Genomic DNA, 65268 nt, shown 5'->3' with positions numbered 1-65268 from the left:
TGAAAGTGAAGGAAAGAGTACAAAGAGGATGAGCTACAAAAAGAGAAAAGAAAAAGAGGTTATTTCTGGAAAAAAAATAAGGGGGGGATTCTTATAAGGACTCTGATGAATTTCTGGTCAAAATGACATCTTTACAGAAATCATTTAAAAAAAAAAGAGTGCAGTTGTGCACATTATGGCTGCAAAAGGAAAGAAGTGGGCTTCTTAATATCTGAAACACCACCTTATCAGGTCTCCACAAGAATGGGTGGGAGGCTCACGGCATGCCTTTCCTAAAGCGGCGAGTGACTGCCTCTAACACTTGCCATTCACTATCCCCTTTAGTTCTCTTTCCTCCCTGTGTCTTTTGCTTTATTGTGATTCTTGCTGAGCCTCTTTCCTGCTGCTGATTTGAAAATGAAGACCATGAACCGGACCCTCCTGCTTTCTCTTTTAAGCAGATGCAAGCAGATTCTCGATGACACTGGGACAAACATCAGCGAGCGCCAGTTCAGTGGGACCGTTTCCAACACCACAGTGAGCTCTCTCTCCAACATCGGTCCAGCTACCACCGTCTCCACCACCAGTTCTAGAGAGACCTATGACAACGCTCACTTCTATATCCTGTTTGTAATGTTCTTCTACTCTTTCCTCGCCATGACACTTTTTAAATGCTTTATAGACAGCGACGAAGAAAAAAAGGATCCCTATGAGGAGTTCATAAAAACCGGGCGGCCGTCAACACAGGCATTCAACGCAGACCACATGGCAGAGAAGTTTTACTTTGAAGAGGAGAACAGCCTGTGAGCCACGGGCTTTCTAAGGAGAAGGAGAAGGAGGGGTATGAATGCATACGGGGGATGTTTTGACAGTCACCAAGCCAGAAAAACGTCAGGGCAGACTACTCAGGCAAGACCTGCTAGTGATTTTGAAAAACCTGTAGTAGATTCATTCCCCCCCCCTTCCATCTGACAATCAGGAGCCTTATGCAAGCAGGCTGTTCGACAGGCAGGAGGAGACGGCTGCCTCTGATGATCTGAGAGATGGGTGGAAACATAGAGAAGTGTGGGTCAATGGCAGGCCGGAATCTCCTCCTGTGAGGCCCAATCAGGATCCCTAACAGCAGGGCCTTCAACATGGGTACACCACAGGGACCCTGGGATTCGCAGCAGACTGAGGGTGGTGCAGGGCAGAGACTCAGTGAGTGCGTGTGTGTGATAAAAATGTGTGTGTTAACCAGCCATTTAATTATCTGTAAATTCCGCTTGAACTTTTTACAGCATTATTTTTATTTGTCAAATAAAAACACAACAAAAACTTTGAATCCTGTGAGAGCAAACAGATAAGCGTTATTTAAAAATATATATAACTGTATATTATATGTTTTTAGACAAACAAGTTCAACAGTAGCCATATGCTTGTGAAAAGACAGTATTTTTCTAAAAGGATGAAATGACATCCAATTCTCAAATTGGTTCTAATTAGACCCAAAGCTCCGTGGAATATCCAGGACCGAGCGACATTCCTTTGCCATTACATTGTAACTGATCTGTGGAGACTTGACGCACGGCTACAGGGCCGCCCCAACCTCTGCGTGACCCCACATGATCTAAGTTTACAAAGCTGTGGCGAAACGTGAACCCACGACTCACTCTACAGAATTAACTTCAGGGATTGTGCAGAGGATTGTGCAAAGAGAACACACGCTTCTCATTTGCGCAACGCAGCGCAAACGTTACCTTCGCGGAGAACAGGAGGACGCTTCAAATTAGCAGACCGGTGTGTGCCAAAAAGTGATCGCCTGCCAATAACTGATTTCCAATGTTTCCATGTGTTGTGTATGTGTAATGTCTTCACGTATATTGGTAAATAGACTTTAGTGAACAGGATTTACAAAGGATCTAAATACAAATTTAAAAGTTACTTGTTTTTTTTTAATGTATCTTTATGAATCTTAGTTATACCCGCATTATAACCAATCTGGTCTTTTTTGTCAACTTAAAATATGTTTACAGAACTATTCTTATATTTGTTGCAATTTCAGGTACCTTCTTGGCCAGATCACGCTTAAAAAAACAACAACGTGTTTTTATGTAATTTTAACTAGATATATATATATATATATATAAGATATATAAAATCCTCTTCACCAAAAAGTGCTTCTACCTTGTGACAATAATGGTGTTTGTGGCTCAAGTGACTTGCAATCATTCATGAGTGACACATTTGACATATATTTCGCATATAGGCCAACAAGTCCTCTACAGCAGTTTAAATACGGAAAGTCCCTTTTTTGGTAAATACCGGAAATCACCTTTTGGCAGACAGTCACTTTTTGGCAGCTACAGTGTGATATGCATCTCGGGTCATCGCGCAGACACGGAGTAAAAGTAAAGATACATAATAATAAACTAAAAATGCAAAAGCCTTCTTCTGGATCCTGCAGAAGTTAAGTTTCCGGGGTCAAAGGTGGGTCTGGAGCGACACCGGTCTAATTTGAACTATCCGCCACAAAAGGTTATGCCAATCCCCGAGGAGCTGTTTCCTCTTTTTCACTCATAATTACATTTTTGTCTCATCCTCCTGGCATGAAGAGTTTGGGGTCACCACCTGTACTAGTGTACAGCACCGACTTCACGTTTGGAGAATGACTGCGAATATTTTCTGCGTGGGTTTACGTCATTTTATTACCCCGTGACTTTAGCTGTTTTACCTGCAAACAATCAGAAATAGATATGATATGACTTTTATTGTCTCAGTTGATTAATATATCAGATGTTCTTGGTGCAGAGCCTTCACTGTTTCACTGGAGATGTGGAAAAACATGCATGCAAAACATATATAATTTATTTTGTTTGTTGTTGTTGTTGTTTTTTTTGTTTTTTTTACTGATAATGTCACTTCTTTTGTATCTTTGTAAATTGGATAAACGACTCAACCGAAGTCTTTAAAATAGACTTTAAGAAAATATTACCTGTTATGTCATCTGAAGAAACGTGCCAATAAAATCCACACAAACTTTTAACTACAGTGCTGGACTGCACTAACATCTGTGCCACTAACGTCAAAGACCTGGGAATATGCTGCCACCTGCTGGCAAAGATTATTCGCCACTAAACCGTTTACTGGCAATATTTTCTCCTGCTACAAGCGTCACCCACGGCCAAGTAATTGTGATTGAGGGCCGGCACTAATAAAACGAGCTGAAAAAAAGTTTGTAGATGTTCACGTGTGCATTAATCAGGGCCATACAATTAATTAGGCTGACTGGTTCACATTGCTTGAGTATCAAAATGGCAAAAGATGACAAATATGCCGAAGGGGAAATTGGCTTCCACCTGACATTCGTACACACCACACACCACAAACACAAAACAACAAAAATAAGCAAAAACCAAAACAATATACAGAAAATTTCTCTCTCCTTGCATCTCGGGGTTGATTGTCACCCATGCTCATGTTGAGAAATTTGATGACTGGAGGAATAATGGATGATTTTGATCTGTTTTTCTTTTCTAAACAAAAGGGGGGCAATAGCACTGTGTAGACAGTTCAAAGGAGAGGAAAGATTCCTAAAAAAAACCCCTTATCTTAAAAAATGTAAATTCCTTTGGGATTACATGAAGCTAGGACAGGTTGGAATAAAGGTGATACTTAGGGAACAGAAGCTCCAACAAATGAAGCCGTGCTTTTGCTTCTGCTGTTCACTTCATATTTGTGAACTTTTGTCCGTTTTTCTTCAGTTTTGTCCAGTTTGACAAACGTCTTTGTCTTGATTTGAGTGGCCCGTTGTTCCAAACACTCATGACTGCTCAGATATAAGAGCATTACCTCTGAACAAATAGCATGAAGGGCTCCCACTCATATGCTAAAATATTTAGGTGCCTAACAAAATCTTTTACATTGATTCTAAATGATGATCCCCTTTTAGATTAGCTCCATAGGAGCTACAGCAAAATACACCAGGGTGTTTTCTCATGGGAACCTTGAAATCAAAGCTGGTGCTGTGACGCATTGTTAGATAAAGATGCTTGAAGACGGGCCATTAAGATCCCCAGTCTTGCCTGCTCTAGCATTAATGTTTATTTTTTTCTCCCAAGACAGTGATAAATTTTTACCACATCATAAATATCATTCTCATCCCTGCCAATTAGAGCTATATATTTGTATTAATATGACTTGTCACTCAAAAAAATATAACATTAGATTTACTTAAAAAAGTTATGTCAAGTGGTTCCACACAACTGCTTTAAGTAACTTTTAAGAAATGTTGTTACTTAGTTTGAACTCAATACTGTTAAGTTAGATTTACGTAAGTGTATTGGCTAAATGTAACTTAATTGCAATGCTTAGCTGATACTTATCTTTGTTGCTTTAAGCCTACATAACTTGTTTAGGCAATATCTTTGTAATACTGTTACTTAGCTGGTACATAACTTTTCTGCTTTAGAAGGACATAACCTGGTTAGGTAGTATCTTTGTAAAACTGCTATGTAGCTGCTACATAAATTTGTTGCTTTTGAATTATATAAAATTGTTAAGCACAAATCAATTAAACCAATCTATTTAACACAGTGGAATATACATTATGAAATATGAAAACATATGAACAAAAAAAATGATTTCTATTTGTTTATTTGCTACAATGAATGTGTTTATAATTATGCAAGATTACATTAATCATGGCAGAAATAGAGGCTAAGTCATTAATGTCATTGATTTTCAAATGAAGTTCAAATGAATGATATATTACATGTGGGTTTAATGTAATTATATTCTAACAGCACTAAAGCCAAGCCTCAGCAGCACAGGCATGTTTCAGAGTATCATATCTTAGTAAGTGTGGCTATTTCCTTGACCACAGCAGACTGGATTTGTACGGTGAATTATTTTTCTGCCAGATAATTGTGAGAATTTCTTCATTTTTTCTAGATTTTTCCCATAAAATTGGAAGTGAAGTGAAATCTGTTAAAAACCCTTATAATCTAAATATATGGTCAACATTCACATCTGTGTAAAACATTCCTCTATGTTTTTAATGTGAAAAAGAACCTGTCAACTCAGCGTTGGATCTTGACAATAGTTAGTAAAGAGTAAACCCTGTGACTTTTATTATGAAAAAAACAGAAAAGAGTGAATCAAACAAAGCACATGTGCTATAAATGTTTTCTTTGATTGAGTTTAAAATAAAAACTAAATAAGAGCTCAGAAGGATGTAGATGCTGCTACATGAATACAAACATAGAGTGCTTTATTAATTCTGACAGTTAACTTTAATAGCTTATTTATATTTAGCAGATGAGTGTTGGAGTCTGTCATCACGGTGTCGTTTTATCCAAAATCACGCTTTCATTGCCCAAAGCCTCACACGAGTTTGACCTTCACTGCGCAGCCCTTACAGCTCTCCTGGAAAAGTCCCTGAAGCTATGAGAGAGATGAGATTGATTACTGACAAAAGTATGAATAATGCATGTTGTTGTTTTTCTTTTCACTGTAACGTTTACTGTACATTTTAATGCTGTTTGTACTTACAAAAGATGAAATTTCTAAAATTGCTTGTTCTTGGACTTCAGAACGACATTGAAAATTAACCTTTAGGCGAACAATCGCTATTTGGGCAAAAAGAAAGAAGGAATTGCATGTTTAGAATATAATTTAACGTGCAAACTAGAGTAGTTTAAACATTTGGTGATTAGACACTTTTTTCAGGAGTAACACAAACAATGTGAATGTGTAAATGTGAATTTTTGAAATAGCTCTTAAATGGTGACAAACATGTAGTTGGCTTAGTAGAGACGGAAGAAAGTGTTGGTGAAACGGTGGATGCTGAGACAAAGAAGCCGTTATGATATTTATTGCAGATGTAATGCTGTAGCTTTTTGAGCAGTCTCTGCTTGCAGCGGGAACATTTGTAGTCAAATGTAAATGTGTGTATTTCTAGTCTCTGTGTTTGTCTTCACTTACATTGTCCACAGGTTGAACTATAGTCAGGACAGCAGTCACCCGATTTCACACAACCCTCGTCACAGAAACACCCTCTTCGGCAGGAGCCGTTGTAACCAGCGCAACATAGAACTGGTGGGCCCGCACAACCAGTAGCACCTTGAACACACAGAGACAGATATGTAAAAGATGTACTGGTGGACTCATGTGAGCACATGCACATTATTATTTAGAGAGTATTTCTAACTACCTGGAAAAGGTTACCATTAATACTTCTACAAGGTAAAAACATTTATTTTGCATTTTGATTTGAATGAGCTTGAAAGTTAATATTTGGTATGACCACCTTTATTCTTTAGCACAGCATGAAATGTTATAGGCACTTTAAGTATTCTCAGGAAAATGAGTATAAAAGGAACCGCTGTCCAATGAGAAGACCTTTAGAAAGCCTGGGGAACTATTGTTCTGAACTACTTGAAATAAAATAAAATAAATAAAAAATAATGATTAAAAATCTATAAAACAACAACAACAAAAAAAGGAAAAAAATCTCATTAAAAAAAAGAAAAGCTCATTATTTTGTCACTGAGCACACTCTGAGTGCTGCTGTTTATTTTTAAGGTGACAGCTGTACAATTTGTAAACATGAAAGCTTAATGTCCCGCAGCCTGAAAAAGGAGATGTGGAAATCGCTTCAGTTTGTCTGCAGAGCAAAGTGAAATTAATTTGATTGATTTATTGATTTTTCTAGTAACTATAATGCCAGCAGTTTAAAAAAGAGAGATAGCAGAAGATTAGAATAACATAGCAACATTTGATACATTTGCAAACATTAACAACACCATTACTGCTAATTCAAATAATGTGAACATATGTGAAGTTTCCTGCTAAATTTTCTTTGCTGCACCATCAGCGTGCTGCCTGCTGTAACCCTAATTTCCTTCGGGATTAATAAAGTATTTTGATTCTGATTCTGATATAAGCCCCTTAACACCCCACTTCAAAATTAATATGTCATCTAAACATTTGGACCTCCGCATATTTACCTGAAAAAACACATAAATGCTTGTAAGTACAACCTGTACAGACAGAGGCAAAACTAAGTGCTTAAGTCCTGTGAAAAACTCAGACTAAAAGAAGCTTCGCAACATAAATCATGAACACTATGCTCTTGTTGAGCGAACGCCACCTTCTTCTTTTTCTACATTAAATTTATGAAGTTCATTTCAGTATAGAGACTCACAGATAAACATCAAAATCGAAAGCATAATAAATACAATCCTGCATTTATAACCATCGTTCCCCCCTTTTTTGTACAGATAGTGCTTCTATATATTCTATATAAAGAATTATGTGTTACTCACTGCTGTAAGGACGCAGAAAACCTGTCAGGAGTAAGAAACACCAAACTAATGACCAAAACCAATCCATGACTCTGACTGTTTGGTTAACTGGAGATGAAGGTAATGACATTTCCAAGTGAATCACATTGACTTATGTAAAACAGTTGACTTCCTTGTTGATTCACCGATGCCTACTGTGTTGCATGTTCAGGTTGTAGGCATGTAGAAAACTATTTCCTTTTCCTGTCTAATTATAATTTGTGACAACCAATTTAATTATGAAGCCTTTTTGTAAACTGGCTTTGATTTATCTTGCGGAGGATTTAGTTAGTGTCAATAGAAAATAACCAGTGATTGAAATAATGAATAAACACAGTAATATCATAGTATTCTCAGAATAATCACACTTATTTCACAGTCTAATCCTGAAAAAGAAATCTCCAGTGTTAAATTAACACTACAGAGTGTCTATATGGGTCCACATCTCTGAGTGTTAAATACAACACTGTTGAGTGTTAAATTAACACTTTTGACAGTGTTGTATGTTTAAAAGTAACCTAGTCAGTTTTGAAGATTAACAAAGACTAACACTGAGCAGTGCTGATTTTCTAACACTGGAAAATAACTCAAAATGTTAGAAATATTCCAGTGTTAGAAAATCAGCACTGCTCAGTGTTAGCCATTGTTAATCTTCAAAACTGACTAGGTTACTTTTAAACATATAACACTGTCAACAGTGTTGTATTTAACACTCAGAGGTGTGGACCCATATAGACACTCTGTAGTGTTAATTTAACACTGGAGATTTTGCTGTGAATGACTTAGATGTATTTCTTGGCTGGACCTCAATGATCAAATTTGAAGCTAGAGCTAGTGGGATTCTAGTTTTATCAACCAGAAGTTCATACTAATCACAGGTGGCTGGGCTTAACAGTGTTAAGGCCACAGAATAGGTGCGTACTATACAAACCGTTTACCCAATTCAAGTGTTGTCTATGTTTGTCGCACATGCTATTTCTTTTTGTCCTTGTCTTTTTGAAAGTCAGTCTCTGAGGGAACTCTGATATTTGAATTACCAATAGACCCTATCTATGGAAATAAACAATTTGATTATAAAATAGGATTTAACCACCTCCCTTATGCTTTCCTGTTGTACTGACATGCACTTCCACTGAAGATATTTTGATCTTATCCACAGGAAGATATTTTTGATTGGCAAACTAATAAACAGCTAAATTATCAATCTGTCAACTGTAATAAACCACTCATCAACTGAAGGCCCCATCATTGTTTGTCAATTCAAAATCTCAACAATTACACCACTCTGTATTAACAAGTACTTGGTCATAGTGGGAAGGAAAAAGTCACTGGAAGAATCAGAGCAGGATCAGGGATGGACAGCCACCTACTGTGACTGAATGGGTTTGAAAGGGGAAGACAAGAGAAAAGACTATAAGAAAAAGAGCCATTGTTTAATAATTGCTAAGGATTAATATAATAGTGATGAATAAACACACATGGAGTAAAACGATGGATTAAACACAGAGCATCATTGGAAGCCTCCCAGCAGCCTAAACCTCTTGCAGGATAAATTAGGGATGGTTCAGGGTCATCTGGTTCAGCCCTAACTATAGGCAAGCAAACAAGCACTTTATATAGCTTTCAGACACTTTCAGACAACTCCCAGCTGAAAACAAAGTGCTGTACACGTGACATGCCAAAAATGATACATTGAATAACAATTTAAAAAATTAGATTAATTAGAATTAATTTTAAAACAATAAAATCAGCACATTAGATTAAGTTAAAAGCTTTGTCAAAAAGGAAAATTTTAAGCCTAATCTTAAAAAAGTTTCCCTAGTGACAGGTGGTTGCCATGGGGTCACTCAACAGTCTGTAGGGCTGTGTGACTTCACAAATATTCTTCCCATGTGAATGTCATCAACCTCCAGGAACCACTGGCTGGGGAATATAAATTTTTCCCATCACGATTGATACCAGATGGTCATGAACCAGTCTCTAATAATTGTTCAACATGAAGTGAATGAATACAAATATAACATCTAAACCTAAGTACGTAAACAGATACATGTTAAAATGTCACCTGCCTATTAAATGGATAATAGACTAAAAAAAAGTACCAGTAAATTTTTAGATGTAGTTTGTCAAGAGAGGTGGATTGAAAAGGATTGCAGCCCCCCTGGTTTACCTCTCATTTACCTGAGAGAGGGTAAAATGACTTAGCATCCACCCTTTTTATGTTAAAGTGATACAGAGTGTTAAACTAGAGTTTATACATGTGATTTTACTATTAGTTAATCTTGCTCAATTGTATTATTAAAAATATATAAAATCAGAATATAATCAAAAATAGATTTAATCAAGAATTAATACCTGAATCTTGACCTTTTACTTTGATTTGGTGTGCGTACACGTGTGTGTGTGTGTGTGTGTGTGTGTGTGTGTGTGTGTGTGTGTGTGTGTGTGTGTGTACTTCTCTCTGCTGGGATTATTTGCATCAACGGGAAATGCAAACATGGCGCAGCCCGAACAATTGTCGGGGGCATTTAGAGTTTGGTCAGAATGACTAAGCAAACTTTGACTTTGATATGTATGATTTAATAAAAGAGGATATAATGAGTTTTTTGTGATTTACTGGGTTATGTAGAGAAAATGTGAGAAACAGTATTCCTATATAACTGAGCTGATGAAAATCAGTGTTTGACTGAATATGTCATAGTCCGCAGTGCTCGGTGGGTAAAATGCCATGTTTATGCATTGTGTTGATGTCCCTCGTTTCCCTTTTCCCCCACATTGTGTGTGTGTGTGCACATCAGTATCTTGGTGTCCTGACTGCACTTGAGGCAGGGTGGATATTACTAGGATTTCCAGGAGAGTTGCGGAAACAAATGGACGAAGTGAGCAGGTTGTATATAGACACCAAGGGAGCAGAAACACAGACCATGGACACTGGGAGAACACACTGCACCGGAATAGGGAAAGCACAGTCACCAGGAGCATGCATGGGGATTTATCTGCATATTGTTTTTGCTTCACAGTAAAAAAACGCACTGTGTTCTACGTAGAAAGTCCTGCATTTGGGTACAGCCTTCGCACACCTGACAGAATATTCATATGTGATAAAGTTATTGATAAATCATGTTAAAGTACGATATAGAAAAGAAGAAAATGCAGTGATTTTGAATTTTGTTTTAAATCATGTTGAAGTAAGGTCACATGCAGAGCGATGATATGTGGCTGGGCCTCTCGTGATTCGATGTCACTGCGGGTAAAGCCAGATGTTATCTCAGAAGATGTAATGCTGTGAAAGAGGTGGGACATTAGGACCAGGTATAAAAGTTTTGTGCAGAAGAAATGACTTGTTCTTCTTTTCATCTCCTGCCAGGCAAGCAGAACAGAAGACTAGCTTTGATATGTCCGTTCTCTCTTTACCATCTATTGTCTCAAAATAGCATTAGCTGTTAATCAGATGAGTATAATTCAAGTGATTTGATTATGTGATTTTTATAATTTGATTTTAATTTGCTTTGCTCCTGCTAAACATAATAAAATATGCTGAATGATCAAAAAGTGTAAATTGAGAACTTTTCCTTTTTAACCCCCTTATGAATCAGAAAAGATATAAACTTTTCATTGTTATTACAGCACAGCCTAAAGACTTAACAGGTACCATATAAGTTACCAAGTGCAGGGGGACAGTTTGGCAAGCACACCTTCAGAGGCAGCAGGATCGACATCTGGAGGGCTGAGAAACAATTAGAGCTGGGTGAGTCTCCTTTCTGGCTCCAGCCAAGCTTTGCGTTGCCCACTGGGTAACACTCACAGAGACTATGATTTTTTAAATAGAAAACCAGTTCCAGTTCCTGTTTTGGGGCTCCCTATTTGAAGATCCATAACATAATAGTTAAGCTGACAATTCAAATCACAATGACAGTGGCAGAATTCTATATAGTTATTTTAAAATACACTTCCATGCATTGAGGTTTCACAGGACTGATAATTTGTGTACGCATTTGAGTTTTGCTGCCACACGAGGCCTGTAGAGTCTCCCGCCTTTGAGCCAGACACACCTGAGGATAATCACTCACCTCTTGCTGAGCTGTTGGAATAGTTAAAGTGTTTTTGTCGGCTGGTGGATGTGACTGTACTCACCGTGGCATCTCTTGTTTCCAGGTGGATTGCGGAAACGTGTGGAGGGAGCAGCGCACTGTTGTACATAGGCACCGAGGAGGACAAAACTTCACCACACATCAAGGAGTAAAATCACAGCACGGGGATTGGGAACCCACGCAATGTTTCATAGTTTCTTTTCATTGTAAATAAACACATTTCATTCAGAAAGACCTGCATTTGGCTCCTTCTTCAACCAACCCTGACACCGCTATTATTTTTTCATCAATTTTTCAACTCTACATTAGACCTGTAAAAACCTTTTTCCGAAGTCATTAAGGTTTTTAGAAAAAAAGAAAACAACACTAAACATGGGTGGTTAAAGGTTTTTTAATTTATTCATCACAGAGTTAAAGTGACTGACTGACGATTCATGGTCTGAAAAACGAGAAAAAAAGTTTTGATTTATGTAGTGTATTCTGCATAGGTTACTTTGTGTAATGAAAAATGTCCTTACTGTTTTTCAAAAATGCATTAAGAGTGGTAAAAATGACTTTTATGCTATGAGAATTGAGACAAGTCGACTGAGAAAAACTATAAAGTCACTTCTATTGTAGCTTTGAAAATTGGATAAACAACACTGGATGTATTTGGCTCACTTAACTCTTTAAAAGAGAGTTTAAGAAAATATACTCTGAAGAAAGAAATGTGCCAATACAAAAACCACACAAAAGTATAACTACAATAGAGTATTGCGCTAACATCTGTGCCGCTAACTTCATAGACCTGGGAACATGCTTCCATCTGCTGGCAAAGATTAGTTACTGGCAATATTTTCTCCTGCTATAAGCATAACCCAGTGCCCAGATTGTGCAGAAGGGTGGCATTAATAATATGAAAAGCAATGGATGTGGATTTTTACAATTGCATTCATAAATGCAATGCCAAGAATGGATCTGATTGGTCCTACATCCCTCCTGTATCAATATGACAAAAGCAAAACATGCCACAGACATGCCAGTGAATATTTTGGTCTAACTCCCAAAAACTTGCATACGTCATTGAGCTGACGGTACCATGGGAGGAAGCAATTGAGGAAGCGTTTAAGCATAAAAAGCTGCGGTATGCCAACTTCGGAGCTGAGGCAGAGGACAGAGGCTGGAAGATCAAGGTGCGCTCGGTGGAGGTGGGATGCAGGGGCATTGTTGCCAGTACAACAGCAAAACTGCTTAGAGAGATTGGGATCAGAGGACAGGTGCAACAGCAGGCTATAAGAGAATTAGCTAACACTGCTGAGAGGACCAGTCACTAGCTATGGCTAAAAAGGGCTGACATCACTTGGACAGCTAAGGCAGTCAGCTAACTGTGAGAGAAAAGAAAATATTCCGCTCTTCTCCCCTCTGCTCTTCTTCCCTTTTCTGGGAGGCAGTGGGGAGGTAGAGCGTACAGCCCGATCCGGCGGGGGGGTGTGGGAAGCCAGATCGGGCGCCCCCTTCCGGCTCTCCTCTCTCCTATCTCCTATCTTACTGTAGAAACGGTAGAAAACTAAACAGAAGAAGGAAGAAGAGAAATAACAATTTGACAGCCCTGCGACAGACTGGCGACCTGTCCAGGGTGTACCCCGCCTTTCGCCCTATGACAGCTGGGATAGGCTCCAGCGCCCCCCGCGACCCTGAAAAGGATAAGCGGAAGCGAATGGATGGATGAACAAATAAAGACTTTTTTTTTATAATCAACGTGCTGTTTAAAAAAAGATTACATTAATCATGACAGACGTAGAAGAGATTAAGTCATGAATGTTGTTTTCCTTGGTTGCCCTTATTAGCAGGTGAGGCCTCACTCCCGAGGCGTAACATGCCGACGTTTTGTCACGTCCCGCGGCGTTCCTGAGGAACGCAGAAGGTCTCCTTTCGCGGTACGCGCCGGGTTATGGCGGAAATCCAGTGGAATGACGCTCCCGGAGTAATAGACGTTCCAGCCCTGTATTCCAGCCCTAACCATAACCTTATTCCTGACCTTAACTAGAAAGAGAGAGCATATTTCTCCTGTTTTGGCTTCCCTTCATTGGCTTCCTGTTAAATCCAGAATTGAATTCAAAATCCTGCTCCTCACATACAAGGTCTTAAATAATCAGGCCCCATCTTATCTTAATGACCTTGTAGTACCATATCACCCTATTAGAGCACTTCGCTCTCGCTCTGCAGGCCTACTTGTTGTTCCTAGAGTATTTAAAAGTAGAATGGGAGGGAGAGCCTTCAGTTTTCAGGCCCCTCTTCTGTGGAACCAGCTTCCAGTTTGGATTCGGGAGACAGACACTATCTCTACTTTTAAGATTAGGCTTAAAACTTTCCTTTTTTCTAAAGCATATAGTTAGGGCTGGACCAGGTGACCCTGAATCCTCCCTTTGTTATGCTGCAATAGATGTAGGCTGCCGGGGGATTCCCATGATGCATTGAGTTTTTCCTTTCCAGTCACCTTTCTCACTCACTATGTATTAATAGACCTCTCTGCATTGAATCATATCTGTTATTAACCTCTGTCTCTCTTCCACAGCATGTCTTTTATCCTGTCTTCCTTCTCTCACCCCAACCGGTCGCAGCAGATGGCCGCCCCTCCCTGAGCCTGGTTCTGCCGGAGGTTTCTTCCTGTTAAAAGGGAGTTTTTCCTTCCCACTGTCGCCAAAGTGCTTGCTCATAGGGGGTCATATGATTGTTGGGTTTTTCTCTGTATCTATGAAGCGCCTTGAGGCGACTTTTGTTGTGATTTGGCGCTATATAAATAAAATTGAATTGAATTGAATTGAATTGAACTTTAATGATGTTAAATAGCGTGTTTCCAAGCGATTTGAAGAAAAAGAGCGAACATGTGTCGATTGAGTCCAGGCGGTTCTCATATTTCCTCATTTTTCTGAGGTCGTCATTTAGGAACGTGTTGGGTAGCTGAAAACGTAATATGTTGACGATTTGTCACCTAGCATAAAATGTTACGCTTTGGGAGTGAGAACGTGTTGAGGTGAGGAATTAAAAAATGAAGAAATTACACCAGATCTATAACATGTTAGTTACTTTAATGTAATTACAGCACATATCATCTGGAAAATTCTAACTGCACTGCTAATATTACATTTTAAATTATGCGTTATAATTTTATTGCAGCCGCTCAACTTCCACAACTTAATATAACACAGAAAAAAATACAGTAGGCTAATGCAAACATGTTTGGCAGTGTGTCTCCTTCCTTGACCAGAGCAGACTGGATTTGTATGGTGAGTTATTCTTCTGTCAAATGATTGTCAGAATTTTTTTCTTTTTAAAAAAAATAAAATAATTCCATTATTAAACTTTATTTAAAAAAAAAATCTTGTACCTCCACCTAAAAAAACTTTTTATCTCTATATATGGTAAAGATTCATAACTGTGTAATACATCCTTAAATTAAGATTATAAGAACTTAGAAACATGCATATACTACTAGTTGAGAAAAAGTGTCTGTCACTTTATTCATTCTGAAACAGTCAGTTAACTTTACTGGTTTAATTAGATTTTATTGTGAGTGTTGGAGTCTGTCATCACCGTGTTGCTTCATTCTAATTCATGCTTTCATTGTCCAAAGCCTCACACGGGCTTTACCGTCACGGCACAGCCAGTACATCTCTGCTGCACGAGTCTCTGAAGCTATGAGAGAGATGACACTGATTACTGACAAAAGTATGAATAATGCATGTTGTGCTTTTTTTCACTGTAACATTTAGTGTACATTTTAAGAATGTTTGTACTTACAAGTGATGAAATTTCTGATATCGCTCGTTCTTTGGTTTCAAAATTAGATAGTAAGGACACTTTTAGGTGAGCAATCGCTATTTGGGCAGAAAGAAAGAAATACACATTTAGAATGTAATTAAACCTGCAAACTAAAGTAGTTGAAACATTTGGTGTTTTGCCACTTTTTTCAGAAGTGACACATACAATGAAGGAATCTTTGTCTAAATGTGAATTTTTGATATAGCTCTCAAATGGTGACAAACCTATAGCTGAATTACTAGAGGTGGGAGAAAATGTTGAAGAAAGACTGGATCCTGAGGTTGTGGTCACATTAAGTGGTGCAAGTGTTGTACTGTTTGCTGTTGTGAAAGAAATCATAGACAAAGAAGCTGTTATGATATTTATTGAAGCTGTAGCTTTTTGGTAGTGCAGTGGAAACATCTGTAATCAAAATGTAAATGTTTAAAACTGTGTATATATTTCTAGTCTCTGTGTTTTTCTTCACTTACATTGTTTACAGGTTGGATTATAGTCAGGACAGCAGTCACCCGCTGTCACACAGTACTCGTCACAGTAACACCCTCTTCGGCAGGAGTCGTTGCGCCCTGGGCAACATAGAGCTGGTGGACCCGAACAACCTGTAGCAACTGCAACACATAAAGACCGATATAAAATATGCACTGTCTGGCAGTATGCGCGAGGTGGACTCATGTGAGCTCATGCACGGTATTATTTAGAAAGCATTTCTAACTAGCTAGAAAATGTTACTGTTAACATATTTTTAACAATCAGATCTATGAGGCAAAAGAAGTTTGTATGAGCTTTGTAAGTTAATATTCATTCTTTCACCTTTATTCTTTGGTACAGCATGAAGTGTTGAAGGCAAGCTTTCTTTTAATTTCTTTAAGGATCCCTCAGGAAAATGAGTGAAAGCCACTGTCTAATGAAACATTTCTAAAGATTGGGAACCTTTGCTCCAGATTACTTTAAAAACTGACAACAAACAAGCTTTGGCTCATTATGACAGAAAATGTGAAGCTTTTAAAGATTTTCAAAGATAGTAATCCAGTGGGGAGGGCCAAATTGGTGGAGAGAAGAGCCAGAACAGGAGACATGTGGACAAGCAGGGAAAACATATGAGGGGCAGCTAACTTGAATAAATATGACTTTTTCAGGAAAACAGTAGAAGATGTTAGGAGTTGGGTTCTGGTTATGTGGTGTTTTTGTCTGTATGTGTTTTTGGTGCCTCCCTTTTTGTATAGGTAGGCGGGGCAGTGAGTCACTGAACCTGGCACACCTGTTACTCATCAGCTGCATTCTTCAGAAGTGTTCTTTAGGAGCTACCTCATTCATTCATTTCATTTCATTTATTTGTTCATTTTCAGGCACAACAAATACCTATATTGAACATAAAATGCACAAAACAAAAAACAAAAATTGCCTGAAAAAGGAGTGGGACGAAGAAAACTTATTAAATCCCACCCCTATACTCACTCATCAACAAAAAAAAACAATAAACTTCCCGCAGCTACGCCCATCATTGCATACAGACCCATCAACAGCCCCGGGCACATACAAGCATCTAAACAGCAGCTCGCAAACAACAATTAGAGCCTTCATAACTGAATACAGAATATATAAATTATAAATTGCATTACCACAGGTAACAGGCAGTAATAACTACAAGTAACAAACACATATACGTATACCTGACAGAAGACTAGTGTCGGAGTATTGACGTTTTGGGAGAGTCTGTAATTCTACCCCTGCCTGCTGGAGCCGTTGGATTATTTCTGGTGACTGTAAGGAGTTTTGTTTCCTCCCCAGGGTTTTCCCTCGTCTGGTTTGTTTCCATCTGGTGGTTTTGGCAATAAACAGTACCAAGTAGGCTCTTCAACTCTCTGTAAAGTCTACTTTAAGCTTTTGTCGGTTATTAGGCAAGACCCTCCTAATTCTCACGTCCCTCTCCTTTTTTAGATCGAGTGCACTACCTGTTGTGTTTCCGTCACCTGCACGTCCTGGCTCCGCGTCCCCATTCATACGCTATTATACATACTTTGTCCTTGTAAAACCTCCCCATCACTGTAAATAAACTGTCTTCACCGCAACTCTGCCTCCGTGCGTTCTGCTCCCTGGGTCCAATTTACAACAATATTAATTTAATGATTTATATTTGGACTATGACTGGAAATGTAGTAATACGGGGGTGACAGGAACACAATTTAAAAAGCAAATGTATATGAAGAAGAAGGTTTGGCACAACAACAAGAAACAATCTGTACCTGTAGGTGCTGAAGTGTTTAGACTTGTTGATGTAGTTGCAGCAGTGCCGTTTGTGATTGTGAGGGAAGCAGTTGAAGTGAATGGAGTTATAGTAGTAGAGTTTCTGTCCGGCGGGCTAGATGTTGTATTGTCGCTCGTTGTGTTGACTGCAGTGACTAAAATTGTGCTGTTGTCTGCTCTCGTGAAGACTGGTAAGTGAAGATAGGGAAACAGCAAAAATATTATGAAACATTAACTGTCTTTTGACATGGCTACAACAGCATACTTTACAGAACACTGAAAATACACATTTTTTCTTAAGTGATTATACATGTTGTGGAAAAAATGGCTCATTTAGGAAATGTTGCTGTGGTAATAATGCAAATAAGACACAACATTAAAACCACTGACAGGTGACAAGAATAATTTCTGGCATTTATATTCAGGCCTGATGTACCACACACCCAAACACCAATGCAGAGCACATAAAACCCTTATTGCCAGCTCTATATGTGATAGCAGTGGCTTCCCCCTGCAAGAAAACGTACATGACACACTGGAGAAAATACTAAGGAGTCCCCCCAGAGCCCTGTAATGGTGTCATTTTAAAATTATACCAGTTACAGCTGCAGTCACAACTTAATGTTTATTGTTATGTACAACTCAAAAAATGATATATTTGAGTGTAGCATCAAGTTAATTAAACTTCTGGATATTGATCTGGTCAGCAGAAAGGATCTTTAATCAGTCTCAGCTGGCACATTAATACATGGCACTGCATTCAAGTATGAGCATTACCAGTACCATACAAAACACTGTAGGACACTCCAATAACTGTGTTGATATCACAGGTAAATGATTTCAATACATGTGATCGGTGTGTTCATATGCATATGAACCTGCCAGACTGGTTTGATAGTGTATGTTAATGATAAGACCCAATACAATGCTTTTACAGTCATCAAAAAATGGCAGTGGATCTTCTACCTCTCATTCTAAGAAATATACCATTTACTGAAGGAACTGTTCAGCACAACCTTTGAAAGTGTTTTACTCTCTCAAATAATCGTGTTGCTGCACTGTGGCAGACTCCTATTTCAAACAGTATAATAAAAAAAATTCTCCAGATTAATCCAGATTAATGTCAGGTTATATTTCATCTGTTACACTTGCTTGCTATAACATTGTTTCAAAATCCGGTTTGCAAACATTTCCATCCAAGACAAACCAAAGCAAAAGACAAATCAAAACAAACAAACACAAAATCATTTTTTTTCACTCAAAAAAGTGAATACTATGATAGAGATAAAGTACACTGTAATATCAAATTAGTTCCCAGAATGTAAAAAGAAATGATTAAAAGTGAAACTTAATTAAGATAAGGGCAACTTATTCTTTCTGAGCAACCATGTTTAAAATCACAGCTCAGTTTCCTGCTAAATTTGCTTTGTTGTTTCATGTAAGCTCCTTAACAGACCACTTTGAAAGTAATATGTCATCTCAGCTCTTGTGCCTCTGCTTATTCACCCGAGAAAGAGATAAATGCTAAAAAATACAACCTGTAAAAATGAAGGCAAAAATAAATAAGACTTTAAATCCTGGGACAAAGTCAATCATTCGACTGACAGAAGCTTCACAACAGGAAGACCGATTGCTTGTTTAACGACCGGCACCCTCTTCTTTGTCTACAATAAATTTATAGATTTCATTTAAATACAGATAAACATCGAACTAAATACATAAGAAAAACATAATACATTTATAAACAGTGTTCACTTTTTTGGTACATAACTTAGTCTGATTTATGCTTTTCTGTAAAGAATAAGATGTGACTCAGCTACTTATGTGCATTTATATTTATGGGTATATGTTTTTTGGCTTTTGAAACCGGGCTGTCGCAATAAAAAAGAAAGAAAGTGCTTTTAAAATGAAAAACAAAAACAAAACAAAAACAAAACAATCACATGTTACTCACCCCTGTAAGGAGGCAGAAAACCTGTCAGGAGTGTGAAACACCAAACTAATGCAAACCAATCCATGACTCTTACTGTTTGGTCAATTGGAGGGTAATGTCATTTCTAAGTGAATCACATTGAGTTATATAACACATTTGACTTCCTTGTTGATTAACTGCCTGTTGTGTAACACAGTTAAGACTATAGGCATGTTAGAAAACTGTTTCTTCTTCTTGCTCCTATTTGTAAATTGGGTGTGATTTATCATGCAGAGGAAAATATTTTAACAGAGGATTTTGCTAGCGTCAAAGGAAAATTACCAGTGATTAAAATAATGAACACAAACAGTAATTCCATAATTTTCTAATAATATTCAAACTTATTTCTCGCACTAGCCTAATCCTGAAAAACAAAAACAACTTCTTGACTGGACCTCAGCGATCAAATTTGAAGCTAGAGGTTATAGGGTTTCAGTTTTATCATCCAGAATTTCATAAGTACTACGATGAGGCTGTACTTTACTGTGTGGATGTTCTGGAATGTAGACATAGGTGTACTATTACTGCAGCTGGAGGCATTTTCAAAATGTGGAGCAGCCAGTAATGTGGGGCATTCTTGAAAATTATTGGTTGTCTGCTTTTTCTGTTGCCCTGACACACTATAAAAACAATTACTTAATAATTGGAATAAACTTTTTTGACCAAGAAACAGATTGTAAACTCTTTTGTTAAAAGCAAATTCATTTCTCAGAGCATGAAATGGTGATTGACCAAGTAAAAAAAAAGGAAACAACACAAGTAACAATGGTAAACTCGCAAGCATAAAGTTGTCCGAGCGCCTGCTGTCAAGCCAAACAAACCAAACCTCTGGCTCATGCTCAGCGGTACCACTCTCTTCGATGCCGCTGCAGGGAAGTCGGACTCACCTGAGCGGCATCCACGATCACGTCTCGCCGGCTTAAAAATCTGCAATGGGTCCTGGGTTATTGTTGTTGTTGGAGTGTTCAGCTGCAGCCGTGTGTGTAGTAATAAAAAGTGCTGGACGAGTCTGCTGTGGTATGTTTACAGAGGCCAACTGGGAAATTAATATTTTCAACACACAATTTATTTTGTCATAATAATTCGTCATCATCATAGCCAATATAACCAGAACACTTTATATTATGCAGACTGTCTATGACTGTTGTAGGTGGTGAGCACTGTCAGTAAGCTAAAACAGATTTAAACCCATTGGAGAAACTTCTTAGGAGTTCCCCCAGGGCCCTGGAGGTGTAAGAGTCACATCAGCAGGGGTTCAGAACGCGTGATCATCACATGGTTCATGCAGACTTCAGATAGTTCCTGGAAGTGCTTAGTTCGAACATGTGAATGTGGGGAGACAGAACTCTTTTTCCAGTAATTAGTAACTGAAAATAGTTTTAAAACCAGAATTAAGTGCATGCTGTCAAATCTTTGTATTTGTGTTCATAAGTTACATATTCATGGTTTAGTATAAACACCAAGCCTTACCTGTATTCTTGGAAAACTTCCCTTTTGCATGCTACAGCTTTTTCTTTAACATTTTAAGCTTACCGATTGGGGTCACAACTTCTTTATTACTGTTATATTTTCATGAATAGAATAAATGTTTCAAAGTAAATAGTTTTTTCATTGGATTTTCAGTAATCCCAAGATAACTAATACTTTAAGTAATCTCAATTATAAATTAAGTTTAAGCCTTTCAGATGTATGATTAAGAAGTCTTCAGATTTCCATACATTCCATTCTGATCTATTACCAGAAGGTTTTTTGTTTTTTTTTAACAAGAAATGTTAAACATTAAGTTGGGGTTCATAATACATAGTTCATATAAACTTTGGATAGCTTTCAGAAGTGCTTCGAGTATATTTTTAATGTGCAGAACAATTTTTTCAATAATTAGTAGTCAATAAATGCACCGAGCTACAATAGCTTCCCTAACACAGCGAAACTGAGTATTAGCATGACTAGCAAGTCCTAACAAGCCTTTTTGACACATTTTAAGCTTACATTACCACAGTCAGCAGGCTTCTGTGGTTAAAATGTTTTGTATGCTAATCATTAGTAGTCACAACCTGATATTTATTGTTGTATTTTGATTAAATTGAATAAAAACCTCAGTAATCTTAATAACAATATATTTTAAGACTTTCAGGAACTGACTGATGGGTAAAGTTTCAGCATTCAGTGATACACATTAAACTGAATGCATAACAGATACAATAATACATTTATATAACATAAGCATTTATATAGCTTTTTGTAAGTATAATTTTGTCCCATTATGTAAATAAAAAAGTAAATAAGTGATGCAGTTTTGTGCCTCAGTTAATTATTATTAAGTGGATTTTCCCTGTATTCACCATGTGTATTGGGTTTGTTGATATTAAAACATGGATGATGGCTCATTTAAAATGAAAAACTAAATATGTTACTCACCGCTGTGAAGAGGCAGCAAAGCTGTCAGAAGTGAGAAGTACATTGCAAACCAGTCCATGACTCTGACTGTTGAGTTGACTGTAGCCAAGAGTGGCACAGTGTCAAATTAGAGCAAACTGCGTTACGCAAGTGAGGAGGCATTTTTACTTCCTTGTTGACTCAAGAGACGACAGACACGGGTGGAAAGTGTTGACTTTAAACTATTCACCAGTTTTCAAATTGTGTTTTTAAAGGCCAAGTAAAATCAGAGTTAGGATTTATATTTTACACAAATTATAAATCAGTTTTTTGGTAAATTCTAAATGCTACTCCCACAGAGGATAATTATCTTGTTAAGTGTACATCCTTACTGGGTAAGGCTCGGGATACTGTGGCTCCTCTGATAAAAAGAGCCTTAAATCAAAAGTACTTGAATCCCTGATATAACTCTCAAAAGCACATGCTATAACAGGTAACCCATAACCTGGAGAGGAAATGGGGCCTCACTAATTTAGCCTTTCTTTAGCCTGGAAAAAAAGAATAAAATAGTTTTTTGCTGCATAAAAAAAGCTCTCTTAGAACATCCAACTCTTCATTACTGATTGGAGAAAATAAGAACAACCCGAGGTTTCTCTTCAGCCCTGTACCAGGCTGACAAACAGCCAGATCTCTGTTTGCCAAGTGTTCCTTTAATCGTAACCAGTAATCACTTCATGAATTTCCTCAGAAACAAAATCAGTACTGCTGTCCAGCTGTTGGGTGCTCATGTCACATCTGTCCACCCCTTTTTAAATAACACTCTAGTTTTCACACAGTCATACTCATCATATACATTTTTTCCCCTGTCTGGCAGCTTAGACATTTTGATAATACACATATACTGTAATAACTGAAATAACACTAATAGAAATTAATAAATAAACAAAAAACCAAACAAATGAACAAAAGGAGACTATAGAGAACTTAGAGTTCTGATCTTGGAAAGGCAAAATGTGTTTGGCACAAAATTGCATTCAGATCATAATTCTGATTGCAAAAGTTGCCAGACAGGACAGGTTAGAAAATTGTTTAGTTGTCACAGGTAGTGTTGGAATTCCACAAGAAAGACAGTTCCCTAAATGATACATTTTGTACACTTTTACCAGTGTTTTGAACTTTCATTTTTGTTATTTAATGTTTGATTTTTAGTTGTGAAATTTTGTAGTTTTGTGACATTACAGTAGAGATTTCCTTGTTGGTTTCTTTAGTTTATATACATGATATTCCGACAATCTACTCATCAGCTCCAAATGTAATGTTTTGATTTGCAATCTAAGTCCTTTCTGCTGAATGCTTAGTGTCTAACTCTAGCAGTTAAATTTTGGTCACTTTAATCTCACCATAGCCTGGTGCTTTCTCTTATCAGTTTTTCAGAGATACTTACCCAGTTGAACCTGAAGCCATCCTGCCTTCCTCCCGTCAACCTCTGTCATTCTCATGAGAAGTTGAAAACCAGCTCGAAAAATGAAAAAAACAAAACAAAACAACAACAACTGAGCATCCTGGTACTGGTCCACACTGCCACCAGTGCAACCGCCTCAACCTGGGGTACATCAAACAATTTTTCTACTAAAGAGTTTTTTTGGTGCCCACATCTGGATAAGAACACAAAACAAGAACATGTTTCAGCATGCTCAATCTATGCAAGAAGTGGCCCCAAGCTTCCTACAGGACATTTATAAACATTATCAATTTCAAATCATATTACTCAGGTTAAGCATTGGATTTTGTAGCAGGTCTCCCACTAAAAACGAACAGATTATCTTCAACTCCCCACTTCTTCTGACACTGCTAAGATCCCAGCTAATCATGTGTTCAGGCTCTACAGCATTCCATCCAACAAAAGGCCCACAATTCATCTCCCAGGTTTGGAGGGCCTTTTGTGAAGCCCTAAGTGGTAAGGTCAAACTTAAAGGGTCAATCAGGAGGTAGGAGTCCCCTGATGTGTTATCTTCAAACCCATCTTTCTTGACAACTCAACCGGCATGGATGGAATATCCCCAAAGCACACACACTTCCTCTTCTGTAAGCCTTTCTTGTCTCAATGTTTCTCTAGGATACCAGCCAGTTTATAGTCTCAGACACAAGACTGGCAACAGTGACAGTAAAGACAAATCTTGTAAGTTAATAACGAATCAAGTTACAGGACAGACATGATCATTAATATGTAAATATATGCTGAAGATGCTGTGGCATTTGTTGTTGTAGTTTCAGTATTACTGCTTCTTGTGTTGACTTCTATGGAAGTTAGGAAGGTTGTTTTTGGTTAGAAAGGTTGTATTTGTTTATCATATATGTCAAAATACACAATGGATATTGAATAGGACAGTGGTAGTCTGAGGTTGTGTTGCCAATCAGTAGGGGGACCTCTGGATTCTGAAATGTTGCTGATGGCTGCTGATGGAAAGAATGGTGAAGATGGGAACATAACAAAACCATTACTTATGGTAAGAGTATGTGGCATCTGATGGCTACCATAGTGGACTTCCTAGAACAGTAAAATAATACACATCACCTTCTGTCATTTCTCTGTTAAAGGAGTGTGTTGTGTATACTTTCAATGAAAGTAATAAAAAAAATAATAGCACACCAAACAAAAAAAGTAACTATTTTCAAACAGTATATTCAGTTTTTTTTAATAGAAAAAGGTTAAAAACCTAACAAAAGAATAACGCCCTAAAAATTTAGAAATACTTTATGTCATTTTACCAGATTAACATCAGGTCATGCTTTAGTTAAATTGTTTCTGCAACTTGGATATCAATACAGAATTGGCTTCTAAACTTTTCATCACTTGCATTTAAAAATAGTAAATATGTTTTCATCACACTGACTATGTGCAACTGTGTGCAGCCTCACAGCTCAGTTTCCTGTTATATCAACTTTCATATCAACAGTTTTGTACTTCTGCATATTTAGACTGATCTAATAATTGAAAACTACACAAGCATAACAAATCAAGTCTATTAGGCAAACAGAAGATTGATAATAATGCACAGCAATTGGAATACATACAAAACATGAAGTGAAGTAATGCTAGATTAACCTATCAGAATCCGAGCACTTCATTAATCCCAGAAGTAATCGAATTGTCACAGTTGCTCCTAGACAGTAAGTAATACAACAAATTATGGAGTTAAAAAAATAGCTCTAATTATAACTATCCCACTATATTGCAAAAAATTAAATATGGCTGACATTGAGGTGTGTGAATGAATATTTGTGTTTCACCTTATTTAACCGTACTGATATCTAGCTGTAACTTTCCTGAACCAAGCAAGAGTGTGAAGATTTAGAAACAAACTAGTTATAAACTGTGTTCAAGGTCATGGCCTACTCTATGTGTCTTCATTATCAGGCCGGTGCCTACATGACTGTGGGGAATGAGCTTCCTACCACTGAACACATAAAGATTGTATCCACAGGATGGTTTTAAAGGAGCTGTTATTATTTCGTCTGATGGTAATTGACCACTTTGCACAGGTTTTAACTTTCTATCTCTAAATCTCAAAAAATCCTTTTTCCACAACAAGGTGCCCCTCTCACCAAATTTCACTTGCTATTTTCTCTGTAGAGGGTGAGCTACTATTGCACTGTGTACTTGTGCTTTAGATGGAGGAATTGTAGGCGAGGGAGAAAGGATTTCCTGTGCAGTTCAGTATTGCTCCTGTGACTGTTTAGCTCATCATGGAGATATCCAGCATTGTACTGTCCAACCTGCCTCTCCAACACCACTTTAAGAGAGTCCAGCTCCCCTTAATGTGCCTTGAGGATCAATTTATTGAGCCTGTTGGCATCTGTGAGTAAATAATTTATTAATTTGACTTCTTGTAGTCTATACACATTATCCACGTCTTCAGGTTAATGGCGCTCCTTTGCCATTTAGATTTATGAAAAATACCAAAACTTGGCAGTACCAGTACTGAGTCATGCTGCTTTTAAATATTAAATTCAAAGATATTTTACTTGCCAAGAGAGTCTGCAAAGGATCAGGATCAGATGCAAACCAATTCCTGACTGATAAGTCTGGTTAACACACACAGACTCTGGCGCAATGCCAAAGTATAGTTACCTTGACATGCTGTAAACCTGAGGACATTGCACAGATACATGACTGATTGCAGACTGTACACATGTAGGGAATGCTATTACAGCTACAAATGAATGACAACACGGTGACACAGATTTAATCATTTAGCAGAAAGACTGTCTGTAGCACAGCCAGGTTGTTTTCTGAGTAGACGTTTGTTTTTGGTTTTTTTGGCATATCCCATATCCACAAAGTCATTTCAAAATTGATAAGAATTCAAATAAAAATAGTAATTCAAATCCTCTCTGACGATCATGATTAATTTATTAGATAACTATTAATTTTAGCATACAGTCAGGCTGTCCAGCTCTTTGGATCTTTTTTTTAAACAGCAGCTAACGTTTATCTTTGGCATCCTCCTGTAACAAAAACAGTATCTTTACTGTTGCCAGGATCGGGGCTTTTTATTATCTCAAACACAACACACAAGCTAATGGGATTCACATTTAATAGTATGGTACTGTATTTGTAAGTTATCGCATGTGCAGTGAGATATGCACTATCTCACACGTTTCAACTACCTGGTGTTAAATGTGACTGTTAGTATTATAAAACTGAAAAGCCCATGCTATTAACCTTGAAGCATCGACTTTCAAGCCTCTGATATCTTGAATCTTATGTAATTTCAAAAAATTAATTTGTTGTTGAGAATTTTGCAGTTTATTGTCAGAGTATAGCTGGTGCTGTATCCTGCCTGCAGTGACTGCTGCAAATCCCATTTCTCAGGTGGGTTTGACGTGTTGAACCTTGAGGACACAGCGCTCACAGTTCAACTGGAGAAGGATGTTGGACAGGAACTGTGAGAGAGGAGATTATCAGTGATTATAAAGGCATGCCGCATCTGAGGCTGTATGATTTGTATTCAGAAATTGTTTTTCCTTACACTGGATAAAGCCTCTAAGATCACATCTTTGTTATCCCGATCAGAGGAGGAAAGTGAAGCTTTTAGATGAAAAGTCACTGTTTGGAAATCTTAAAGCAAGATACAAATAAAAATACACTTATTTAAGTACTGCAGATATTTGATGTATATAAATGTTAAAATAGATATATGGACATTTCATTGACTGTACCTTTGTCTGAGCTTGTGTCAGTTGTGGAATCCGTGTTTTTGTTGGAAATGCCAGCAGTGTTTCCACTTCCTGGGAAAGATACAACACCCCTGTTATCCAGATTTGCACAGCTGTCTAACAGTCTGTATTCTTAAAAGACTCTATCTAATGATTTAAAGCAGGTGTGTCAAACCTGCCAGAATTGGCCTGGCAAGGATTCCAATCCAACCCACTGGATGCCCTTGGAAAATGTGAGGGAGGACTTAAATTGTGGACTTTTACCTGTATTTTCATGTTTTACAACATTTCCTACTGATAGAATCGAATAGTTCTTTATTGTCATTGTACATGTACAACAAAATTGTGGAATTGTCATAAATACTTCCTTGATGGCTTTTCACATTAAATCAAAGTAATTATGTAGAAGATAAAGAATTAAATGTTAAATTAAATGTTTTTTCCACTACTTATACTAGAAATTTCTAGTATAGGCAGTTTTTTTCTTTTTAATGGATCCACAGCAACAAAAAATAGAAAGAAAAAAGAAATGCTACCACAACTACCCAACTTTTAAAATATCTTTAATTGGAGACAATTTGGGATTCTATAGTAGGAAAGTATGTTTCTTGATATACTGATATACTGCTGTTAATAATTCCACCCATGCTTGTCCTACCAATGGTTATGAAAACTTCTGTCATGATATACTGTAGGGTCATTCAAACAATGACCAACCTGCAACAGTGGAGACTGATGTTATGAGGTCATCTAAAGGAATAGATGCAGTAGTGCTGCTTTTTTGGCTGGTTGGTGTAGAATCAAAGACTAAGGTTGTTTCGATATCTGCTAGCGTAGTGGTGGTGCCCGCTGTTGCAGTGGAGATGACTGAAGATGGTTTCTTAATTGCTAGTGTAGATGTATCACTGCTTGTCTGGTTGGTTGCTGTAGATATTGGCACTGTGGATGCTGAGGCTGTGCTGACATTAAGTGTGGATGCTGCATTGAGCACTGGTGTGGTGATGTTTGTATCTGTATATATTATATTGTTGTTTCCAGTGGCTTGTTTTCTTGTTGGTACTTGGGTCAGAACTGTAGCAGAGAAGAAAGAGTTGCATTATAAATATTCAACCCTGAATCCACAAATTCTTACTTGTGAATGCAGACCTTGCTATTTTGCATGTTCACTCGCACTTACATTCTGTACAGGTTGACCTGTAGTCACGGCAGCAGTCACCAAATGTCAGACATATCTGATCACAGTAACATCCCCTGAAACAACTGGAGTTTTGTCCAGGGCAGCATAGCACTGGTGGACCTGCACAGTCTGGAAACAGCACACACACCACAGCTTCTGGCATAAAACTGCATGATCAGCATGGCACATATTTGTAATTTTGCAACATGCTATTTTGAAATATACTAGTAATGTGTAAAAATATAAAGTAATGATCTCACAAACAGTAATCAAAAAGATGAATAATATTAAATACAGAATAAATGCAACTGTAATAAATTTGGTTGTTTGTGTGTTGTCAGATTGAGGAATTTCTGAAATGCTTTGTGGACAGGCAACAAGGTGGTTAGGGTTCAGGAGTGAGCAAGGATCACTAAATGGAATGAGAGCGGTGAAAACACTTCATTAGTTCCACATTAGATTGACAGGTGGTGACTGTGGAGGCTATTTGAGTATAATAAACTGATTGTCACGTTCAAGAAACCAGTTGATGTGAGCTTTGGGACATGGAATGTTATCCTGCTGGAAGCAGCCACCAAGATATGGTCATAAAGACATGGACAGTACTCAGGTAGCCTGTGCAGCAGCCTGATCAGTTCATACAAGGCCAGATGGAATCATGCTTTCATTTTGCCTATGTCTAAATGTCACAGTAGAAATGGGACCAGACATCTAATCTTCTTTTGTCTAATTTTGGTGAGCCTCTGAATCATAGAGCCAGTTTTCTGTTTTTAGTTGAGAGGAACAGCACTTGGTGGGGTCTTCCACTTCTGTAACCAACATATTTTTGTGCATTCAGAGATGATGTTCTTCACACCTTGGCTCTAATGAATGTTTTATTTGAGTTGCTGTTGCCTTAGCATCAGCTCAATGCAGTCTGGCCATTCTCATTTCACCTTGGGCATCAACACGGTATTTTCACCCAGAGAACTGAGCAAAAATCCCTTCAACAGTTTCACTGGATATTTTCATTGGGTATTTTCTTTTATCCTGGAATATTCCCTGTAAATGTAGAGATGTTTGTATAGGAAAATTCCAATAGATCAGCAGATTCTTAAAATACTCAGACAGTCTGTCTGCACCAACAACAATGTCACATTCAAAGTCACTTAAGTCACTTAAATCTCCTTTCTTCCCTATTCTGATACTTGGTTTGAGCATTGTCACCATGTCTCCATGTCTTCTTGCTTTCTTTGAGCTTTCGCCATGTCTACCTGGTATGCCTAACAAAGTGGCTTGTGAGTGTACTTGTAGCTTGAGTAGGTGACAAAAATCAAATTCATTATTGTGGGGTTTAGATATAGGCAGCGTCTGTCGCACTGAACACAATGGCTAATTGTACAAAGATTGTTGTGGGTATTACCTGTTGGTTTAGTAGTTGGAGCTGGTATTTGGGCTAGAAAAATGGAAAGACAATGACAACAATATAAAAACATATTTATATTAAAGAAACATGTTAAATTTTAAATACATATTCTTAACATACAGTTATGACTTAATTTTTCTTGCCCAACAGGTACCAAAAGTACGAGGACTTAAATACATAGTAATGATATTACTTTCCTGCCAGTTTGAAGGTTCTTCTGCATCTGTACATTGCCAGACTGTAGCATAATGGCCTTGGCATCAGCATCAGCTCAAGCACCATGATAGATATTTAGAAATTCAGATCTACTCAGTCCATTCCTGAGATATGTATTCGAGCACTAGAACCAGCTAAAGGAGGCTCAGCACAGGGAAGTAAATATCATCATCTGTCACTAATAGCAGCCTCAAGCTCCAAACCATAAAACTAGTAGTGTTAATGCTTACAAACTCAGTCTAATCTTTACTAGTTAGAATAGTTTGCTTGCTGTTTTTGTTAGCTACTTAAGTGAAATCCAACAATACCAGAATTATTGACCATGCATTCACCTATATATCCAGGGACATGAACTCAAACTATCAGTAACATTAAAGAGGATCCACCTGAAAACACATCAACTAATTAAAAAAATCTAAAGGATCTAAAAGTAGGTTCTACTCTTGTTAAAACAGCAGTTTGAAAGTATATATAATGTCTCAAATACATTTTTGTAGTATGAAATAATTGTGCCATAACTTTTTGAAACTGTTAAATAGTAGCCAATAGGCATAGCTTCACTTACCATCACAGAGAAACCTTAAGAAAAGAAAAATGCACAGAACAAATACATCCATGGCTCTATGTGGTGTTGTAACACTTGAGAGTAAGGATTCCACATAAACATGCCCTCATACAGATACAGACGAGCTTTTCAAGCAAGAGCAATCCTATTGTTTGCTAGAAAAAAAACAATTACCTTCCTTATCCGTATCATGTTACAGGTTTTGTGTTATTTGTTTTTCCTTTGTTTGGGTTGGTGTTCCTGCTGTACTGCAGGTGGTTAATGGGTTGTACCTTAAAAATGTACACGTAAACTTGGGACCAAATGGCTGCACACAAAGAAACACAAATGTCCTTACAGTCCACTTTTATTAGAGTAGTAAGTTCATCAGAAACCTTCAACAATGCAGGAAGCCAAAAACACCTTATGAAATGTGATCATTCACCACATACTTTTTAAATTTTTTATATTATCCAATGAGAATAATAGCTCAATTTACATGTAGAGTACAATGATTATATCAAATATATGTAGAAATAATAAGAAAAAGATAGGTATCTAAACATTCATGAAAAAATAGATATGCTGATATTCAGAAAACATAGCCCTAAAAAGCTAGGTAAAGACAACACTTGCTGGCTAACGAAGAAAAGCCAAAATCATTACACTCATCTGTTCTTTTTTATCCATATGGAGTTTTATGTAACTGATAGAGATTAAACTCATCCACATTCAAAGACAGTGTTTCATCTGGCATTCACACTCTCCAGCTCTCTCCAAACTCTTTAGTGCTTCTGGCTATGGTACCATCTGGCTTCATCCTGTCATTTTTTCTCTGAGCATCAAAGTTTCCACACAGGCCTCCCACCTTCCTTTTATAAATGTGTGGTAGAGTAATCTCTGCAGAATAAATATGAGCGTTTAATACATTGTATGAATATGGGAAACGATAAATTATTTATTAGCTTAAAGTGGAATGACACATTAAATAAATTACATCATCTGCTTTTGATATTGTACACTGGCTACCTGCTGAATGGTGTCCATTAAATGCCACTGACAAGCCAAAATCAGTTTGTAGGTAGATATGAGAGGAACGCTTCCAGATCTTTAGACCACCAGTCACTGAGACGGGCATTTCCGTAGGTTTTCCATCCACCTGAAGAGGAAAAAAAATCTCTCAGTGCAATTTAAGATAACTGAAGTATATGTAGATGTCAATTCTGCTGTTCATTCCTGTATGATTATGTTTGTTGTATGAAGAGAAACATACATTTTTGTTGTGGAAAGCTTGAGTATTAGCTGAAGTCTTTCCTATATTATCAAATACGTACAAGTTATTGAGATTCTATTAGCTTTCAGTGCGTAATAGCTAATGTTAGCATGCTAGTGTGATACAATCACAAGCAAAGTACATTATAACGCTTACAGTCTTATACTTGCTTAGTTTTAGTTCCGTACCCTTGCAAATTGAGATTCATAGGATTATATTACTCGCACACAGACACAATAACATCTAGGCACCGGATAAACATGGAATATTGCCATTACTGTTTTTTACACATTGTCTCTCTTCCTCTGTCTTATACCTACAAATGTTAAAGTGAAAAGAAATGCGCTATCACACAGCATAATTTAGCACATATAACATCCTCTCCCTCGCTACAGTTGTAACACCTTGAAGAGAAATGGGAAGAGGAGCTAGTTATTTCCCAGACTGATTTTACAAATGTCTGTGTGTAGGTAGCATCACACTGTGCCACAGTAAAATGCTAAGAAGTTAATGTGTTAATACATACGATCAGTTTCCGATTCTTCTTGAACTCCACAGTGTGATTGTACACTCTGATCTTAAGCTCTTGTAATCTGTGGTGCTCGTCATGTTCTTTGCTGTCATCGTCATCATCATCACCTTCCCTGCTCTTCTGCTCTTCTTCACTGCTGCTGTCATTTTCATGCTGACTATCACCGCCCTGATCTAAGACGGGCGTGTTGATGCTTTCAATGTAGATGTCTGGAAGGTTGTTTGGCAAGTTGCTGGTCCTCACCAGCACGTAAGAGTGTTCACCCTCAAAGTCATGCTTCATTTTATCAAATGTTTTATATTCAGGGTCCTTCTTGATCGTACACTCATCGAAGTCTGTCGGGAACAAGAAGAGCAGTTAAATAAATAGGAACAAAAGCATAGTTTAGGTACATTGCAGGCATGTAGACTACCTGTAGACTGGCAGTAATAATTGCCCTTTTCATTTTGAAGGCAGACAGCATTTCCATCACATTCATCTTCATCATCACAGTCAATCTTTCCTATTCCGTCATCCTTCTCACATTCACATTTCTGACTGCAGTGATCTGTGTACCACTGTTCATTGAACTGAAAAGACACAGACAGTCAACATACCACATGACCACAAGCTCATTTTCAAAATTGTCCATATTGTCAATTTGTCTTACTTGGTGTTTGGTGCCATTCTTGTCCACACAGCCACATTGTTCCAGAGGCACACAAATCTTCATTTTCATGACAAAGCCATCATCGCACACACATCCAGGAACACAAACCTCATTGTCACTACAATGTGGTGGGCCATTCAAGAAAAAACAGGTTGGACTACATGCAGGGACACAAGTGGTATAGTGACTATACCGTGGGCAAATTGGTGCTGGGGAAGGAAAGATGTATAGAGTTGGAGAACAGATATATCCTCAGTTATAAACTTCAAATGACAGAAAAACAAAATAAAAAAAGTTTTTGTTATATATTGAAAATGTATTTGTTAATCCCAAAAAGTTGATTCTGTTCATCTGGATGTATCATTTTCATTGGGAGCAACACTGGATGATTGAGCATGCATCAAGACATGTGCTTGTTATTGTCTTAAGCTTAGAACTGACATACATGCACAAACATAACATGACAGCTACTGTATACATTTTAGGAAACCCAATTCAATGTTTCAATTTGTTTTTATAACTATAGACACGCAAAAAAAACTTACTTGGTACCGTCAGGGTTGTTTGTTGCGGTCTTGCTGTTGTTGTAGATTGCGGTTTATTTGTTGTGGGCTGGGGTCCAACTGTGGTTGATGGTTGTGGCCCAGCTGTTGTTTCCGGCTTTCGTTGGGTTGTGGTTGATGGTTGTGGCCCAGCTGTTGTTTCCGGCTTTAGTTGAGTTGTGGTTGATGGTTGTGGCCCAGTTGTTGTTTCCGGCTTTAGTTGAGTTGTGGTTGATGGTTGTGGCCCAGCTGTTGTTTCCGGCTTTAGTTGAGTTGTGGTTGATGGTTGTGGCCCAGCTGTTGTTTCTGGCTTTAGTTGAGTTGTGGTTGATGGTTGTGGCCCAGCTGTTGTTTCCGGCTTTAGTTGAGTTGTGGTTGATGGTTGTGGCCCAGCTGTTGTTTCCGGCTTTGACTGAGTTGTAGTTGTTGTTGGATTGACCAGTTCTGTAACAATATTTCACAGTCCGGTCTGTCATTTAGATTGTCAGATAGTGTTTGGACTGCACAAAATATAGTTAGGACATTAGGATTACCTGCACAGTGCCCATGATAAAGTGACACATCATCTACTGCCACATCAGACTGAGTATTCGAACCTCTTCGTCCTTCAAATATAATCTAAAAGTAAAGCGGTTACTGTTACATGGCACTATACTTGTGATGGTATACAGAGTGATTAGGTTACACTTAAATTAAAAGTATTGGACTGTTATTTATTTGCAGTGCAGTTTTCCAACATCAGATAGGTCTAATAAAGAAATGTCTCTGATAGGTAACACACCTGGAAAGTGTCTGTTGCTGTAATGTCCACCTGAGCCAGGTGCCACATATTTCCTTGGTCATTCTGCTTCCTCCAAATCTGATTGGCTATTCTGTTTTGGAGCAGGTAAACATGGAGGCCCATTGTATCTGCTGAGCCGTACATATGGTACCAGAACTGCAGACACTGAGGTCCAGAGTCAGAGCACTCAGAGCTGATGAAACGCGCTGTGTCTCCATATGATGCACTGTTGGCGTCAATGTAAAGATAGTGGCCACCTGAATAGGGACATACATTTTTAGACAATAATATTGAGAATGATTCAGTAAATTACACATGTTCAAGTCATTTACATGGTTAAAACTGCTTGTTAAATTTCTTTGCATCGACATTTTTAACATTAAACTGAAAAAAAGGGAAAAAAGAAAACTATAATAAAACAAAAATAAAGAAATAACTAACGATCAAATGGTTTTAACAATGCAACTATGGTTAATATTAAACAGAAAATTTGTGTGTGGTTTACTTATTTTTTTTCCTGGAAAAATAACTGTTTCTGGCTTGTGAAAGCTAATTACCTCCTGTGGTGTGATCTGAAGATGGTCCAGTATTGATCGTAGGAGTGGAGCCACTCTGTCTTGTCCAATCAAAAGCATCAGTTATCATCTGATTCCACTGACATAAATCTTGCTCAAAATCACAGTGCATCTGGCATGCTGTTAAAAAAGAGAAAGAAATATGATTACATCATTGATACAGTAATTTTAGATATTACGTAATGGATTTGTAAACCAGAATAAACTAGAATGGGAAACAAGAGCTGCTGTAAAATTATTACTATACCTGGCGGCAGAGGTGGCCGGCTATCTGGAGCTTCAGTAACATTGTTCTTATTAATTAGGTTGGTTGTTTCCTCCACTACGGGAGGGACAGTGATATTTATTATCGCTGGTTGGAAGGTAGCAGTGAGCATAGGAGGCTGTGGAGCTGCAGTGGTTTGGACAGGGACTCTTGGGGGCGCTGTGGTATTAAGATCAGGTCTAGCTGATTGTGTTGTAATTCCACCTACCAGATCTGCAACAGTATAAAAATGTTATTAAGTGTCTGCATAGAAAGTTGGAAACAGCTTTTCAAACCTGGTAAAGTATATTTTGTTTTTTATATGCTTCTTACCTGAGCAGCGGCCGTGATAAAGCTTCAAATCATCTATGGCCACATCTGACTCATCATTGGATCCTCTGCGCCCCTCAATAATGATCTAAATGATAAAATTAAATTGAATGATACATTTGCAGGATAATTTTTATAACTAGAAAGCAGGCCACACTCCATGGTTTGAAATAGGTCACCTGAAAAGGTGTGGTTGGTTCAATGTCCACTTGAGCCAGGTGCCACATATTTCCTTGGTCATTCTGCTTCCTCCAAACCTGATTGGCTATTCTGTTTTGGAGCAGGTAAACATGGAGGCCCATTGTATCTGCTGAGCCATACATATGGTACCAGAACTGCAGACACTGAGGTCCAGAGTCAGAGCACTCAGAGCTGATGAGACGAGCTGTGTCTCCATACGATGCACTGTTGGCTTCAATGTAAAGATAGTGGCCACCTGAACGGGGACATACAATCAGTAAGTTAAAGATATGCTTTTAGGCAATAACACTGAGAATAAATAAGTACAGAAGTTAATTTACAAGCCATTTGCACTTGTTGCTAAAACTGCCTCATAAAGTTTTTCATACTGAATGGAAAAAACAAAAAACAAAAAAAACAAATCACCAAACTGGCTTTAATGGTGTTACTGTTTTATTCGGGAAGTTTAACACTATATAACCTCAGTATATTAACTTTATTTTCCCTATGTCAGAAAGCTAATTACCTCCTGTGGTGTGATCTGTAGAAGGTCCTGTATTGATAGTAGGAGTGGAGCCACTGTTTCTTGTCCAATCAAAAGCATCTGTGATCAACTGATTCCACTGACATAAATCTTGCTCAAAATTACAGTGGAATTGGCACACTGTTCAAAAAAGAAAAATATGATTATATAAGGCATAGAATGATTCTAGACATAAAATATCCATCCATCCATTCTCTTCCTCTTATCCTTATCAGGGGTGGGGAACTGGAGCCTAACTGAGCTTCCATTGGGTGAGAAGCAGGGTACACACTGGACAGGTCACCATTATATTGCAGGGCTAATACAGACAGACAACCATTTGCACTCACATTCACACCTATAGGAAATTTACAATCAACAATTAACCTAACCCCACTAACTGCATGTCTTTGGGCTGTAGAAAGAAGCCACAGTACCCCGAGAGAACCCACACAAACATGGGGAGAACATGCAAACTGCACACAGAAAGGCGTGTTGGAGTAAAACTCATGACTTTTATGTAGTGAGTCAACGGTGCTAACCACCACCCCACACTGCTGCACAAATAATGGATGTGTAAACCAGAGGTGGGACCAAGTCATTGTTTTGCAAGTCTCAAGTAAGTCTCAAGTCTTTATCCTCAAGTCACAAGTCAAGTCTCAAGTAATGTCAGGCAAGTCAGAGTCGAGTCTCAAGTCACTGGTTTAAAAGTCCGAGTAAAGTCACAAGTCTGAAACTTTGAATTTCAAGTCCTTTCGAGTCTTTCAAAAAAATAAAATAAATAAAAGAATGTTGCAGTTATATACTAAATGTAAATATTAGACCATGTGATTTTTAAATCTCTGTTTTTCTCAACACATGACAAAATAGTGAACTTAGAAAATATACACAAATTGTGAAATTGCACCTCTATAAAATGCAGCTCAATTAAACTTAGCTCCAAGAATAATTTTCACAGACTGTTCTGAGATAAGCTGCATGTTATTCTTGGATGCGCTTGTAGGACCGGCTTTAAAATAGCATGACAAAAATATCATACACATTAAAGCTAGTTGACATCACAAAGTTAGATGAAGTCAGCTATCTCATCGCAGCAAAAGAGAAGCACCACCTACCGTTCTTTATGCAACTTCAACTGTCGGACAAAGTTGGAAGTTGTTCCATCTCTGTCCGTGATTCTCTTCTTGCATATTTTGCATATTACATTTCGTTTTTTTTGTTGACTACTTCATAGTTTATGTACCTGAAAAAAATAACTCCTTGCAGCATTTTTGAGCGTTTTTTTTTTCTTCTTAAAAAACTCTGGTTAATTTGATTGACTGTGCTACAGCTCACGCACACATACGTACGGAGTGTGGTTGGAATAAATGAATGAATTAATTGAATTAAAGGTGCACACTTTCTATATAATATGTGTGTTAAATTTTAGATTTGGGGTGAAATATCAAGTCTTTTCAAGTAAACCGGTTCAAGTCCAATTCAAGTCCCAGGTCACTGGTGTAAAAGTCCAAGTCAAGTCACAAGTCTTAGAACATTTTTTCAAGTCAAGTCTAAAGTCATAAAATTAATGACTCAAGTCTGACTGGAGTCCAAGTCATGTGACTCGAGTCCACACCTCTGGTGTAAACTATTATCTGTTAGAGTATAAATGGGACATTGAAGTGTTACTGTGAAATTATTACTATACCTGGCTGCAGAGGTGGCCGGCTATCTGGAGCTTCAGTAACATTGTTCTTATTAATTAAGTTGGTTGTTTCCTCCACTACGGGAGGGGCAGTGATATTTATTATCGCTGGTTGGAAGGTAGCAGTGAGCATAGGAGGCTGTGGAGCTGCAGTGGTTTGGACAGGGACTCTTGGGGGCGCTGTGGTATTAAGATCAGGTCTTGCTGATTGTGTTGTAATTCCACCTACCAGATCTGCAACAGTTTAACGGTGTTATTAAGTGTCTGCATAGAAAGTGAGAAACACCTTTCCAAACCAATAATGGTATGTTATGATATATAAACCTTTTACCTAAGCAGCGGCCGTGATAAAGCTTCAAATCATCTATGGCCACATCTGACTCATCATTGGATCCTCTGCGCCCCTCAATAATGATCTAAATGATAAAATTAAATTGAATGATATGTTTGCAGGATAATTTTTTATAACCAGAAAGCAGGCCACACTCCATGGTTTGAAATAGGTCACCTGAAAAGGTGTGGTTGGTTCAATGTCCACTTGAGCCAGGTGCCACATATTTCCTTGGTCATTCTGCTTCCTCCAAACCTGATTGGCTATTCTGTTTTGGAGCAGGTAAACATGGAGGCCCATTGTATCTGCTGAGCCATACATATGGTACCAGAACTGCAGACACTGAGGTCCAGAGTCAGAGCACTCAGAGCTGATGAGACGAGCTGTGTCTCCATACGATGCACTGTTGGCTTCAATGTAAAGATAGTGGCCATCTAGAAAAGGTGATTGAAAACATTAAAGATATAATAATATAAGGAATAAGTCCACCTTTAGATGTATTATGGTTTTATTAACTGTCAGTGTAAATTTTACATCAAATCTTACCACCAGTGTGGTCAGCAGAGGGGCCCGTCATTAAAGTGGGGGTAGAACCTCTTTGCCAGGTCCAGTCAAAAGCATCCGTAATCGTCTGGTCCCAGCTACAAAGGTTGCTATCAAAGTTACAGTCAAGATTGCAGACTAAAGGGAAACATTTGGAGAAAAAAAATAGCATGAGTCATGAGATACTTGCTAAACTTCCTAAAAGTGAACCCTAGTTACCATTAGAATCTGCACACTCAGTACATGAACAAGATGTAAATGTTAATTTTTAACTTAACATAAGGTTTTATGATGCAGAAACACATGACTTGTAAAATATAACTTCCTGTGTATTTACTTTGGTGTAAGGGGAGCATTTCTGTAGTTGTAGAAGGCTTAGTTCCACTTCCCAGGGCTGGAAAGCTACCTAAATAAAAACAACACTGACTTTTGGTAAACTCTGTCACATCAGTTATGCTAAAGAAGTTTATATCTTAAATGATTTACTTTCCAAACTGTTTACAACAGTATTGCATAGTTCCATGTTTATTAAGCACCTACAGTTTGCTTTGCCTTTGTTACCTGAACATGAGCCAAAATGGACAGATATGTCATCTATGGCCACATCTGACTGATAATTAGAGCCTCGAATTCCTTCTATTATAATCTGAAAGGCATAAGAAGAAAATAGAATTCTAAATTAGGATATCAAGTCTTGATTTCCAGCAAGCCCTTCATACATTTCTTATGTTCATGTATTGTCAAACTCACTTGGAATGGACCAGACACTTTGACATCAGCTCTTCCCAGATGCCATTCAGGTCCCTGGTTGTCCATCATGGACCAGAGCTTTGTTGTTTTACTGTCTTTCAGCAGGTAGATATTAAGAGCCATGGCTGTGGCTGAACCATACATATGGTACCAGAAATACAGGCAGAGTGGTCCGTTAAAATTACACGCCGAGCTCATCAAACGGGCAGAGTCTCCATGAGTTACACTGTCTCCCTCAAGGTACATGTAGAAACCAGCTATGGAAAAGTTGAATAGTACACATTAAGTATAAACAATGTTATGAAACCAACCAAAATAGACCCCAACCTCTAAAAAGGAAAAACAACAGAAGTAACAGACTGGTTTTACCTCCAGTGGTGTGGTCTTGGTTTGGACCTGTTAAATTTGTTGGTGTGGGTCCAGAGTGTTTTGTCCAATCAAAAGTGTCCTGCATAAGCTGCTCCCACCCACACAGATCTTTTTCAAAATTGCAGTTCAAGGGACAAACTATAGAAAGCAAAATGTAAATAATGGATGAAAGAAACAAACAATGGAAATGCTGATTTATGAGTTAATAATAATTTCTGAGATACAGTGCTTTTAAACTTTGAAAAAACTTTAATATCCCATCTAATGTGTCGAAGGTTATACCTCAGGTCAGCAAAAGAACTAAAATATATTTACACTTCTATTAAATATTGGCACATATAAAGCAAGCAAGGTTATTAGCTAAGCTAATATTTGTTTTGAAATGATTATTTGTAAACTGTATCACGTCACTTATTTAAACTAGTCCTCGATAAACTTTCTAAACTGTGAATGCTCTTACAAGTTTGATCTGGTGTTGGAGAAGCAGTTGTTGGAGGAGCTGTTGAGGTAGAAAGGCCTTCTGAAATTGGATGAAAACACACACAGTTAACACAACCTATCTAGACATCCTACTGTATATTTACTTGTATGATAATAACAGTGTCATCCTCATATTTGATGCAAATACCCACCACAGGCTGTGCCAGTCTGCCAATTTGGAAGTTCAACTCCTGAAACCTGGCATGCTGTTGCATAGGACTTCAGAGATTCACAGAGTGTGTGTTGGTCGCCGCTCGTAGCACAGTAGTCATACACACAACTATTGAGGTAAATGCTTGGGTGAATGTGTTCATGACAGGGCATGAAAACACTGCCAAACAGCACTGAACACTCATTGTAGGCTGTATCCCTCTCATCCTTGTCACAGAGTCTTGGATTGTTTGGACGAGCTAAACATCTGAGAAAATTTAGACAAACAGAGATTAGTTACTTCTAGATTATACTGTACATGGACGTAACTTTGTGCTGAACATTGAGGGGGTCAAGACCTCTCTATCTAAATAAATAAATAAATCTGGGTAAACTCCCAGATGATTAAACATGCAACTATCTTGCTGGTAATAACCGAAATGGATAGAGAAAATCTATGCCTATCTATGCAAGATAATTCAGAATTTTATTGGGGGGGGGGGGGGGGGGGGGGGGGGTGTAATATTAGCTGGGTCTGATTATTGGGAGGGGGGTCATAACCCCCCTAGAAATTACGCCCCTGATACTGTATAAAACATGTTGATGTAATTTTAAATAAATTACGATGCATAAAGAAAAATATATGCTAGTGTGTGAGTTTAGTACATTGGCTAGCCAAGGCGCCAGGTTGTATTCACTCAAAAAAACAACTTTTCACCCTTAATATGCATGATGCGACCATTCTGAGTAAAAAGAAGCTGAAAGATATAAAATCAAAGGTTTATTTATTCAAATACTCAATCTTCAAGGAAAACGTGCTTTGTATAAACTGAATATATACAAATCAAGTAAATTTAATTTGACCAGATTCATTTCAACATTTTACATGGAACACTTACATAATACATAATTTAATTAAAGTCAGCAGTTTTTGAAGAAATACGTGCTCCCTGCAGTTGTCTGACAAGCTGAGCAGATTTTTAGATGTTGGCTTGAAATAAAATACCTCCCTCTGTTGTGCCTGAACTGCAAATCCTGCATGTGTGTCTATTTCATGATTTGCCGTGATAGCAGGTTGGGTTATTACGTTGTGAATGTAATGTAATAACCCCCACCCCGCCACAAAGACACTCAGAACCTGCTTAGATTACTAACATACAACAACAATGCTGGCATGCTCAGGCTCAGCAGGTGATGTTCACTGATTTTACTAAACATGCTATGTTGCTTAATAGTATGAAAGAAAAAGCACAATTCAGGCTCATTGGAGAGTAAACACTGCCACTCTGCTGGCGCTAAAAAATGCAGTCATTTTACTAGCTTTTGTTTTTTTCAATACTATGCTGGTATATTTAGGTACAGAAGTGCCATACTGGTACCCAAATGTTTGCTGTTACTGTGTACAGTATTAAAATAACTCACTCAAAGTTGTTTGGGACCCTCCAGCTGTCACCAAACTCAAACGTTTCTGACACGTTTTGGCCTCCTGGAGTTACAAAGTCATCGTCCTGGTATCCAGAATAAGTGCCACACAGACCACACAGTTCATATTTGTAGTGCTCATCCACCTGCAGAAACAGTCTGTTCTCTCCATCTATGTGCATTTTGAGGCCAAAAGTTGTCTCCAAGATGATATGATTATTCTTCACATACACCCATACTGAGCCATATGTCCCGCTGGTGGAATATGGCAGTTGGACTTGCTTATAACTGACCTAAAGAAAGGACAGTCTTTTAATAATTGAACTTATTTTGCATGTTGTTTTACATAAAGTAGAGATAATATTTTCTTGAAATAGTTAGTTAGGTTAGTGCTACCAGTGACCTACTAACTAACTAAAGTATAGCCCTTTAGCTTGCTTAAGTTCCAGGTTGTAAACAGCTGACTTCCTCTAACGATCTGACACAACAGTAACTGACCTCTAAAAACGTGTGAAAGTCATCTGCCACTGTCATTAATGAATTACAGGAGATAATGCAGAACAAAAGAAGTCCTTGTGCAGTAAAATGTAAGCTGTAACTAATCCCAGATCACTGTTCTTGAAAACAGCCCTGTTGAATTTAAAGGTGAAGAAATGTTTTCAATGGTGTTAAAGAGAGAATTGCTTTCTTACATAGACCTCTCCGCTTTGATTCAAGATGAGATACAGATCCTCGACTTGGAGAGCCACGGCTTGAAGCTTGGATCTGGTGAAGTTCTGAAGGGGGGGGTGGGTGTTGTGTCCAGATACTGTGAACTGGACTGAGCTTCCTCCACCACATGTGGTGGTCAATATGTAACTGCATCCCCCTTGAAAGTCATATGCCAGACCGTCAAAGGTGATGTAGTGTGGATCACCGTACACACTGCAGGTGGTGGGTTTGAAAAGGAAGCAGCCTTTGACCCCATCTTTAACCTTACAAACTTCATTGTCTGCACATTGCATTTGAGTGCACTGCATATTGTTATTACCCATACACTGACACTGTTGCACACAATCTCCTTCCACCAGTATTTCTCCTTTCTGCAGGCAGAACAGAGTTATGTGAATAAATTACTGTGAAATTGAATATGTGAATAAGAAAATGTGTTGTGTTCATTTACCTCACTTACCTCATAGTGTTTTCCATTATACCAGCACCCGCAGTCTTCTGCTGGGACACACTTTTCCCCACTGAGTTTGAAGCCAGAATCACACTCACATCTTGCCTCACAGCTTCCACAGGAGCCAGCTATATCCAGACTGGAGCACACCTCGGGACAGCCATCAGCACACGAGTTATAGTGGCTGTTCTCACCGCACTGAATGGCTGAGGGGATCCGAGAAAAAGACAGGAAAAAGTGCATGACCTTTACTGTTATCAGTTATTATTTGCCACTGTGCGCTCTATTTTGAAAAGGAGGAAGAAAACAAAAGCAGGATTTAATAACGCAACATACGGCAGATTGTGGAGTTCCTCAACATGGGTACTGCAATGCCAGCTTTATTGCAGATATCAATATAGACCCGTAGCGTCTCACATAGCACGGCTTGGTCACCATGAGTAGAACACATGGCAAACACGCAGCCTCTGATATAGCTGTCTGCCCCTACAACTGATAAGCAGTCAGCAAAGGGACCAGTAGTAGAGAATAAGCCTCCACAGTACAGCTCGCTGGCATACTGTGTCTCCTCCAGTGGGTCACACTGAGGGAATAGAATGGTTTCACAGGAAGAGGCAGTTTTCCCAGTCTGCCAGCTTTCAGCCAAAGCTGTTGCGTTTTGTGAATCGAGGTTCCTAAAGTCATCTTCTTTGAGGTGGTTAAAGTTGCCACACATGCCACAGACTTTATCAGAATAGGTTGATGGGAGGGTGACGTGGACCACACCAGTGCTGTCAAATGAGACTGTAAGACCAAAAGTGGTTGCCAGCACAATAGTGGTAGGGGTGCTCCTGATGTTGACAGTGTCGCTGTTAAGGCTTAGTGGAAGCTTTCTCCAGATCCCATTAATCTGAAAAACAGTGTTAGTTTAGCCTTTTTTACCAGTTGCCATACACAATATGGACTTATTGCATTTGAAAGTTTATATAAAAGAAGGCACTTAGAAGATAGCTGTGCTCATAAAGGCCAATATGACCCATTAGTCCTTTGCCAGTGGCAATAAAATCTGCCCTTTATGCAATTATGGGAATCGCTGGATTTGGTGCTTTACTTGGCTCAGTGGTCATTACTTCATAATGGCGAGGCAAAAGGAAGTGCAGTTGTATGAACAGTAGTTATGGATTATGAAGTTTACAGAGCAGTATAAAACAGAAAATGTGAATACATAATACTATATTTTTATTAGGAAAATAGCTGTTACCAAACAGATATTCGTTCAGTAGTTGACAGTGGCTTTGTTTACAAAATATTGACTTCCTTAGTAATGTAAAATACTCAAATTGTCTTCATATGTATGTGTCAGAAATGTACTCTTCAGTGTTTGTAAATGTTAAAGGCTGGTATAATTAGTAATTAACTGTGCCCTAAATGTCTTCCATACATATAAGTAACTCACCACAACCCGGTCTGTTTGGCTTTTCAGCAGAGACACCCTGTAAATCCTCATGTTAATATTGATCTTCTGGACCTCTGGCAGAGATGTGTTATCATGCTGCTCATTGACCACTTCCACAGCGAACATGGGCAGGGTTTCAGTGGGTGAGCAGGTCTTAGCCAGAACATAAGTGCAGGCGGTCGTAAAGCGGAACAATACTCCATCAAAAGTGCTGCCGTCTGCGGGACTGTGTATAGTGCACATCCCAAAGGTAGAAGTCCCATTGGGGCCTCTTCTTTGAGGACCACAGAGTTGGCCTTCAGGGCAGTGAGAGGGAAAGCAGGAGAGCTGGCCAGCAGAACAGAGGCAGCGGGTGGTCTCATCTGTCCATATCTCTGCATTCGATTCACACTGTAGTCCTGTTGGGGTAACCATATTAACAGCTTATCGACACCTATGTAGGATTAATAACATTAAAAAACTGTATTCAGTTTTAATATTGTAGTTCAGAATATTTTCTAAAACATCCTCATCAAAAAATGTCTTTGTGACAATTCTTATGATACGTCTTCTGTTTTTATGTACCGCACAAAGGTTATTATGAATACAGTTCAATCTTTTAATTGATTTGTGGCACTAGAGCTGTTGTTGAGAAGTTTAATTTGGTAAATACTTACCACAGGAGCCTTTTCTTACACCTATCTGTTTAAATGTGATCTCTTTCTCTATGGACAATCCTTGAACCACTTCAAACACAACCTAATATATAAAAAAGGTAATTTATTTAAGGACATGCTATAGAATATTTATATTATGACAGTACAGTTCTAATGTGTGCTGCTATGTTTTATTTTACCCGAGTCCTGGACTCAGTGATGTTCAGGGGCACAAACGCTTGCCTCCATGCATTCTGAGGGAGAGCAGGAGAGGTCCAGATTTCTACTGAACCAACGCTGTTTTTTAGCAAGACACGAAGTTCAGACCCATTAGCTGCAACTGGGACAAGGTACCAGAACTCTAGACAAGCCTGGCCCTCAATCCCTAGTGGACCACTCTCTGAAACATTCACTGCAAAATCCCCTGGAGGAGAAAAAGACAAAAAAGAAAACTTAATACGCTACATATTTTAAATGCTGATATGTGCTGATAATATATATTTAACAGAAACAGCTCTTCATCTTTGTTCTTGTAATTAAACAAGTACTGCCTTGTACTGAACATCTGCTGTGAAATAGCTGTAGCTGTAGAAGCTGTCTGTTTGTGTTGCTGTAGCTACTAAATTTGAATCTCATGTGTAGGCTCTCTGTTTGAGTGCTCCCAGGAAAACACCAGGTTGTAAAAGAATATAGCCTATTTCAGATCAATTTGTGATAATGTGGTGAGACACGAATACAATCACAGCCTGTGTGTAGATTAAAACAGAACTGTGGATGGATGTTCCCGATATTTCGCCAAAGGTTGGGACAAAATTAAAGGTTAATTAATTCATTCAACTTATCTCTCAGAGCCAGAGTGAACCCAGAACTGTAAATTGGCTTGATGACTTCAAAAAGCAGTTCAGGCTACTGTTTTCTATTAAATATAATTGTCTTCACCTGCTCCTTTTTCACTCGCCAGCCACTCACAGTTCAGATTGGCATGTCTGTCATCAAAACACTGTATAACGTATTCTAAAGGAAACAAAAAATGAAATACGTCATTATGTACAACATGTTTGATTTGAGTTCTTATCTAAAGCAGGTCAGGTAATTATGAAATTCTTAAAGGTCTTAATAACTGTGCTACATCGTACCTGAATGTGTCCTCCACTCCGGTAAAGTAACTGATAGGAAGTCATTTTCAGCTCTGAAATAGGAAATCAATGACCAATAACCAATGTAACAAAATAAAGGACTGAGTTAAAAACTTGACTAAAAACTTCCTTTGTTTTAATTTAAATAAACTAAACTAAAATATTATTAATCACAGATAAACTAAAAAAATTTAAATGATCTTGAAACCTACCTGCATTGAGTCCCTGTCTGAGTTAGAAAGAGAACAGCCACCGTGACCACCAAATCTGTACGTATGCCTCCAAGCATAGCTGATCCTTTAATAGCAACCTCTCGGCTGCTCTCCTGTTGCTAAAACTCTTTTTCTCTTTGATGAGTTGAAGAATGAATGATGAGCAGTAACTGCTGTTAAGCCTTTTGGTGGAAGCAAAGCTTAAGCGACTGTTTGAATGCGAGCGCAAGCCTGTACTTTATGTCTTGTTCTCAGAATAGAGCTTTGGGTTTAGGTATTTATCCCTTTTATTTGACCACCTGACCAGGTAACCTCAGCCGTGGGAGGAAAAAGAGGACAGCAGGGCATTAAGGCATGAAAGGGGTTGGACTAGCATAAAAATGTTGTAAAGGTGACGACAACCCTACCGCTATTTTGGTAAACAGTGCTAAGTGAGGTCAAGGTTTAGTGTTGCTATGACATAAAAGGTTCTAGAGCAAGGTAAGTGCACATAGACACACACTTACAAAAACATAAATGAGCCCATAAACTTAAAAAAGAAACAATTAGTTTTAGAAATAACTCTTTAGATAGTGCTGATACATAGTATAGTTTATAAGTGTATTAGAAAACATTGAGGTGATGTGGAAGAATACAATAAATTTAATAAAGCACAGCTTGTATAATAAGCTATTATGTAATTGGACCCAGATAAGCAACATAGCAGAACAAAGTTTCAAAAATGCAACCAAGTAGGACAGGAACCCCGAGTCTAGATGCTGGTTAAGTTGGAGATACAGCTGGAGACACTGATGAGGTTCTCTGAGGGATTAGGTGGAGATGGGGAGAAGGTGGGTCACACAAATGAGAGTCTGAAAAGTGGAATAACAGAATAGCACTGAGATTTAAAACACAGGGAAAAGAGTCAGATTCGCTCTCAGAAGCCACACAAGAAAATTATTGGATCAGCGTGATTGAGAGAAGTTTGAATTGAGCGACTTGAGCCTTTCTCAGCTGTCACAGGCCTGGATTCACCCTGGAACTGTGGCCAGTCCATTACAGAGCTAACACAGAGAGACAATTAGCTACACTCTGCCACATCCACATCTAAAATCTAGATTTGTGTTGTCACACCTCCACTGTTTTGTCTGTTTAAATAGAACTATAGAACTTTATACGTTCATTCCCTCCCCAGATCTGAACGGTAATCACACACAGGTACAAAACAAAACAACTGCACTGAGACGCACTGGAAGAGATGGTCTCTACTCACCTCTTCAGATTTAAAAGGAACTCTAGAGTAGAGATGGACCGGATCGGTCCGATACTGACGTAAATTACTGGATTGGATATCGGAGAGAAATAAAAAATGTAATCTGATCCATTAAAGATAAAAAAAGCACCTCACAAAACTTGCAACATGGTGTAACTCGGCTCATAACCGTAGCACCTTGGAGCAGTGTGCTCACGTGATAGAGCGGCTGTGTGTAGTTGTAATGCTGGTTTTGTTGCAAGGCTACATCTCTGAGAAAGTTTTCCCCAGAGAAGTAAAGCAAGTGTGTAAGTTTATCTCTGAATGTTTGTAAAGCATTCCCACGTTAAGCTTAACAACCGATATATGGAGCGACTGCCTCTTCTTGCTGCTACTTCAATCGTGAAACTGATCAATGATCAGCTGATCTGCTTTTCTGTCACGAGTCGTCTCTCTTGTTTGTTTTTGGCCCACTTCCCGCCAGAAAGAGGAAACCAGCAGCTGAACAACAGCAGCACGTTTAACCTTGATAAGCTGTTGTTAGAATTTATTTATTACTTTGTAGACCAGGATCCTTTTCTACATAGCTGACGGCTGGTAACTGTGCAGGGGCGGATCTAGCAAAGTTTAGCCAGGGGGACCAATAGGGCATGAACAGGGAAAAGGGGGCACAAAGACATACTTTTCTTTCTTATTCTCATTTAAAATGTCTAGCTTTTAATAAATAATTATCTGAATCTTACACCCAAAGTTTTAATCTGATGTAAAATGTATAGAAGTCCATTACTGTATATAGTAACTGTTAAGTCTAATATACCCTAGTAAGCTATACTACTTTTTCCTTTGGGAAGACACCATCTGTGCAGTCTGCAATTCTGTTGAAGAAAGATGCTGAATCTTTTTAATTATTCTTGAAAAATAATTTATTTCTGTGCATTTCCCCCCCTGCATCAAATTTAATTTGATTACATCGATTAAGCATCATGAGGTGGAGGGTGGCTCCCTATTTTTTTTTGCTGGGAGTTTGCAACCCTATTAGTTAGGTTGCTTAATATTTCTGCTAAGTACTCTTTAAAATACCAGAATAGGAAGGATGGAGCAGGTTTAAGTTTATTAGATTGATCAGTGTTGCTGAACTATGAAATATTTTGGGCGCAGTGTATTTTTTACATACAGGTATAACAGAATAGCTTTAGTGTTGTTGTTTATTTAAACTTGAGTATGAACTTATACAAAATGCAGCAAGATATTAAAAAAACAGTTTTATTGATTAAAAAATATACTATACCTGATTCATATCGGTATCGGCAGATATCCAAATTTATGATATCCGTATCGGACATAAAAAAGTGGTATCGTGCCATCTCTAGTAAAATATATAGAAGTCCATTACTGTATATAGTAACTGTTAAGTCTAATATACCCTAGTAAGCTCTAATACCTTTTCCTTTGGGAAGATACCATCTGTGCAGTCTGCAACTCTGTAGAAGAAAGATGTTGAATCTATTTAACTCATTCACTGCCAGCCATTGGCAGTGAATGAGTTAAACCCATTGACTCATTCACTGCAATTGACGGCTATAGACGTCAATGGCAGTGAATGAGTTAATTATTCTTGAAAAATAATTTATTTCTGTGCATTTTTTTTCCACACTGCATCAAATTAAAGTTGATTACGTCGATTAATCATCATGAGGTGGAGGGTGGGGGGTGGTTCCCTATTTTTTTTTTTGCTGGGAGTTTGCAACCCTATTAGTTAGGTTGCTTAATATTTCTGCTAAGTACTCTTTAAAATACCAGAATAGGAAGGATTGAGTAGGTTTAAGTTTATTAGATTGATCAGTATTGCTGAACTATGAAATATTTTGGGTGCAGTGTATTTTTTACATACAAGTGTAACAGAATAGCTTTAGTGTTGTTGTTTATTTAAACTTGAGTATGAACTTATACAAAATGCAGCAAGATATTAAAAAAAACAATTTTATTGATTAAAAAACACTATATGGGATTCATATCGGTATCGGCACATATCCAAATTTATGATATTGATATCAGACATTAAAAAAGTGGTATCGTGCCATCTCTACTATAGAGTGCCTTGTTTATGGCTAGAATTTGATCTGATGACTACTGGGTGTACATTGCATGTTTGAACTGAATGCCCTCCTATGGCCAGGTGTGTTTTGCATACTTGGTTGCTGCAGAGATAAGAGATCAGATAAAAGATCACAGGTGATCCAGAATGCTGAAGCGAGAGTACTAAAAGGGACTAGAAAGAGAAAGCATATTTCTCCCAACTTAGCTTCCCCTCAGTGGCTTGCTTTTAAATCTGGAATCAAATTTCTTCCTGTTAAAAAGCAGCTTTTCCTTCCCACTTTCACCAGATACTTGCTCACAGGTGGATCTGATTGTTGGGGTTTCCATAAATTTAAATTTAGAATCACCTGGAAGACACCGACAGGGACAGCATCCAAACTCCCCAGAAAAGTCCCCAGCCAGCTAGGGCTACAGTAATGAGTCACTGCTGTCCTCACGTGTGAACCACAAACCAAACAAACTAATTTGAAATTGATGTGGAAAGATCTAGAGTGCTTATGTAAAAGTTTAATGGGTTTCAAGGCTGTAAAATGAAAAATGTTGAGTTCACTCAAAAAGTTTTAACATCCCATTGGATTGTGGGTAACAATTGATATTCTAAGCGAAAACTCCAGTAATAAGTCTTAAATTACTTAGTCAGGCTATATAGGATTGGAAATAAAAATCAGAGTCGAGCATAGCGTTGCTTTCTGTTGGTAATTATCATTCCAGGCAACATGTCTGTATATGGATGGAATCGTTTTTGATCAAAAAGCAGCAGGATCATTGTAACTGATCCCTGTTGCTGAGCCTTTTGTATTGGTAATCTCTGCATGCAGTTATATGTCGGCCAAATTAAACACTTAAAGGCAAGCTTGCATTATTGAAAGATGATTACCTTATTCAGCAAAGGAACAGAAAAGGTGTGCACTAGGGCTGGGCTATATCATACCGTACATGGTAATACCGGTGTAATGTTGGGCAACGATAAGAAAATGAAATATCGCGATAGAATATGGGTAAAACGCACATGGCAGCTACGCAGAATGAGAAGAGTGAAAGTGGATCGTTAAATGAAACGGATGAACCAGAATTGGTTTGTAAAAATGCTGCAACTTCAGTGGTGTGGAACTGGTTTGGCTTTGGTCCGTCAGATGCACAACAAAGCACTATTTTTGATAGAGCATGCTAGCGGGCCGTCGTTATTACCGTGTTTTTTGGAAAATACGGCACACTTAAAATCAATCCTTTGATTTTTCTGAAAATCAACAGTGCCCCTTATAATCCCGTGTGCCTTATGTATGAATTCTGGTTGTGTTTACTGACCTCGAAACGATTTTATGTGGTACACAGCGCTCGAAAATCTGTCAAATGTTTCAGTACAACTTTGCTAAGCTACGAAGCCAGAGCATTACGGCTACTGTAGGCTGGAGCCTCGCGGAGTGATATGTACGGTGCTTCAACATAATATTACGGTATTGTGTATGTATAACCTATTTTTAAGTTTTGTGGATATTATACATGGTTATGCTGAGGATATGTCGGCCAATTTCCACTGGAAATGCACTAATAAAGTTGAGGAGTTGTAAAGTATTTTGTCTAGTGTCAATTATATCGTCGCAAATTTTGCTTCGTTTCGTTTCCTTTCGTTTTGAGTCTAAGGTTTATATTTAGCACCTGACGGCTCTTTTTTGCTTCTCATCCGTAAACTCTCTGCATACTCTTTCACGTGATTCTTTATTTTGAAAAGTCAACAGGATCTTGAGCTTTATTGTGAAAGGTTTACGTGGGAAAACAAACAATTGGATAGGGGAGCCACGCGATGGTGTTACCATCATTGTTGCAAACGACAACACGTAAAAATAGGCGCTTGTCTATCTGTAGTGTGGTTATATTAAATATTAGAGAAAGAGAGAACTTTAAGAAATTAATATAGCCGCTACAGTGACCATCAAAACGATGAAAAAATATTGCCGTAAACAGTTTATTTTACGACTCCACGAAACAAACAATAGCATAATAGGAAACGATAGACGTTTTTATATCGTCATCCAATATATATCGTTATATCGAACAGCCCTACCTGTTAACATTTAATATTGTCTTGATAGAACCAACCGATTCTGCAGCAGAGCATCCCCTGTTGCTTCTCCTGGCTCCCCAGTCCCTGGTCCCTCAGCTCCTGCTGCTGCACCCACATGTATGTAATTGTAGCATCAGCTGTACAGCATCTGATATTGATAACTGATACACACGCCAGTCTCCAATGGAGCATTTCCTCCTCAGCCTTGTTCCTGCTCTGGAGAGCAGCTGGGTCCTTTTTATTCCTGTCTCTCTATAAATATTTATATTTTATATATTTATGTTTAATGTTTTTCTGTTTGAGAATGTTAATATTATTTCAAATAAATTTTTATAATGACTAATGTCTCAGTTCTACTACACAGCAAATGTTGGCACACGACTTGACACATGTAAAATTTATTTCATATTATACTAATGACATAATATACTAATATAGTGGGATGCAAAAGTTTGGGCAACCTTGTTAATAGCCATTATTTTCCTGTATAAATCGTTAGTTGTTACTATAAAAAATGTCAGTTAAATATATCATACAGGAGAGACACACAGTGATATTTGAGAAGTGAAAAGAAGTTTACTGGATTTACAAAAAGTGTGCAATAATTGTTTAAACAAAATCAAGCAGGTGCATAAATTTGGGCACCACAAAAAAGGAAATGAAATAAATATTTAGTGTATATCAATGTGTGTGTCTCCTATATGATATATGGGGTGCCTTTGTCTGGACGTGCTTCCCATCCAGAGCTCCACAGCAGAGAGGGAAGTTCCAGCACTCCTGGAATCCCTCTGTGATGGACCGCCAGTCTCCAGGTGAAGGCACAGCCATAAAGTTGTCCACTAGTGATGTGCGATACCACTGATTTCCTTTCCGATCCGATACCAAGTAATATTCAGGGTGGTATCGACGATACTGATCCGATACCGATACTTTGTACAAAACGGATTTTATTTATTGTATCTCAAATTATAGCGTCATAATGATTACAGGACATCAGAATACCTTCTTCTTATCACTTAATAATGCAGAGTTCATCATATAGAAATAAAAAAACTAAAGTTGTGTGCTATTTGAACACCTTGCCTGCCTGGAGGACTAAAGGACTCCGTGAGAGACTCTCACCCTAGCAGCACCTGTCCCTCTCCTCCTCTTCAGTTCGCCTCAACATACGCTCGTCATATTTTGTGATATGATTTACTCTGAGGTGTTTGACAAGGTTAGTGATGTTGCCACAACCATACATGCCAACCCTCCCGATTTTTCCAGGAGAATCCCACCTTTCTCCAGATTTTCCACCCGGACAACAAAGTTGAAAAACCATATCGCAGAATTCATAGCGCGGCCCAGCCAATTCCAGTTTCCAACAATGACGGCAGCGACTTAGTTTTAATATTACTCTTATTTCTCTTTCTGGGTCGCAAAAAAACTTTTAACATATTTTCAGGTGAGAATGTAGCTGTGTAAACTTCAAATATCTGAGCCGACCGACACATCGTCTTCAAACCCCCGCGGTCTTTCACCACTCGGGTTAAACATGATGTACAAGTCACTTTGATAACTTAAAAATGTTCTTGTTTGGCTTTTTCAGTGTTTTATTTGTTCGTGAGTAAATCGGTTTGGCTGAGATTAAAGTTATTAGATTAGATTAAATTAAACTTTATTATTCCCTCGGGAGGGTTCCTCCGGGGTTTTCACACAGCTGAATAAACGTCAAACAGAAAACTGATTAAACAGAAGAGTTTACGTCAGTGTCCGGTTATATTTTAGACAGCAAGGAGCAGACGGCAGAGTTTCACTCCACCGAGGGAGCTTGTGACGTACTACCCGGCTTTCTTTAGACCGCGAAGGTCGGTCCTCAGGTGGAAGCAGCCTCTGAATTTGGACACCCCCGCTGTTTCCGGGCCGGCCAATAATAACGGTGACATTTAACGTATTTTATCCGATAAATAAACCCTGTAAAATATATTTATCCGCCCAAACAGCCCTTTTGAATGTCTCCCTAATTCTGAGGTCTCAAGGTTGGCAAGTATGGTCACAACACCTCACTTTTTTTGCCACATTTATTGCAAACCACGGCTCAGCTGTTTGTGGAGGTAAAATACATCCGCACAATTACGCTCAGCCATTGTTGTGAGTGCGCACGCCAAGGGGCTGCGAGACATTTATACAGCCGTATTTCGCACATGACTATGAAAGGCGGAAGAGGAAGTAGTTCCTTTGAATGTAGGCAATCCGAATGTTATAGTTTCTTTCCACTGTGTTCCTGTTAATGATAAACTACAAATTTACTCTAAATTACTAAAATATCGATATTTTAATGTGAGAATCGATTCTAGAACATAAATGATTGGTATCGGAGGAATCGATATTTCAGGATCGATCCGCACATCACTATTGTCCACTAGACAGTCCCAGATGGCCGTCGTGGACACACCAACTCTGAAACTGAACGCGCTGGTCCTGAAGGAGTCCCCGGTGGCAAGGAACCTGGACAAAATTGTTCAGATAGAACCATGTAACTAAAGATGAACCAAACTGTTCACAATTTTATCTAACTCTCAGTTTTAAGAAAGGCTGGTGACCCCTGTTATAGAGTCTGACAGCTGCTGGGATTATATACAAATATTCAACTATACAAGAATTAAAAAAGGTCTAAAAAAAAAAAAAAAAAGGAGTGAGTATCACTACATACCACAGTTTGATATCAGCAAACACCAAGAGCATACACTAATATGACACCACAGCCATGCTATCATTGCAAACACTGATAACAGCATAAATTGAATTAAATCGGGACTTGATGAGAGCTTCTGAGTATCACTAGAAATATTATAAACAGTCGTCTCCGTACCACAGTTTGCTATCAGTAAACAACAACGGCATTCACTGATAGCATACCACATCCATGTTAGCAGTGTATAAACGATAGTTTAGCATATATTAGCACAGGTATCAATAAACGACTACCGTATTAAACACTTTTACTAACTGCATGCAGATGGACAGGCGCTCTGCAGGTGGGATTGAGCGCCTGTAGTTGGTGTCCAGGCGGGCGATGCTGGGACCAACGGGGACAGCAGCTCCTCAAACTGGGCGAGGGAAAGACGGTGGTACCGCTGAAAGCTGCGGTCATCCAGGCGCAGCTCCTGGAGCAAATGGTGAAACTCACCAAACTGCTCACGCCTCTGGAGGACCTGATGGACCCAGGTACGGCGAGGACGTCCTTAACGCCGCTGCTCTGCTCTCCACAGTAAATAGAGAAGGGAGACTCTCTCTTCAAATGCTAGCTCGACAGCTGCCATCTTGCAAACATACCGTCTGGCACAACTTCCTCCCACATTCCTCTCACATTTCGCGTCAAAATTGCATATTTTGACGAGCGATTGATTCGCATTGGACACACCTCAAGGTGCCAATGTGCACGTGTCAAATTAGGGGCTTCTGGCGCGTTTTTGTATCCCGTTTGGTGTGAACACACTGTTAGAGATCCTACCTTTTAAACCATTGCTTCTGCAAAAAATTTTTTTAATGTTCATTCCTTAAATTGGAGCCAAACAGTGTACAGACCTTTATTCTTTTTTAAAATTACTCAAGTAGAAGTAATAATTACGGTACTATATTCTTGAAATACCTCAAAGTACTAAGGCATTACAATGACTAATGATCCTCATGAATTTATTTGCTGGGGAAAGATGACGGGATAACTTTATTCTCCAGCTGGCACTAAGTCCTTAGCTCCATACTGAAGATAGGCCAAAAAATATGGCCCATGATCGACACCTTATGCAATTCATATTCCCGCACAGGGCATGAGTACATTGTGACCCAATAATGTTGTTGTAAAAAAAAGACATGTCTGCTTGAGTATATTTAGTGTGAGGTGAAGCAGATAGTACTACACAGTGTAAATACTGATGAGGAAAGAAGTGATAAGAAAGATATATTGTGTGGGGGTTTGGTCTGACCCTCATTTTGTGACATCCTGGAACCCTGCTGGGATGTGTCTATAAAAATGGGCAGGCCAAAACAAACAGTAGAGCTTTTTTTTTTAAACTACCCAAGTCAATAAAAGTGCCATTGTTAGCAATTTGTAAATTACAAAGTACTCTTACATGTCAAAGGAATAAAAAGCCTTAACATTTCTTTGTGCTTACTGGCAAAGGCGAGGAAACAACCTAACTAGGCAGATAATCGAGAGTTATCTGAAAGACAGCGGCCTGATTTCTTAACAAATACTCAAGGCTTTATATCAGTGTCTCAGATATCAAAGGTGTGTGAGGAATGCATACTGACCAACAGCGTCACTATGTGTAGAGTTGGCTTTTAATTGTCTTTCAAATGATATAACGTGTTTGTATTTGCAGTGTATTGTCAGAAATCTATGCGTATACCTGTAGGATGCATAATTGTGCTGAAAAACGTGGTTAACTTTATTCAAAAAAGCTGATTTTTTTGTCACTCTCTGCTCATTGGTTCATTCATTTACTGTTTATCCAGTCTTGGCAAACCTTTGGCACCATCAGAAAAACAAAATTGGCACCCTTGTTAGTCCACATCAATGCATCTTTTTATCTTAAACATTTAAATGTGACATGAATGCGCTGCTCTGGCACATACCTGTAAATCCATAAATCCAAACTGTCTCCAGTCAACAAATAAAATGGCTGTTAATAATAAACCCAGGCCAGGAAGGACAGAACGCAGGGAAAAGACCAGCAAGGCAGCTGGAGTGACATGCTGTGAGCTTTTCCATGGTATGCTGTCCTGTCCAAAGTCTCTGATCCATGACTAACAGTTAATAAACCTTTGTTTTCTATTTATATCTCCTCTTTGCTTGTGTCACTATGTTGCATGTAAAAATAGAACACCCGAGTAAGCAAAAGTTACATGAACTAAAAACCACATGTCAAATTTGTACGTTTCAAAGAGTCAGCGTGATCTGAGTCAGAGTGTCCTATTAAAGTGTTCTATTAAACAAAGCCCGTTTAAGGAACTGACTTTGCATGTGTGTGTGCGTTGAGCAATAAAGTTGCATGGACAACCTGTAAACAAAGGTTATTCATACTTGAATGTTTTCCATTTCCCTTTCGCGGAGATAAGGTATAAGCACAGATGTTACAGACCACATTCTCAGGTGAAGGTGAGAGGTGGTGACTGGATACTCAGGAGGCTAGACATTGGTGGTGGTGGTGGAGCAGGGTACGCAATTGGATGAGGGGGACTATAATACGAGTGAGAGATTACTTTTACTTAGGAACTTTCTGAGAAACTGGCTTGGGAAAAGGATGGAAATCATTGAATGAGAGTAATGTTGACATTTTGTGAAGTGACAAAGGAAATGTGACAGCAAGGAAATCCAGTTTATGTAAGTCCTTAGACATTAAGTCTTTTATGCATTTCCATCCCGTCCATCAAGGAAGCATTCCCTAATATTTCATTAAAAAAATTCCACCTTAACTCCACGTAGCGATCATGCTTACGTATGGCGGTATGAAGAAATAAGCTCTCTGAAACTCTCTAAACTATTTCTGTCACTTTTAATCTGCAGATGAGAGCAGCTGCTTACATGTCTGGAACACTGACTACGCACTACAGATAAAAACTTATATGCATTGTGAATTGTCTGAGCAAAATAAAGAGAAAAATTAGCATGCTAGTTATTTTCCACCATAGACTGGCCTTTGTATGACACAGGCCATAAGCATAAACGTACCCCTTGCCCTAAGTAATGTCATATTTCGCCTGGAAAACTTTTGTCCCTCAATCATGGAAATCTTTGAGCACTCTGCACGTACTACTTCCAGAACCTCTGACCCTTTTGAGTTACGTTTATCGAGGAAGTGCCCCGAAGGTCAGCTCTGCTAAAAAAAAAAGAAAAGAAACACAAAGTAAGTCTGGAGTCCTTGGAGATGACGTCAGGTGTGGCTGCAGGTCAACGTCAGCTCAGGCACTGAATTCTTCTGTCTTTTTAGAGCTTTAGTACTTGTTCCTTTATTTGGCCAGTCACTCCATAGATGTGGAAACTTTAAAAAAGGGCATCTGGGATCATGTCATGGCTTATTTTTGCTATCTGATAAAATGTTCAGTGATTCACTGCTGGGTCAGGGCCATCGGAGATAAAGAGTAGTTTAAAACCAGGCCTGACAAAGGACTCTTACTAATGTCTTAGCTTTTAACCAGAAGCATTTCCACTGCTGGGCTGTTAAGTAACCCGATTAACAATTTTGCATTCAGGTTTAAAATGTACTTAGAAATTTTTCCTGTTCTAAAATCTGCACATGCTTCCTTTACATTTATAGAGAATAATAATCTAGAGAATGTCCTTTAGAAAAGTGCAGAGATTTAAATCTGTGAACCTTGCTGATAATTATAGTACTAAATTACAGCCATGAATGTTGAGGACATAGGTAACAGCATAAGTGGGTCTATAACATTGCATTTTAAATCCCCTGACTCTTTATGGGCACATTTTTACAAGAGCTGCCATTTATAGTCGGCTCGAAAATGACCTATTTTCATCGATGTTTTTAGAATCGAGAGTTACCACTGAAGGGTGAACGAAAGCAGCGGAAGGGCCTCCTGCAGAATGTGAAGTAGGTAGTGTTTAAGTTGAAAAAATCTCTTCATTTTCCCAAAATTATAAAAAATCATCCAAACCAATTAGGCTCCAATATGCATCTTCTTTTTAGTATTCATTGAATAGGTTGCAAAAGCATTTCTTAATTTCACAGGGGCGAGTCGGAATTGTCAACATTTCATTCCCAAAACTCAAAAGCGAACGAGTGTTTTTAAAGCAATAAGGCAACAAATAACTGTCTCATTCCAATAATTATTCCAATAAACACATCCAATTTAACATGACTATTTTTTTTGGTGCTGTTTTCCCTTTAAAACTCTTTGCAGCACTGCTCTGTTTTTTTTCTTTTCCTTTTTCTTAAGTGAAGGTCATGAAGTGTTCCCCCCTTTCTGTCGGTTCCTTCCTTCCGTGACGCTCTGTTGAAAAGTTTCCGTGCAATCTTCCAGGTGTTTTGTGACCTGTGGCACTTTTTTTTCTTTTTGCAAACAGACTCGGACTTCTCCTTCCGCTGCATGGTTGCTAAACAGGTTGTTTAATGAATACAGGTGCTGTGGTTCTGCTCTGCCTATCAGGAAGACATGATCAATACTGTAGGCAAGCTGCGTTTAATTGTCAGCGCTGCCTGAGAGACGAGAAACACTCCTCGCCCATCACATGCAACCGACTCAGGGCTTCGTAGCTTTTCTTTATGCATTGTGGGATTTATACATCTTGTTTAAACCCTCGACTCTCTGCTAAGCATGTGTAATGTGGCCATCATGCAAAAAAATGAGAAAAAAAATAACCTATCATGCAAAGAAACATTAGAGTTTAAGAGCCAAGTCAGTCGTTATTCATCTGTGAGTTGAACAAAACATTTGTATAATTACACATCCAGGAAAATTCTGAAACAGACTCATATTGACAGGATTCTATTATGCACGTGCATCAAAGCCTGTTGAAATAAGATCTATGCTATGCACCGAGGTGTTGTTATGGCTCTCCCAGGGATTCACGGCTTTGTTTTCTCTATTTGAACTCTGCGAAGGCAGTTTTCTACCCCTACACTCATTCTTTTAAGACACATTAATGGTAACACAAGTTAACAAAGCAGAACATTGCCATCCTTCAGTCCTTTCACCAGAAGGTGGCACTTTATCTCCTTCTAAAAACCACAATGAGTATCGGTCCCAAGACTGCAACACTGTTTCTGAAGATTTACCAGTCAGGTCATGCTATGAAAACAACTCCTCAGGTTCTCTATTACTGATAGACGTGTGCAAATATATTTAATAGTTATTATTGATTTAAGGAAAAGGGATAAAATATAAAAATTTAAAAAGATAATAAGCGGTTTTGGCACTAAATTTCAACATGGATTGGCTTAAATGTTTGGCTCCAGTGTGGTTCTGCCAGGCCCTTTGTGACCATGAACCTGACCTAGAAACAGATGAAAAGAATATGAATTTAATTATGATAACAATTTATCTTGCTATCTAGTCTGATAAAGCCAAGTAATTCTCATTTGTGATGTCTGATAAGGAATTGTTTTTTTGTTTTTTTTTCTGGGTTCAGTGATTCCCTCCCCGATAAATCCTGTTCCCTACTACAATACTCTGGCAGACAGTGGCCCAGTGTCCTATCTCCCCTCAATTAACTTCAAACTGCTCTCCATTACACGCTACAATGAGACACGCAATTTCATTACCTCACACGGGCTCATCAGAGCTACTAATTGTTTTTCTTTTCATTTTCAGCATCCCTCCATCTCCCAGGGAGTGGGTGTGAAGATATGCCATGTTCAGAAAGATAGGAATATACAGGAGGTCAGGGGAAAGGGAAAAGAGCATGAAACGGTTGTCTGGTGTACTTGCCTTTTATTGGTTCAGTGGAGAGCAGACCCAGGGACTTAGTCCATATAACCTCCAAAGGCCAGGAACCTGAAACACTCACAGATACTTAATTCGTGATCAGCAAAAGGTCAACACAGACAGACACGTACAGACAGGAGCCGGATGCATCTGTGAACTAACTTACCGATGTCTGTGAGGCTTTCTATGCTTTAAAAACAACAACCCATCAGCTGTGTCTTGGCAGAATCTAAAGATCCCATACGGAAAAGAAATAGTAAAAACTTATATGTGATTACTCATGAAAGTGGCCACTTTCGCATTACTTTCATACATTGTTTTAGTAAGTATCCAAAACATACAAGTTTCATTATATAATTTTTCAAGGAATCTTATATCTGTTTTCACACTTATATGCTTTTCATACAAGTTTCACACAAGACAGATACAAACTTTATAAGATTTATATATATCTTTTCCATATGGGATAGCCTACTTTTACTGCACTCCACACAACACTGCAGTGAAAAAATAAACATAAACAGCATTTAAAACAAAAAACAAAAAAAAACAAAACCAATAAAGCAGCCTTGACAGTCTAAAGAGAGAAAAAATAGTATAGTTTGTTATGTAGAGGCTACAAATCTCATGAAGATCAAAAGATTGTATATACACTTAACATATTTTGGACTGAAAAGAATGAGAATTAGTGAGAACTGCTTTAATATCCGGTTTGGAGATCAGTTGTGCTGATAAAAAGACATGAGTTGGAGCTGCAAGTGACAGATTGAAGATGCTGAGATTTTCCTGTCCAGATTTTAGGGACAGGATTACAAATAAGAATATCAGACTGAAAGCTCAGGTTGAGCTGTTTGGAAAGTTAGGTAGGCGAGGTTGAAATGGTTTGGGCAGTGGCTGTACTGGACAAAGGATGTTAAATTTGGAGCTGCCAAGCAGGAGGAAAAGTGGAAGACCACAGAAAAGGTTTAAGACAAGCAGAGGGTCGTGTGACAGAGGTGGCTGTAAAAAAGAGCTGATGAAAGAAGAAAAAGAGATAGAAGACTAGTGAAAAAGTCTGAAGTTCAGAAACAGGACCAGTGCCTACCTATGCATCTGTTTGCCCTCGTTTCCATAACCTTTATCCCTTTCCCCTCTCTCTCTGTGTCATCATCTCTCTTAGGTACCAAAGGAAATAAGCCATGCCTAGGAGCCACTGCAGATGCTCAGTTAGACCTTCCAAAAAAACTGCAGCCCCTGGTCTATCTCATCCCTTTTCATTTATCTTCTTATCAATAAAGATTATAAACATGTCTATGGTATTGTTACTGGCCAGTAGCACAACCTTAAATACCAGCAGTAGAGCACCAGGAGCATTTGGCAAAATTGGGCAATTGTAGCGGAGCATAAACAAGCTGGAGATTACACTTACTCTGCACAAGCTCATTAGCATTCTCTCTCGTCCTGTGGAAGAAGTTATTTTACTTCTGCAGAAATTCTCAAGGACAAACCTGGTTTTGAGGAAGCTACTTTTTCACTTTATATTTTTTTCTGCCATTACAAAGTTAAATGAATTAAATTGAACTTATTATACTTATAAATTACCTGTTAAAACTGTGATTGAACAACCCAAGCTAATACAGGTACTGTGCTACAAAAAGAGGAAGCCATATTTTAACATGTACAGTTGCAACTTACAAATACATATACTCTGAGAAACACTTATTTGGACACTTTTGTTTACTTATATTTGTCTTTGGACAAAAATAGTCTGGTTCTTGCTAAATGCTACGCCGTCTTTGCTAGCTACTTACATACACAGAAAGTAAAAGAGGATATAGCTACCGTGATTGGTTTCTGAAGTGCCGTGCTCCATGATTAGCATTTTCACAGATGCAATCTTGGTTTAAAAACAACAACAAAAATGAATGTGACAAAGAGGCTGAGGTCAGACTGTGGAATTGCTTGCTCATTGGCTAACAACTTGTCAATCACAAGTTATTAGCCAATGAGCAATTTTGCAAGGAGATTTATTCTTTGAAATGTATGACCAAAATGGACAAGACAAACTTTTCAACACAAACAAACAGTTCAGTCTGTTTTTGTTACTAAAAAAATTATGGATGGGTTGGGGTGAAAATTTCATGTCCACTATAAGATAATGTAGATACAGATCAGGTGATTTTTTTTACCCTTTCTTCACAAATATCAATAAAATATCACAAACCAGCCTAGAGACTCAATTCATGTGTGGGGTGGAGGGAATTTTCAACCCCGGCAGAGATCCGCAGTGTCAAACTGCTCCTGTTGCTAACTTTGTTGGTTGGTGCTATGCAGGTAGAGGCCATGTTGGGCTTAAGGTTTGTTTATTTGGACAAGCCAGCCAGTTGCCACAGCTAGAATTTGTGCCAGTGACAGTGAACCCAAACATTTAAGCTGAGGGTGCTTAAAACCAACACAATGAGCTTAAATTCCAATAAAACCAATAGAAGTTGTGATTACCTGAGGGTTTGAGGGGTAAGGAGCACCTCTCTCTCTCTCTTTCACACACACACACACACACACACACACACACACACTTTCATTTGATCCATAAACACACTGATTATACAATTTTAAGCGCTGTAGTTGTATTGAATTAAACATTTGCTTCCTCTCACCAGGCTGGGAAAATGCTGGAGTGCCAGACATTTGTGAGCTGAGAGAGAAAACCTGGAGGCCAAGAAGCAAGAGGTTTTAACTGCCATTTTACTACTCAGACAAAAGAAGCTTCCTAATTAATAATGCATTAAATGGCACATATGAGTACATGTAATGTCACACGCAATGGTCTCCCTGCATCAGTAAGACTAGCACAATGACTCATTCTCCTTGGAACAACCTTAAATTACAGTTAAAATGTTTTTAAAGGTAAGAATTAGCCGAAAATGTAAAAGAGTACAATGGTGCATGTGTTTAGTGTAGTATGTGTGAAATGTGAAATTTGTTGTAATTTTGATTCAGTCTGTCTGTGGGTTGGAATTACTGGTTTGTTGGCTGCAGATAAGAAAGGTTACCCTATGTTAAATTTCACACATTTTCGTGCGTCTTTCACACTATTGTTTCAAAGCCTTAGCCGTCCTTGACCACTGTCTGCTCTCCCTGTTCCTTCCCATATCTGAACTGAATTGAATGCATCCAATTGAATGTGCCCCAATGAGTGAGATGTGAGGCAAGGTCTTCAGTCTCAAACTGAAATCATTTCGGTCGTGATATCGAGGATTTGATTCGCTCGCCCAACCAGCCGAGACCAGTTTGTGATGAGGTGCTGGTCTCCAACAGAGCTGTAGAAATCACATCCACACTGTTTCACCTTAGCTGAGGCATACAGCCTCTACACGGAGAGAAAGACGAATAGGAAAAAAAAATGCTAAACAGGCTGAGAGAGAGAAAAAGATAAGGAGTGAAGTCTTGGAGCTTTAAGAAGAAAGGTTGCCTGCCCAAAATCCTGTGCAGTAGAGCATATAAGAACAATCAAAGCTTTCAAAAACACACACACACACACACACACACACACACCATCTTTGTGCATGTTCTTATTTGTATCTTAGCTCCTTCCTGCGCCTTTGTTTTTTTCTCCATAAATCGTGTAGCTCTGGTCTATAATGGTCAGCCAATGTGACATAAGAGGAGAGGACCTTCATTTCAATTAAGGTATAAGAAGAACGGTGAAACCTTTCGTATTTTAATTACTGAGCGATCTGCATATATTCAAACAACAGCATAGCCCAAGGTGCCCTCCGTACCCTGACATGGAGAATAAAAGTATATTTCTTCTTTTCTGTAAAGGGGCCAGGCACAGAGGCAACCTGGCAAACTCTCATTATGTTTTGAAGATCTGTCTTCGCCTGCAGCGCCCAACCTATGCACCTTTTTGCTCATCCTAGCTGAAACAAATAACAGTGAGCAGCCTCAACCAGGTAGAAAGCATCGCATTTGAATGTCAACTGTCAAATATCAGAAGAAAAGCTACAAATGGCGCGGCGACGTCAGAGTCGTACAGACGCACATTATCTCAACATGGAGCAACTCTGATAAGGTGAATAAAAGCCGTGGGAATTTTAATCATGATATCAGGGATTAGACTTGTGAACTGAATGGCATTAATTTTAAGTTGCCTAATGCTGCACTGAATGCAAAATGAAAACAATTCATGAGAGATGCATAAAGAATAGTCATAGTAGGAGGTATGTTTTTATAATCGACGCAGTTCTTTATTTATGCAAATACTGACTAATTTGTAATTATCTGAGTGGGTGCATGTTCGGGAACCTCTTTTTAAAATCATAGCAGCACCTACATTATATTGGTGAGGGGAACAAGCAAAATAGAGAGTATGGGACCTGAGTGTGAGATAATGTATAGTATTTCACATATTTAGGGAAGCCTACAGTACATTATTTTCAGGCTTGGTTACATCTTGCAGAAAATAGTGGGTAAAGTCCATGAATACGCAATGTGTGAATAGAACTGCTCTCGTCTTTTGTGGTCTGTCAGATATGGGATTCAAGGTTCTTACAGTGGTTTGCCCTGAGCTTGCATCAGGTTGACTGAGATAATATGTTGCTTCCTCGGAGGTCCAACTATGTTTTCTTTTCTTTTTCCTTTTTTTGCTTGAGGTATACATGTGTGGTCCTGGTCTATGTGTGTTTACCGGTCAAAAATTGTCTGGCCATTACTTTTTTGATGCAACTTATGTATTGATGAGCAGATGAACTGCTGTTTCCAGTTGTCTCTGGAGGACTCAAACACTGACAAAAGGCTGGGGGTGCATGCTCACCTAGTCGATAAACAATCTGAGGACCACAAAAGAAACAATAGCTACCATGCTATTGCCCACCCAGCAAACACGTCCTTTCAAAATGTCAAATGAAAACGCTGTTGCAAGGGTGCAGTGTTCTATTGATTGAAAATGGTCCCATCATTTGACCACAATGACCAATTTATGGACTATCTTCATTTCAAATACAAAGTGTAAGACCAAGACAAGTGTAAGGCCAGTGGTTATTTAGGAAATAACAGAAAAAATACATAAAATCTGTGAGTACCTTGAATTCTATTAAAAGCAGAAAATAAATAAACTAAAACTTAGATTTATCATGCCTGGAAAAATATTTAAAGAGCAATAGTGGGCACCTAAAAAAACAC

The 65268-nt window shown here is 38.4% G+C and overlaps 3 protein-coding genes and 1 long non-coding RNA gene across 6 annotated transcripts; all 4 read right to left on the bottom strand.

The window, feature by feature from the left end:
* Positions 1–4624: 4624 nt before the first annotated feature.
* On the bottom strand, positions 4625–7393 carry LOC146687780 (uncharacterized). The gene is made up of 5 exons (XR_014916466.1): positions 7287–7393; positions 5944–6081; positions 5755–5805; positions 5512–5588; positions 4625–5403 (listed from the first exon to the last, which is right to left on the bottom strand). It is a non-coding gene; the product is annotated as an uncharacterized LOC146687780 (long non-coding RNA).
* A 7051-nt stretch (positions 7394–14444) lies between these two features.
* Positions 14445–21920, bottom strand: LOC146687779 (uncharacterized). The gene is made up of 6 exons (XM_085439807.1): positions 21831–21920; positions 17440–17628; positions 15667–15804; positions 15421–15516; positions 15176–15252; positions 14445–15070 (listed from the first exon to the last, which is right to left on the bottom strand). Exons 1-6 carry the CDS (start codon positions 21886–21888, stop codon positions 15011–15013), a joined length of 618 nt encoding a protein of 205 aa, XP_085295933.1. The 5' UTR covers positions 21889–21920; the 3' UTR covers positions 14445–15010.
* A 2565-nt stretch (positions 21921–24485) lies between these two features.
* LOC146687778 (uncharacterized) lies at positions 24486–30218 on the bottom strand. Its single transcript, XM_085438998.1, has 6 exons — positions 29588–30218; positions 28186–28314; positions 27726–28079; positions 27012–27080; positions 26822–26910; positions 24486–26735 (listed from the first exon to the last, which is right to left on the bottom strand). The coding sequence occupies exons 1-6, from the start codon at positions 29658–29660 to the stop codon at positions 26661–26663; spliced, it is 789 nt and encodes a 262-aa protein (XP_085295124.1). The 5' UTR covers positions 29661–30218; the 3' UTR covers positions 24486–26660.
* A 481-nt stretch (positions 30219–30699) lies between these two features.
* Positions 30700–46537, bottom strand: LOC146687777 (zonadhesin). 3 transcript variants are annotated; one of them, XM_085439136.1, is made up of 33 exons: positions 46289–46537; positions 46077–46129; positions 45880–45954; positions 45141–45364; positions 44962–45043; positions 44306–44703; positions 43207–43759; positions 42880–43076; positions 42401–42790; positions 41709–42001; positions 40289–40554; positions 40117–40176; positions 39657–39794; positions 39288–39544; positions 39099–39183; positions 38875–38943; positions 38541–38675; positions 38172–38428; positions 37995–38079; positions 37667–37897; positions 35983–36120; positions 35456–35712; positions 35280–35364; positions 34950–35180; positions 34685–34822; positions 34128–34384; positions 33880–33964; positions 33350–33790; positions 32805–33013; positions 32568–32724; positions 32150–32490; positions 31380–31509; positions 30700–31250 (listed from the first exon to the last, which is right to left on the bottom strand). In XM_085439136.1, the coding sequence occupies exons 1-33, from the start codon at positions 46363–46365 to the stop codon at positions 31108–31110; spliced, it is 6537 nt and encodes a 2178-aa protein (XP_085295262.1). In that variant the 5' UTR covers positions 46366–46537; the 3' UTR covers positions 30700–31107. The 3 variants fall into 3 exon arrangements, with proteins under 3 accessions (XP_085295262.1, XP_085295263.1, XP_085295264.1); XM_085439137.1 differs by lacking the exon at positions 38875–38943; XM_085439138.1 differs by lacking the exons at positions 34950–35180; positions 35280–35364; positions 35456–35712; positions 35983–36120.
* Positions 46538–65268: the final 18731 nt, after the last annotated feature.

The sequence above is a fragment of the Copadichromis virginalis genome, linkage group LG18, assembly GCF_057382275.1.
Source record: "Copadichromis virginalis isolate Kocher_CV1m ecotype Utaka linkage group LG18, C_Virginalis_male_GT1.1, whole genome shotgun sequence".
Lineage (NCBI taxonomy): Eukaryota > Metazoa > Chordata > Actinopteri > Cichliformes > Cichlidae > Copadichromis > Copadichromis virginalis.
Note: the sequence above shows the minus strand (reverse complement) of the source record. Positions and strands in the feature narration are given on the sequence as shown.

Coding starts and splice junctions, on each gene's coding strand:
- LOC146687779 (XM_085439807.1), bottom strand. CDS start 21,888: ATGGACTGGTTTGCAATGTACTTCTCACTTCTGACAGCTTTGCTGCCT. Junction 15,805..17,439: donor AAACACTTCAGCACCTACAG/GTACAGATTGTT, acceptor TATGTGTTGCAG/TTGCTACAGGTTGTTCGGGT. Junction 15,071..15,175: donor TATCAGAAATTTCATCACTT/GTAAGTACAAAC, acceptor TCTCTCTCATAG/CTTCAGAGACTCGTGCAGCA.
- LOC146687778 (XM_085438998.1), bottom strand. CDS start 29,660: ATGTTTTTATATTGTTGTCATTGTCTTTCCATTTTTCTAGCCCAAATA. Junction 28,315..29,587: donor TCCAACTACTAAACCAACAG/GTAATACCCACA, acceptor TGCTGTTTCCAG/ACTGTGCAGGTCCACCAGTG. Junction 27,081..27,725: donor ATCAGTCTCCACTGTTGCAG/GTTGGTCATTGT, acceptor TATCTTTCCCAG/GAAGTGGAAACACTGCTGGC.
- LOC146687777 (XM_085439136.1), bottom strand. CDS start 46,365: ATGCTTGGAGGCATACGTACAGATTTGGTGGTCACGGTGGCTGTTCTC. Junction 43,760..44,305: donor GCCAAACAGACCGGGTTGTG/GTGAGTTACTTA, acceptor ACTGTTTTTCAG/ATTAATGGGATCTGGAGAAA. Junction 39,545..39,656: donor CCAAGACCACACCACTGGAG/GTAAAACCAGTC, acceptor ACTTTTCCATAG/CTGGTTTCTACATGTACCTT.